Source organism: Brassica napus, chromosome C7, assembly GCF_020379485.1.
Source record: "Brassica napus cultivar Da-Ae chromosome C7, Da-Ae, whole genome shotgun sequence".
Taxonomy (NCBI): Eukaryota; Viridiplantae; Streptophyta; class Magnoliopsida; order Brassicales; family Brassicaceae; genus Brassica; species Brassica napus.
The window spans coordinates 19,710,756-19,779,479 of NC_063450.1; the positions used below are offsets into that span (position 1 = coordinate 19,710,756).

A 68,724-nucleotide genomic window follows, 5' to 3' on the forward strand; every position below is an offset into this window, starting at 1 on the left:
GTTCGCACGCCTTCGTCGTAACACCATCGGGAGTTTCCGACAGCTCGCATCGGAATTTCTCAAGCAATACTCTGTATTCATAGACAGAGAAACTTCCGATGTTGACCTCTGGAGTCTCTCCCAGAGGGAAGACGAACCCCTCCGCGAGTTTATCAGTCGGTTCAAGCTGATAATGTCAAGGGTCAGTGGGATAAGCGACAAAGTGGCCATCGACGCGCTGAGAAAGACGCTCTGGTACAAGTCGAAATTCAGAAAGTGGATAACTCTCGACAAACCACGAACGATCCAGGACGCCCTCCACAAAGCAACGGACTACATCATAGTAGAGGAGGAAACTAAAGTCTTATCGCAAAAACATAAGGCGGTAAGACCATCCTCGAAAGACGTGGACCCGAAAGGGAAAAAGAAGAACTCTCGTAACGGCAAGTACGTCCATCACGAGGGGGAAGATCTCCAGGGGGCGCATAACTATGCGATCAACTCGGATCAGGGTCGGACCACGGGCAACACATGGACTCGCAATCAAGGGTATGACGAAAACACCTTCTGCGAGTTCCACCAATCCCGAGGACATTCCACAACCAACTGCAAAGTCTTGGGAGCAAGACTGGCCGCGAAGCTACTCGCTGGAGAGCTCTCGGAAGTAACTAGCGTCAAGGATCTGATCCTCGATTCTGATCGCCCTCCAAAGACGGACAGAAATCCGTCCGCTGAAAAATCCCCTCAACAAAACCAGCCTGGGGATAAACGCGGCAGGAGGCCAGACGACAAAGGGAACGATAACAATCGCCGCAGAGTCAATATGATCATCGGAGGATCACAATACTGCGGCGACACTGTGTCGGCCATCAAGGCTTACCAACGGAAGGCGGAGTCGAGCGCAAATTGGTCTACATGGTCTCCTCCCCGAGATGGCCAAAATTGCTCGATCACCTTCACAAAGGAAGAGGCCGGCGGCATCGATCAACCTCACTGCGACCCGCTCGTCAAAGATCTCGTTATACGAGACTTAGAAGTCGAAAGGGTACTCGTCGACACGGGAAGCACGGTCAACGTAATCTTCCGCGACACTCTCAAACGGATGAGCATCGAACTCGGAGAAGTAATTCCGACGCCAAAACCACTCACGGGTTTTTCAGGCGAAGTATCGATGACTCTTGGATCGATCCAATTGCCAGTCATGGCCAAGGAGATCACGAAAATCGTCGAGTTCGCGGTGGTCGATCATCCCGCTATCTACAACGTGATCATGGGAACCCCATGGCTCAACGCCATGCAGGCAGTTCCGTCAACCTTCCACCTGGGTCTCAAATTCCCAACCCCAAGCGGAGTCGCGGCCATCTGGGGTGCCAAAAACAGTCGCGGCTATGCTTCCTCGCAGAGCACAAGTTAAGGCAAATCACGACTTCTGCAGCTGTAAACGGCAAGCGCACGAAGATAGACCAATCTTCGGCCAAAAGCACCCCGGGAAAAAACGAATTAAAAACGTCTACCAACGCAAACGCATCGGACGTCGAAGCTCGACACAAGTCTGAAGCCCACGCTACAACTCAACCGGAACATCCGGAAAATAGCGTTGACCCAGCCACGATCGACAAGGTCAAGGCGGACATCGCGACATCTACCGCCGAGTAAGAACACTCGCGGCATGAAACAGAACTACGAGATGGCTTGATCCTCGAAAGGGGTACGTAGGCAGCTCGTCAAAAGTCGAGTTCAGCTATCTCCCTTTCTAAAAAGGGGGGGGGGGGGTGGGTGTGTATACTCGTATACTCCCACTTAAAAAATCGCCATTATTGTAATCGAGTTTTTAAGAAATTTCAAAAATATTTACTACAATATACGTTGTCCTTTTTATCGGAAAACGTTTACGCTTCAGTTAAACACAAAAAAATTTCAGGACACGCCTGGAAACATTAAGACTCTTGTCTGCAGCCTCATCCGACCCAAAAATTGTAAAAAAACATCATCCTTCAAACGCACAAAGATACACGTATAATTCTCGAAACAACTGCGAGACGTCGCAAAGTTAAAATTCGAAGATAATACGAACAAATTGTCCGAACGCGACCACCAAAACCTTACACCCCGTTCGTCGATTGGCCCCGACGAACACGCCAGCCGTCTTAAACAAACGCAATTCGATCACTCTTTTGATCTTTAAAAACGTCCAGCACAAGGACAAAAGCGCGCTACAACAAAAATCCGAAATTTTGGTTTAGCACTTCCAGTTAATTCTGAGAAGATGCTCGATTCGTACCATACAAGTCATATAAGCCGAGAACATATCGCGGACTTTAAATCGGTGCGAATCAGGAAGAAATCGCAACAGGAAAAACGATAGCCGGCTAGTCACCGCATAAACCTTAACCGAAAGTAAACTAGGTCTTGCCCTAAACCCAACGCTCTGGTCTCAAACATCTCAAGGCATGATATCTAAAAGATACGAGATCCTAAACCATGTCTCTCCGTTCGTATCTCAATGTTCTCGAAAATCGTAAAGATAAATAATTTTTACGAAAATCACGAACGAACCAACAGATTGAACGTCTCATCGGAATTAAATATGAGACGACAACTCATATTTACTTCAAACCTACTCAGGAAAACTCGAAAACGAAAACATTCATCATATAAATAACCGCGTAAAGCGGTAAGGGGATTCAAAGCCACCAACGGCCAATCCCGATAAACGATAAAAACGGCCAAAACAGGCCCGTACAAATCTCTCGGCCACAATCGGCCATAAACATGAAACAGAAAGACGAGCATCTCTCTTTCGATAACTATTCCACCTCTCATAATCCAAAGTCAAAGTCCCCGGACAACGAAGCACCGAACGCATCCGCGGGACGATCCACTTCCTCGCCATCATCGGGAAACCCAGTCGAAACCTCCTCGGTATCAGGGGAAACCGGGATGGAATCCCAGAACCCTTGAATCCGCTCGTCGAGCGGAGGGATAAGCGCCTCAGCGTGGGAACGTTCATTCATCCCACTCTTCATCAAGCTCATTTCCTCCTCAAACGCATAGACATCGGCTCGCGTCCTCCAAAGACTTCCGACCGAACCGCGGCACTCACGAAAGTCACCCACCAAGGTAAAGGCATTCTTGAGGTTCCCATACTCAACCTGGAATTGAGAGGCACGAGTCTTCATCACCTCGACGATTTCCCTCTTGCCTTTCCTTTCCGCTTTGCGGATGGCCCGCGCATGATCACGAGTAAGTTGCGCCTCTCGCTCCAACATCTCGCCTTGCACGCAAGCGAGATCCCGCTCCGCTTTCTCCGCTTTGAAGCGGTAGACCATGGCTTCTCTATGGCCAGCCTCAATGGCCGAGCCCAGCAAGCTCAGGCCCTGCAAAATCGATTGACATGTTATAAATATATATATACATAGGACAATCACCAATTCTCAAAAAATTAACCCCATTGATGATGCGAGATCCTTCCGAAACGACTCTCGGCCTCGCCGATTCTTTCATAGGAGGAGGAGCATCGAAACCCGGTGGCATATCAACAAAGAAATCATCGAAATCCGGAATAGGGACCTCGCTCGAACCACTCCCATCGCCGTAAGCAAGGTTCGGATCCCATCCTGGAAGCATAGAGTCATCCATCGAAAATTCTATGTCGCCAAGATCGACATCTTTTCCCTTCCGAGAGCTCGACTCCGGCACAGCTGTTGGAGCTTCGACGGGATTCTGGTCGTCAGATTCGGAGTCGCTTCCCGTGTCCGCAGCCAAAGCAGGACCGGGTTGCACGGATCTCAGTGCCTTCCGAACCCTCTTCGGCGTAAAAGAAGTCCAGAAGAAGGGACCGTTCCTGAGAAGATCCCTCACCGCAATGATGTCCTCAGGGAACGGAGCAAGAGGGTTGATGAAGGGACGATCATTCGGCAACCTCCGGAACAGTGGAATGCAACTCTCTTCGACGGACGCAGCGTCTATACGAACAAAGAAAAAGAACTTCTTCCACGAGTTGAAGTTCGAAATGAACTTCTTAACCACTGACATAAATTTCCGAGGGACCAACCTATGCTTATCCGTATCTGTGACAAGTTGAAGCCTCAAAAGCGCTTCATAATGATCGACGGAAAGGGAAAGGCCATGCTCGTAGCTTAGGATCAGGATCCCAATAAGATGCTGAATGGCAAGGGGAGTCAACTGGCTTATCGCAACTTCGAAACGGTCCAACACTCGGACGAGAATTTGGGTATTGGGAACCATAGGCGACAACGCACTACGAACGCCTCGTAGCAAGTGAAGTAACCCTCTGGGGGCTGTTAGCACATTCCCCACGGCGAGGAACCCGGAACTCCACAGCATCCGGGATATGGTAGAACGATCGCATGATCGCGAGAAACTCGTCGGTACTCCTGCTTGCATCCCCTTTCTCGACTCCACGATGGGTCAGGACCGGGAACGACTTCTCCTTGGGAGGGTTCAACGAGCCATAATGAGCAACCCACCATGCCTCGTTCTCGGCAGGATGTACCGAGTGAGGCACGAACTCCATCTTCGGAACAATGAGCTCTTCGTAAGCACTCGCGGATGAAGACCCTTTTTTCGCAATCTTTTTCTTGCTCGACATCTTTAAACTTCTCCTAAGAAAATAGAGGAAAATGGTGGAGAGAAAGAAAGAAAATTTTTTCTTAAGAAAGATCTTAGAGAAAGACAAGAAAGTGAAAAAATTATGAAACAAGTTACCTCCCTTCTTATAAGCATGAGGATTTACTGTTCAAGCTCGGACTTTCAGATATTAATTCCATCCATCACGCCTAACTTGCCGAACATGCCTAACCGCACGCTAGGATCCTACGATGCATGATCCTAACGGGCTGGGGGGCTAACTGTTGGGGTCAAAAACGGCTACGACGGAATTACCACCCAAAAATCCTCGGAGATCGTATTTCCGAAAGAGATAGTAAAAAGGAAGATGTAACTTTCGTAAAATATAACCAAACACGAAGTTTTTACGAAGAAGTATCCTTGAAGATTCAAACCAAACTAACCAAGCTCGACCGTTGCGTAATTACCACGCATACACGTTGTCCGGTCGCTGCGTAGCAACCAAGTCCGAGCCAAAGCTCGGTCGCTACGAAGCGACCGAGCTGGAGTCAAAGCTCAGTCGCTACATAGCGACAGAGCGCTCGTCCAGGTCGGTCGCTACGTAGCGACCGAGCGATCGTCCCGCTCGGTCGCTACGTAGGGACCGAGCAATCGTCCCGCTCAGTCGCTACGTAGCGATCGAGCTCGAGCCGAAGCTCTGTTGCTACGTAGCGACCGAGCTCGAGCCAAAGCTCGGTCGCTACGTAGCGACCGAGCACTCGTCCCGCTTGGTCGCTACGTAGCGACCGAGCGATCGTCCCGCTCGGTCGCTACCTAGCGACCAAGCGCTCATCCCGCTCGGTCGCCACGTAGCGACCGAGCGTTCGTCCCGCTCGGTCGCTACGTAGCAACCGGGCTTGAGCCGAAGTTCAGTCGCTGTGTAGCGATTGAACCCTTCCGAACATCGATACGACATCAATCCATGCATTCTCGTCAAACCTTCGAATGCTATCTCCCGAAGTCCGTAGCAAGCTCAGTCCATGTTTTCCGCTATTCAAATTCATCGATCAAACTTCGCGGATTAGAAACCGCGGAAAGTTCGTTCTTTATCAAAAGAATTCGTAGTAAACGTGTCGAGTCGGAAGACGGCCCAAAGGGATCTAAAACACGACTCGAGGCCCATCCTACGATTTCTTAACCAAAAGCTCGTAAACCGCAGCACGGTTTACGCTTGGTCCACAAGGAAGGATAAATGTCAAGTTTCCGCGGATAAATACGGAAGTTTTGAAGATAATTGGAAGATCGGGAAAAATGGAATATCTTCATTTTTATGCTATGACGGCTTAAGGGCAGAAGAGTAAAAGCGTAAACCGACCTTGGAGCTAGTATATAAGGAGTCCTAGGCGAGGAGCATGGCAGAAGATTTTTCAGAGCAAACTTAGCGCTTAGAGCAATTTAGGCAATTTTCCGTTTTTGTTATTTCGAGCTGCGACTCAATTAGGTTTAGCCGTCTTAGGGTTGCTAAAACTAGGAATCTCGCCGACAGCTCTCGAGCCCAGGCTTATACCTTGTTGTAAACTCTCATACGCAGATTCGGAATAAGATCTACTTTGCTCTCTTTTTCGATCTCCTATTCTTATCGTTGTTATTCTCGTGTTCTGATTGCTTGACGTGTGGTAATTAGCAGATATCCGGGTCCTCTGGGAAATTAGGGTTTTCCTAGTTTTCTTATTTAAACAGAAATCGACAGTGCGAATTTCGGTTCCCACAGATATTTCAAGTTATTTTACCATTGATTTTGATCTCATTTACTTCATACTTCCTAAATGGTTTTTAGGTTAGTGACCAATGTGTTGATAATGATGGAAGCAACATTCGCATTTTTCCGTTTATTTTGGAAGTGACATTCAGCCAACCAACGTTCATATTGAGGATATTTGTGAAGTATATAATAGTGAAGCGGATTTTTTACAAAATTTGTGTGGAATTTCAATTGGAGTTGATCATAATGTGCCTAGAAAACAATATGTAAATTGTTTATATGCATTTCTTTTTTCTGAACTATCATGATAGCTCTCATAAATATGTACTAACCCTTCCAAATCAATCCTGAAATTAGCTAAGCATACAAAGAAAGATGAAAACCATTATGTTGATGTTTTCAATTGACAGAAAAATGGACTAAAGTTTATGCTGGAATCATACACCTTAGTGGAGATTTAACCAATTGCACATTCTCTGGAAATGTTGTTGAGTTTAATTGTACACGTTCAATTACTACAAAGGCGTTGGAAGGCCTCTTACAAAGAGGATTAGATCAGTTGGTGAGTTCGGTGTTCTTCGTTCTAAATCAAAATCACAAAAGTGTGTAGATATGGCATAGGAGGACACAAGGAAAGTACATGCATGACTGCTATATGATGAACTTGTATGTCTATGCATTTGTGAGAAGGAAACAAAACATAAAGTTTTATTTAAAAGTTTTTCCTTATTTCAACTGTTTTAGGAAGTTTTTTTAAGTGTCGTTTAAATACTCTAAACATGTTTTATCCTCTTATTTTGATAGTTCATTGAGATTATGTGTTTATATGAACTATCTTTGTGTTTGAATATTATAGCACAAATCTTATATTTAGTTGAGACTCGTTCAATTTTTTCAAATGTTTATGCAAAGGCTTCCTAAATATTTTACATGCTATCATGAATAGGTGATATGCTCAAACACACTTAGAATACATGTTTGGAAACTCATTCTAAATATGTTACATGCTATCCTATATAAGAGATATATATATATATATATATATTTTGTTAATATATACACCGAATGTTTGGTTATAGCGATTTTTCACTGTAGCTTAACGGCTAAACCATTGTTCTTACTATACTCTGGCCATACATGCCCCATGTTCGATTTAAGTCATAATCTGAACTTTTTCAATTTCTCGTTAAATATAAAACAATTGGATATATAATTTTAATCAGTAAGCCCAACATGTATAACAAATGAGCCCATTGGCAACACACTATTATGATTCATTTTCCAAGAGTTTTCTGGTTCAATTCCTATATCTCGCAAAAGATTTTTTTTTTTTTTTTCAAAATTATAAAACATTATTTGAAACTTACCAATATGGAGATATAATCCTTAATTTTGCTGATCACATTTCATATATAATTGAGACATTGATCAAGTATACTAAGAATACATTTTTGGAAACCCATCATATATATGATACATGCCATCCTAAATAAGATATATGTTTAAGTTTGTTAAAATATACACTTAATTTTTGGTTATTAGCAATGCACCATAGCCTAGTTGCTAAACCACTACTCTTACTACATTCTAACTATACATGTTCCCATTCAATTCCTTTCGGAATCCAAACGTTTTTCATTTTTGTTAAATATAAAGGATTGGATATATGCTTTTCATGATATCTTTCTTGAGAATTTTTCATGACATCCTGAAAATGTTCAATAACCTATTGAAAATGTTTTTGCCAACAAATTTTCAAACAATTATAAATTCTACTAAAAACATCCAACTTAAGCACAAAAAATCTTAACACTCCAGTACTTGTTGCAATGATCCCAACGAGGAAGGAGTGTATCATCTTCTCTGATAATGCTAAATGCATCTCGCTCAGCTTGATTAGAGGGCCCATAAATTTTTTTCTAATTTGCTTGAACTCTTCTAGTGTGAGAATCATCTTAAGTGTATCGGTATAAGACTCAAAACCAATAAGATAGCGTAAGAAAGGCAGTCTCAGCTTGGAAATGAATCTTCTATTTTATTCATATAATGTGTAGCAAATCAATAGAAAATTTTGTTAATAAAATTTCTTTCCAAATTCTTTGGAATTTCTTCCTAAATATTTAAGAATGCTTCTTGAAACGAAAGGAAAGAGTTCAAGTAAAGAAACCAGAAACGTGTCATATCAAATTTTATGGAATACCTTCATAAATGTTTAGGAATGCTTTCTTGAACAAAACAAACAAAAAGAAAGATACAACATCAATCAAATGAAGCAATAAAGAAGGAAACAAGTTAAATGACAGAGGAATCATAAGCAAACAATGTACAAGGTCATGAGCAAAGTTTTTGGAATACCTTCCTAAATATTTACAAATGCTTTATGAAATTGTAAATGATATAAAGGTCAACACAGAGATATCTTGCACAATGAATTTAACGAGACTAAACGAATTTTCAGTTTGTTGTTAAAATGTGGATTTTGAACCCACCCACAAGTCCATAATCACAAACCATCAATATGTTCTTGATTCCAGAATTCATAAATGGCTATTAAAGTTATCAAATTTTCAAACAAGGATTGATACATGAGTGTCACTTACACCTACACATGCCAACCACATGTATAAGCAGACCATGAAATGCAATTTCCAAATTAAAGACCTATCCAAAAAATTAGTAAGCTGGGAAGAAGAACAATACTCGACAATAGATCAAACACAAAATAACATAGAGGAGAAAAACGGAACATCAAGTAATAAAAAATTTCAAGTTAATTACAAAGATATTTAAAAAACACATGGAACTACAAGAGTGCATAGTAACTAATCAATTAAATCATATGTTCATCTATATAAAAATTTATAAACGCCACTTTATTAACATAAACTGAAAGTTTTTCATGTAAACAAATGATGTTCTTAACCACAACTCTCACTCAAACCAAACATCAATAGTTATGTACAAACTTCTCATAATCTGTAAAGTTAATCTCGTTTCAAACGTATTTATACCAAAGACTAATTCACTACAAAACTCAACTTAAGATACTATGATCTAACAAATGCTAACCTTAGTTGTAAATGTATTGTTAACGAGAAAATGATAGAGCTTTTAGAAGAATGAAAGATTGAACACAACAACACACATAGGTTGGAAACAACATCATATTACACAATCTAACTATATGAAACAATCAAACTAAAAAAAATCTTAATCTGAGACAAATAAATCATTTATAAGAAAAGAAATAGGATCAATGAGATCAAAATCGCTTTTTAAAGAGCAATGTCATGAGCTCGTATTCTCCGAAAAGCCAATCCAAATGTCTCTGTAAATGAAGCTTCATGAAACTCATGTTTTGTACTCTGATTCTTCTTTCTGTTTGATTCAAACAACAAAACAAGCTCACATTTCTCATCGATGGTTTTAACTTTTCAAACCCCTAAATTTTTTATTGAACACCCTTAGGGCATAAGTAGTGGGAGTACCTCAAAAGTTAATATAAAAAAACTGAAAATGTAGGAGAGAGACACATATTTAATGAAGATCGATTGGTCATTAAGGTACCCAAGAAGCAATGATGATAAAGTTTCGAACACATGGCAATGTTTTAATGGTGTAAAAATTAAAAAGAAATAAATTATAATTATATCATTAATTACTAATATTTTATTATTTTCTAAGAAATCCACTCACTTTCATTCGGGTTGCTCTTAGTAAAATTGAGCTTTGTTGTCATAAAGTCATTGATAATAAGTTTGGAAACTTACCGGTAATTACGTAGACTGGGTCACGTGTTCTCTGGCGAAACTGGCTTTGATGAGTGAAACAACACCTATATTGTGTGTTTCATTGTAGGCATGGACATAAAATCCGGAACCCGAAATCCGAACCGAACCCGAACTGAAAAACCGACCCGTTATCCGACCAGAAACGTAAAAATATCCGAACGGATCTTATAGGGTGGTATAAAAAATATCCGAACCCGAAGTGTTATTAACCGAACTCGAATGGGTAACCCGAAAAATCCGAAATTAATAGTCAATATAAATATTTTGAAATATATATAAGTATTCCAATTATTAAATTCAATATTTGTGGTAATATTATATACAATAATAAATATTAAAATTCTAATAAATGCTTTAAGTACACAATTAGTTATAAATAAGCATTTTATAATTTGCTCATTGAAAGAAAAAGTCTACTCTCTATAATGCAATACATATTTTTTACAAATGATGTTTGTTTTTATGTTTGATTTAACATTTTATTGTTATTTTATCAATTTTATATGTGATAGATTAATTTTTATTTAATTTAGATGTTTTTCTTTATGTTTTACTTCAAAAATTATTTTTTACTTTGGTTATATCCGAACCGAACCGATATAACCCGAATCCGTACGATATATGATTACTTTATGGGTTTTATGATGCAATATAATTTTGAACCGAACCCGAAGTGTTATTATCCGAACCCGATTCGTACTAATAAAATTTTAGTATGGGACCTAGAAGCGTAAACCCGAAAATCCGAAAACCCGAAAAACCCAACCCGAATGCCAACGGGTACCCGAACGCTCAGGCCTATTTCATTGTAACTTATAATTCTTATAATATTAAACCAGTTTGGATGTTGTCTAAAAAGAAAAATTCAACAAGGAATTAGATTTGATAACGAGTTTTGAATTACAAATGACATGACCATATTTTTGGTGTTAGAGCATTGACCATTTTTCAGAAAGAAAAGATACAAACACAAGTAACAAAAGCCTTTACTAAGACAAATTCCAAACCACACATTCTTATTATTGTTTAACTCAAAATTTCACTTAAATTTTGTAGGAATACTTTGTTCGTGTCTAAAGAAATTCTCAGGATCAAACTTAGCTTTAATCTTCACCAACCTCTCAAAATTTCCCTTGAAGTATTTATTCCCCCATTCTCTTGCATCGGTCCCTCTACCATTCATCCCTAAATCAAGATCTCTATAGTTCACATAGGCGGATCTTGGGTTTTTCGACACATACTTCTCCATGTAACTATACATATTCCTCATCCACTCCATATGCTTCGCCTCGCTAGCTTTCCCGTCTTGCCACAAAGTCAGCCACTGGATCTTGAACAATGTCCCACTCCTATGTGGGAAAGGTGTCTCTGTCTCAGGGATTTTCGCCATCATTCCTCCATAAGGATTCCATATAGTCAATGGTGAATCCTCTTCTAGAAGCTTTTTCCATAGCCCTTCTAGTCCTTCTATTGGAATTGGCTTTTCCACATAGTCTGACTTGGCTTTGAAGTAATTCTTGAACAACGATTTTCCAGCAAGTAGAGCTTCCGGTGGCGCGGTGCTCGGAAAACCAGCAATGTACATTACTGATTTGATCCAGCTTGTCTCTAAACAATCTTTCTTTTTTAGTCCCAGCTGTGGGAAACTCCTCTGCATCACCTATAAAAACCAAGGTAAAAAATGTTACAATCATAACTTCCTTTCTTAATTTGTAATAAAATTACTTTCATAAAACTACAATATAAACCCGCAGTTTTATTCAAAACTTGACTTGGTCTCATTACTTGCAACAGCCTCTTAGCGTCACCAAGAAACTGTCCTTGGTACGAAACCGAGATAGTTCTCTCTTTGCTCTTAGGAGTTTTGCTCGCCGGCTGAATAATCGCCCGGATAAAGAGATTTTCATCGAGCTTGTCTGCGACTTGTTGCCACTTGTACAAGACCCTAGTTCCGTCTTGCTCAAGCGTCTTCGTAACGGTGAACACGGTCACTACGTCCGGCACGGGAACAAGCTTTATTTTCCAGGCAAGGATAACGCCGAAGCTTCCTCCACCACCGCCGCGAATGGCCCAGAAAACGTCTTCTCCCATCGCAGCGCGGTTCAGGATTTTGCCCTTCGCGTCAACGATTCTGGCGTCGAGGACGTTGTCGGCTCCGAGTCCGAACTTACGCATCATTGAACCGTAGGCTCCGCCGATTATGTGGCCGCCGATGCCTAGGCTGGTGCATAAACCCGCCGGAAAACCATGGACTTTGCTTTTCTCTTGGATCCTTTAAACCCATCAAAGTAAACCGGTTTAAACCACAGCTCAACGGGCGTATTATGTTTTTGTATTTTGGTTCGGTTCAAAATGTTGGTTATATTTTAGTCAAAAATAATGTTGGTTACAAAACTAGTTATTTATCAACATCTTTTCCACATCTATAGTCCAAAGCATAAAGTCTACATATTATTATTTCAAATATTAAATATCCAATATAACATTAAGAGCACCCTCAACACTGAGAATTCTCCTAAAGTTCTTAATACTAAAAATTAAAAATTAAATATTTTTGTTAAAAAAAATCAATTGACAATTGAAATTAAAGATGACAGATAGATTGAGAATGCTTCTTTTTTTTTCTCTAAAAACTGAAAGAAAGTATATCTGCACATAACCGGTTCTGCTTCTCTCTATTAATTTTTTATTTTTTAATCTTAAGATATTCTGTCTAATATTAGTGTTGGAGCTGCTCTAAGAACCAGAACCAAAACCAAATAACCAGCTGGTTGATCCAAAAACTGCAATAGAGCAATGGATTAACCGAAATTTTCTTTGGTCATTAGCTTTAAAATTGATAACCAATGAAACTAGGTGTCCCAAGAGACGCAAGATTTATACTTTTGTGTAGATTCGAATATTTTTAGTGGGAACTTCTTCTTTTTCTCATAAACAAGTGTAACTTGAGGAATATTTAAATAAAATATTGTAAAATTAGTGTGGCTTTATAATATTTTAATCATTTTTGGAGGGGGAAAAATTATATAATAAACATGTGATTCTTTATGGGCGTATGATATACCTGTAATAAACCTCTCCAATGGAAGCACCCGCGTGTATCCACGCGGTGTTACTTTCTAAATCGACATTGATTTGTCTAAGCTTCGATAAATCAACGATCACAAACGCCGTTTCCATCTCCGAGACGTAAGAAAGGCCTTCGTAGTCATGACCGCCGCTTCTTAACCGCAAGTGAAGTCGCAGCTTCTTGGCGCAAACAACTGCGGCTTGAACGTGCGTTTCGTAAAGCGGCTCAAAAATAAACTCCGGCTTCGGTTTTGACGGCATCAAGTAACGGAGGTTCTGAGCCGACGTCTCTAACGCTTGTTTGAAGGAAGAGGCATTTAGGTCACGAGTGAAGAACGAAGAGTCCATCGGAAAAGAAGCGTCGGAGTTGTCGACCAGACACATCACGAAGTCTTGTTGGATGGTGGAAGAAGACAATGGGATGGAAGAAAGAGATAGGAGAAGTAGCGTTATGAGAAACATGTTTGCGTTTGTTACTCCCGCAAAGGCCATTTTTTTTTGTTTATTTGCTGATAAGGTTTTAGCTCTGTGTTTGACGAGTTTCATGTACATGTGTTGGGTTTTATATAGGCAGATGAGGGTGGTTTTACACGTAAAGTTGATGTTATAATTACGTCACACTCTTTTGACTCTTGTATAGTGTTTAATCAGTCCTTTACAGTTTCGAAATTATTAGGGTTAATATTTTGATGTTTACTTTATTCCGTTTTGGAATTGGATTTATCCCTTTCAGATGTCCATCATGACTTTTTTAGCTAGGTCATTTATGCTGGAACATATGCTGATTTTATGATCGTAATTTCTACCGTGATTATTTAATGCATCTAATAAAACCTCTAGAAAATAGGAAATAACAATCATTTCAATTCTAATGCACATAATACCTATCTAATTATTAAATTAAATTTATGTGTGTGAAATTATCTATACTATTAAAACATGATATAATTTTGGTTTTCTTCTAAATGTCCATACCTTTCAAGGCGTACATTGATTCATTAGGATATTTTTGGACGCTGTCATATTCTTTTTTTTTTAATTCTAGCCTTTCATTGTAATTAATTTCAAATCAAACATTTAATTTATAAAATATTCCAACAGAATATACACATTTAATAAATCACATTAAAATGAATAGTTAATATTAAATGGTCATTCAGTATTCCTAAAAAAATGAAGAATATCAAAACAATTAATGTGTTTTATCTATTTTGACTAATCTTACATGGCAAGCCGAATATGGTTGCATAATATTCATTTTAATATTTACCAAACCTGACATATATTAATAACTATTTATTTTAATATTTACCAAAACTGACAACTATCAATATAACTATTTATTAGTTATGATTTAGTATTTAAATATTAATATTGAAATATGTCAATCGAAAATCTTTTGCAATCAAATCATGAGTATCTTTTCTTTATTATCTATATTTAATATTTAAATAATTTATTATATTCAAAATTATAAGTTTACTATTATATATATTCAAAAAATTTGTAGTCTACTCCCTAGAATTTTGTCATATATATTTCATATTTAAATATATGTAACTGAATATGTCAATCAAAAAATTATTGAAATCAATTGACGAGATATCCTTTCTCCTAATTTAATGAATTCAATATTTAAATATTTATAATGAAACATTTCAACTAAAATTTGGGTGCAATCTAGTCACAAGATTAAAGAATAATATAAGCATAAGATTTTTAGAGAATTTATCAAAGAACATTCTATTTCAAAGCTTATGGTGAAAGCTAGGTCATTTAGAAACATGTACCGATCTACTGTATAAAAGATATTCACAGTAGAAAAATGAAGTCACTAAATTTTTATGATGTTAACTTTTTGATGCTTACAATTTAGATTTTTTTTTTTAGAATGTTAAGATTTTATATAGACATATATTTTTGATTCGATGATTCTGGTTTTGGTTTATGTGAAGATAAATTATCATAAATTCATAATGATTCATCCTTTGAAGCCAGCTATGATTTGAACATTCTTCATTTTCTTTATTTTTTCTGGGAACTAATTAAACAATTGTTTCATCTATAAATCTCATTTAAATTCATTATCTTCGCATTTCATATTATTTTCTCGGTTAGATCTAATCGTGATCAATGTCACAAATTTATTTCATTGGAATAGGTACAAAGATTAGTCGATCAGAGAATCCAAAACTATTTGACATCAACTTTTTAAACATTGGATTGTATCGGTAAGTTTTCTTGACTTCTATTTTCAATTTTAATAATAGTAATGACGTAAACACCAAATAAACTAGAATCGGTGTTACTATTTGTCGTATTTTCTTTTTTTATTTCTCATTTATTTTAATCATATTATTTAATTGTCAATCTTTTGTAATGTAAACTACCATAAATATTTGTCAGTTTAAACAGAATGACATAATGGCTTGCTGATTTAACTTATTGTACTTACAAAAACAAGAATTTTCAATAATATATATATATATATATATATATAATATAAACTTATAAATATTTGACACATTTATATAGAATTTGCAAAAGAAATAATACCAGTTTGAAAATGCGAATCAAAAACTAGTTAAGATGTACGTAAAGTTTCGGCTTGCTTCAATGTATCTAGTCTAACGCTTCCTACTGCCTTGGAATTTGTGAATTTGCAGTAAATCCTACTCCATCCATTTTTAAGGTTTTTACATAAAGATTAAAAAAGTATAAAATTTTATGTAGTTTATCTTGGTTACATAAAAGTAACATTAAATAAAATTAGTTTAACCAATAAGAAAAAAATACAATATTTTATAATTGGTCACAACTTTTTAATGACATTAAATTTTATCTAGAATAATGAGAACATCACATAATATGAAACAAAATTAAAATCCCTAAACACCACTTAAAGTGATACGGAAAGAGTAACTACTTTTTTAATTCAAATTATTTGTTTTGTCTTTCTTTGTTTTCTTCTCCCAATCATAAGAGCATGTTGCTATACGAATGACCCGAAACATTCATAATTAACATAAGCAGGATTAACTTTTTATTTTTTTGACGTCAAAAAGCCTTAATGTACTCAAAACTTGAGGTGATGTGGATAACTACACCGGAATAGAACAACCAATAAAATGTAACTTCCTATGGAAAGATCTAGTAATCTTAACTAAAAAGTCTGAAATCTGATTACGCACTCGTGGAACATGAATGATGTTAAAATCCGGGAAGCATATCTGTAGCGTCTCTATCCTTTCCAATTTCGTCGCAAAGCTTGGCCAGACATGAGGTTTCTTTAACATTGCTACAGTTTGTCCCAAAGCTCTGACATGTTGAATGTTGAAGCATGTTTTCCATTGCCCACTGCAGTGCTTCTACTTCCGAATGCAAGGCTGATTCACGTCGAGTGAAATTTCTTGTCCCCATAAGCAAGATTAACTTCTTTTTAATCATTTCTATGAAGACAAAAGAAACTAAAATGAAATCTGTTAAATCTATAATTTCTGTTATTGCTAATTGATTATGGTGTTTGAAAGTAGGCAATAATGTATGGTTTAAACTTTCTAGTGACAAATTGCATCATAATTTCAAAGATACTGACACCACCATCTCCGATAATTGTGATTTAAAAGTTAAAGCAACCTTCTTAAACCATCACAAATAGTTTACTCTTTTTTAATTTTTTTTTTAAAAAAAATTCTATAATAAAGTTCAGTTCTTCTCAAATAATACACTATTTTATAAAAATAAAGTGATTAACAAAATATAAATGAATTAATCTATCTATATAATAAATTCATGTTTATTCTATTTTAGAGTGTAAAATAGAAGTAAACATTACAGAAAAAAATAGACTATCACAAATGGTTTACACTTCAGTATTACATATTTTACAGAAATAATGCTTGGATAATTTGGTATTCTATACGTAACATGCTAATATTTTTGTGTATGTGTGTTGTTTTATTATATTTGTAATTTATATTATTTTTACTATATAATATTATAATATTGTTTTGTATAAAATATTAAATGTATGTTTTATATGTATTTGTGAAATTTTATCGTTATTTTTATTAATGTCTAGGACTATGATGCAAATGAATAATTTTTTTAATTTTTTTTTTTGAGAATCCATGATTGAACCAATCAATCCTCAAATCTTTATTTCGAGGTTTTTTCCCTTTAAAATAAAGTGTTGGATTGGAGATGCTAATGTCTAGTTACTCCTATTAATTTAGACGTAAAATCTGAATATTAATTTAATTTAAATATTAAATCCATGAGAATTGTGTAATTTTAGAAATAGACAAGTGGTTAATGATTCTTTATATAATGTTTCCTCCTATTACAGTATTTGATAAAAAGATGTGTATTAACACGATCAATATAATCCACTGTTAAAACCACCAAACCCGCCGACAGAGAAAAAAAAACCCCACCAAACCCGCAGCTTGACCATGCTTGTGAATGCGTAGCCGTTTCAAAGTCAACAAAAACGAGCATATGTTTTTAAAGAGTACGCCTCAGTTTTTTCAACTCGCTTTCACTTTAAGGAGATCCCTGAAAAACCTTATGTTTACATCCTATATATATCGGTTTTACTTGTAGTTTCAAAAAGGACTAGTGCGTCAAATAGTTTTGCTGATATTCTATACAACTTGAAATAAGTTTTTTTTTTGATAAAGGGTTTTATAACTTGAAATAAGTTATATAATTTATCTACTATGTTATTTTTTATAGACCAGATTTAAATATTAGACTTAACGATCAAATATCTACATAACCAAAAACTAATGTACGGTATTTTCGTTTTGTTGTCCAAAAGATATGTGTATAAGTAAAGATACATTATTATGTTTGTTGGATCCCAACGTGGGAATTGATTTGATTTTGGTGTAAGGATTAACTAAAACAAACATTAAGTTTTTTCTTTTTTGTCACAAATCCAAATACTGTAGTGAGATAAGTGGTGAGTTTTAGCACCAAAAAAGGTAATGGTGATTGATGGTATTTGTCGCCAATTTGGATTTATATGCAATAAAATAGCATTAACGGTCTTTGTCTACATGTTAATAATGCAATAACATAGAGTTTTTTTAATTAATCTTAGGGATTACATGTAGGGGTGGGCACGTAGTGGATAATACAGTAATTTTCAGTATTTGTGATTTGCTTCGTAGTTTGAGGATATCTGATTTTCTGGTTTGATTTGCTTCAGAAAAATATAAATATTCAGTTTTTCGGATACCCAAAACATTTATAGATATTTACGAATATTTACAGATGCTTATGAATATCTCATCCACTCTGTCCAATACAAGTAAATCTAAAAAAATTTATATAATTTTTTTCAAAAAAAAAATCTTTTACATAATAAAAAAAATTAATCATATTAATGAAATTATATATTCCATAAATTTTCAAAATTAATTAAATTTATTATAAACATTAAATTTTAGAAAATTTTAGTTTTATAAAAAAAATATGCTTCTTTCATAATTTAATATTTTCATAAGTAATTTTATTATTGAAATTATTAAAATTATATGTTAAAATAATAATTATATAAAATATATATTTACACCTCTCTATTTAATTTTGATATACTTTTATTTATATAAAAACGGAGCATAGCGGATAAACTACCCTGAAAGTTTTAGTATTTTTGATTTGCTTAGTTTATAACAATTATCTATTTTTAATATTTTGTTTGCTACGAAGACTTACGAATATCCAGATTTTTTTTGATCGAATTGAAAAAAATAGCAAATCGCATCAAATTTAACAGATAAAATGTCCGGCCCTAATTACATGCCTATAAAAGAGCTCAAATTAATCCTAAAGATTAGTTGTCCATAATTGTTTCCAAATCCCATTTATGTAATTTTTTCACATAATAACACATATGTGTCTCAAAACATTCATGCTTAAAAAAGCTTTAGGATCTCCATAGTTATTAACAAAAGTTTTTGAGATCCACACGGTTATCAAAATAAAAAACGTTTGCATTCTTTTACATATCCTTTTACATATGAAGTAATAAAATAATGATATATCTTGAATAATTATAATCTTATAACTATTAAATATATAATTAAATTGGCAAGAATATATAAAAATAAATTATTTTTATTTATTCACAATCATTTTATTTTAAGTAAATATAAACAATCATTTTTATCTATTTATATGGTATATAATTAAATTTAAATAATATTATTGGAGATATATAATATTTATTTTGTCAGCTGATATATAGTATATTTTCATATTACTATTAATAAATGACTCTTTCTACACATATAGTATTAAGATTATTTATATTTTAATAACAAAAATTAAATCATTATAACAAAAATTTCAATATTAGAATTTTAATAGTTTTAGTAATTTATAATCATTTAAGAAATTCAGTGCAAATTTTGAAATTAAAATATTAAATTTTTAATACTTCTTTGATGCACATTTCAAAGCTTTTAAATATTTATTTGGTATCTCGTTTAATTAAACGATATAAAATAAATATATCTTAATGTGTATTAAGTTAGACTTCCTATGATAATTTGTATCTTATTATAAAAATAATTTTACCCTTTGATCACAATACTTTCAATGTGAAAATTTTAATTGTTCTATTAATTTATATTCATATTTAAAAATTCAAAATGTAGCATATACAAAACTTTAAAATATTATTCTATGATTAATGTAATAGTTTATTCATTTGAATAATTTAAAATTAAACAAAAATGATATAGGATATACAAATTATTATCAAATTATTATTATTTAAAATCATTAATTGTCATATAATAATCGCATTGAGTAATTATGTAGCTTGTTATCTAGAAAAAAAGAGAATATTTTTATATATTAAAAATTACTTCTAGAGTTTTTTTTGCAAAATTGACCTAGAACTCAAAGTCAAACACAAAACTAACCTCTTTTTTTTTTTGGAAATTCGTTTTGCCCTATTCACCCCACAAGTTCATATAATTCACAAAATGTCATCAATTTTTTTTTTCTTTCAAAAATGACATTTTTACTCTCTCACCCTCATCATCTTCAAGTAATTACAAGATTGTCATTGTCATCAATACCCTAACCACCATGAACAACCAATTTGAAGCTATTAATGCTCCCAAAATCGATTTACCCTTCTTCTTTTTCCATTCTTATGAACTAAACACAACATATCTCTCACTTTCTCTCCACATTCAGCTAAAAAAACCCAAGATTTTTATTCTACATTTTTTATGGTTCATAGAGTCATAGAAGCTAATGATTCTGGGTGGGTCACTTTCGTTTGAGATTCTGTGTGGTTGGAGAAGCCTTATGTGTGCTAAGGAAGTTATCTCACCAATTTAAGGTATGAAATTGAGTTTTTTTTTCAGATCTGATCGTCCAGACGACTTACCTGGGAAGACGTCTGGTTGTAGACGACTTACCTGGAAGTCGTCTGGTCAACGCAGAAGTTATTTTTGCAATTGACTTTGAAATCTGTTTTCTGAGACGACGGAAAGTTAAGTCGTCTGATTTTGTTTGGTTACAAAAAAATCTCCAAGAACCTAGACGATTTACATTTCAGTCGTCATAGGTTAGTTTTGCATTTGACTGAATTATTTCAGAAGTTTGACTTTCCTGGACGACTTACATTTCAGTCGTCTGGTGAAAATTGAAATATCAATATTTTATTAAAACTAGACGACTTACAATTAAGTCGTCATATGTTAGTTTTGCAATTGAAAAAAAAACTTCAATATTTAATTATGCCCAGACAACTTACAGTTTAGTCGTCCGCCCGACGACTTACATGTAAGTCGTCCATAATTTTATTCTGAGATTCTGGTCAAAATTGTACGTTGTCTGGGCATAATTAAATATTGAAGTTTTTTTTTTCAATTGCAAAACTAACTTATGACGACTTAATTGTAAGTCGTTTAGTTTTAATAAAATATTGATATTTCAATTTTCACCAGACGACTGAAATGTAAGTCATCCATGAAAGTCAAACTTCTGAAATAATTCAGTCAAATGCAAAACTAACCTATGACGATTGAAATGTAATTCAGTCTTGCTCTAACTCCCGTAACACGGTCGATGAGCACGGAAACGGGCCAATGCTTCACACTACGGGCCAAAACTCCCACGCCGGTGTCCGTTTGGAAATGGTAATTAAATATTTTTTTAAATAAAATTTTTAATATATATATTTTTATTCTAACTTTCTTAAATGTTTTTAGGCAAAAGAGACGGGACATCTTCCGTCTCTTATGAAACTTTACGAGAAGACCCACAAGAACAAGGCGGGCGTATATCTTGCCATCTACAATGACGTGGTTGCTCGGGTTGAAGACCGCCAGACCCAGCTGACCCAGCAGTCTACCGACGGATTACCCGTCACCTTATCCACACTTGAAATGGATAAGATTTACGAAGAGGTAAATTTTCTAAAATTTTAATTTTTTATTATTTATTTAATTTAACTTTAAATTTTTACTAACAATATTTATTTTTTGTTTATAAGGTTGTCCTAAAAAAAAGGGACGGACGTTGGGGATTGGTTCCGTCAACGATGTTCCGAGAGCGACATCGTCTTATAGTCAGCGACGGGATGATGAAGTCACTGAGCTGCGTAACGAGTTGACCACGACAAAATCTGCGTTCACAGCTCGTGTGGGTGGACTCGATCGCTTCTTGGACTTTATAGCGGCCACAAATTCGGAATGGGAAACCATGTTGAGGAACATGCGACGACAAAATCTCATTCCAAGCGAGGGACCATCCGACGACACACATGCCGAGGAAGATGTAGACAAGAGGAGTGATGAATTCCTCCGGGCGATGCACGACTCTTAGTTCTTTTTTTTTCCGTGGTTGTATTATAAATTCAAAACTTATTTATATATAAAATATTTGCGTATTTATTTATTTTTAAAATTTTAAATAATAAAACGAAGTAGATTCGTAGCTAATCTACGACTTATTTACGTTGAACATTTACGAGGAAATCACGAGAAATGTTAAACGAGTATTTTACAAGAAAATACTTTCAAGGTATTTACGTGAAAATTACGAGGGAAACATTTCAAGGTAATTACGTGAACTTTACGAGGAAATATGTACGTGTCGTTTACGAGGAAATGCTTTCGTGGTATTTACGAGGAACGGTAGCGACATTCTTACGTCGACTGTCTACGTGGTCTTTACGACGATTTGTTTTCTTCGTTTTTACGACGAAATATTTTCCTCGCTAATTACGACGAATTAGCGAGGAAATATGTATAACGACGAACGAGTAACGACAAAACGTGTTTCCCCGCTAATTCCTCGTAAAGTCTCGTTTACGACGAACTCACGAGGAAAACCGCCCTCGTAAAATTTATGTTTTCTTGTAGTGCTTCCTGATTTTCAAAGTCTCTGATCGTTTGCTCGATTTCTTACTGCTTCCGAAACAACCCATCGGGGAATATCTACAGAGAAGAGAGCAATTTCGCTTTGTTGCTATCATCTTCGTCTTACTCCTCTACTTCCTCGTCGGAAAGAAACTTTAGACGGCAAATCCAACACGGAAGATCGAGAGAAGCGGATTGATGAAGGTTTCGTCAAGAGAGAGAGAGAAAGATGTATCCAAAATGGAACGCGTGTCCCATAACTCCTGATTAAGCATCGCTTTTTTACAGTAAACCTATTTTTCTTGTTTTTAAATCCTAATTAAAATAAGCACCCCCCTTAAGCAACCCGGTTGATGATGGTCTAACATGTTCATTTAAAACTCACATCGAGATGCTTAACCTTTCCAATAATATTATTTTATCTAGGAGAACTTGAAGATTTAAATCTGAGATATAATCTGTTTAGAGAAAGACTATAACCTGTCAACGCTTCCAGTTTTTAGTACAATGATGTTATCGTCCGAAACTCAACACAATGTTACTCAAGTTGCAGTTTTTCCATTTGTGTTGATTCATACTGCCAAACTAGTTTTACCAAAAACAAAAAGAAACCGGTTGGAAAGGTGGGGCCGTGGCGCTCTGGGTTCTTACTTCATAGACAATGCAAAATAGTTGAGACTTCAATTTATCTTGGAGCAGCTGCAATACAATTTACATGCGACAATGTCCCTTTCACGTGCATTCTCACGTGCCCAACATTTCGTTCGTTGAAAGAGAGAAAACCTAAACCCCTGACCGACATGGTCAGAGACTAACCTGAAATGAGCTGGTTTAGATATGGCAGCGGCCAATTTATATGGTTAAACCGATAAAGCTTCCATCTTTCTTTTTCTTTTTTTTTTTTTTTTTTATTGGGGGGGGGGGGGGGGGGGGGGGGTGTCAACGCCTCTGTTTTTAAGTATAAAGATGTTTTTGTCATAACACTAAACACTCAAACAAAAATGGATTTTTGGATACTAAAGTTGCTGCTGCCACAACTTCTGCTTGTGCTCATTCAACATGCTGATGCAAGCTCTATCATCAAATATCTTCCTGGCTTTGAAGGCCCTCTTCCTTTCCAGCTTGAAACTGGGTTTTGTTCCTCTTCATTCATCCTATTCTCCATATTAATGAATCTGTGTTCTGAGTTTTGGAGTTAAAAATAATTTCAGGTACATTGGTGTTGGTGAGGCAGAGGAAGATCAAATGTTCTACTACTTCATCAAATCTGAGAGGAACCCTGAAGAAGACCCCCTTCTTGTCTGGTTAACTGGAGGACCTGGCTGCTCTTCTTTCTCTGGCCTTGTTTATGAGAATGGTAAGTAAATCTTCTGAAACTCATTCTTATTTGTTTCTGAAAAGATTTTCATTGACTTGTTTGAACTGGAAACATCAGGGCCTCTTGCTTTCAAGGTTGAGGCCTACAATGGAAGTATCCCCACTTTGGTGTCTACTACATATTCATGGACTAAGGTAACTATCAGAATATACATATCTGGGTTATATATATTGTGTAAGCGTTCTGTTGTATTCAGAATAAATCGTCAAATTTACAATGATTGCTTCATTTCAGGTGGCGAATATAATTTATCTGGACCAGCCTGTTGGGACTGGCTTCTCCTACTCAAGAAATCCCCTTGCTGATATACCAAGTGACACAGGATCAGCTAAGCGGGTCGATGAGTTTCTTCGTAAGGTAAAGGGGAAACTCAAGCTGTCCTTTTACTGCAACTATCTTATGCTTTAGAATTTTGGAGATTTGAGTTATTGTTGTGTAGTGGCTAGACAAGCATCCTGAATATTTCTCAAATCCTTTCTATGTCACCGGGAACTCTTATTCCGGTAAGGTGATTCCGGCCATTGTTCAAGAAATCTCAAATGGTAAGACTTTTTTCTTTCAGGCCCTTTTCTTTGACTATCCTTTCTTGATTCAGCTATTTTACCAATATATCACAGGAAATTATATATGCTGCAAACCTCAAATAAATCTTCAGGTTTCATCAGTGTTTGCTTGTTTCTTACATTATTTCAATATACCTTATCAAACATTAAGATTTTTTCCTTTCTAACAATAGGGGTATGTGCTCGGAAACCCGGTAACAAATGTTGATATTGATAATAACACTCGCATTCCATTTGCTCACGGAATGGCACTCATCTCAGATGAACTCTATGAGGTACCCGTTACAAAATCTAGGATGAATCTGTTTGTCTCTTTTCACCCTGATGAAGTGGTCGATGACGATTTCAAAACTCTTACGTTCTAGTCAATGAAGAAAAGATGTGGAGGAAATTATTTTAACGTCGATCCTCAAAACACAGAATGCTTGGAACTCGTTAAAGACTACAAAATGGTATGCACACATTCAGGAATTTAACTGAGATATAATGGTAAATCACTGACTCAGAATTTTTGTGGATTATTTATAGTCTGTTTCTAGAATATATGAAGAACTTATCCTACAATCAAACTGTGACAAAACGTCTCCTGATTGCTATGTAAGCTTCTTGGCATTGTTGTATCAAATGGCTAGCCACTTAACAAACTACTAAAGAAGAGTACTGAACAAGGTATTTTTTATTCTTTTGCAGACTTATTGGTATTCACTATCTGAATACTGGGCTAATAACGAGAGCGTACGTAGAGCACTTAGAGTGGTGAAGGTAATAATATACATATGACAACGTCTTTAGTATCATTGATCATTGAGTAAGTATGATCACGAGACTCTATGATTGCAGGGGACTACAGGGGAATGGGATCGATGTAACTGGAACGTGCAGTGTAATCAAGACATTCAAAGCAGCATACCATACCATATGAATAACAGTATCAAAGGCTATCGATCTCTCATCCTCAGGTACACAATACATTTTACAAATTATTCACAAGCTTGCTTCATTAGTTAATTGTTTGTAATATTTTACCTGACATTGGTGCTTCTGTTGAACAGTGGTGATCACGATATGACAATCCCTTTTGTTGGAACTCAAGACTGGATAAGGTCTCTAAACTTTTCCATTGTTGAGAAATGGAGGCCATGGATGGTAAATGATCAAGTCGCAGGGTATACACCATTTACATTTTCTTTGTTTTCTTGGTTTCTTTTAATTAATTTTGAATAAAGCTGACCAACCTTTTGATTTGCAGATATACCAAGACTTATGCTAATAAGATGACATTTGCCACTGTAAAAGTAAGTTTTCGATCCCAAATTTTCATTGGACATAAATGCAAAGCTTTTATTTTTTACATCAAAATTATTGATTGGTTAATGTGTTTTGGCTTATATAGGGAGGTGGGCACACACTAGAGTATAAACCAGTGGAGAGCTCAATCTTGTTCGAGAGGTGGATAAGTGGCCAACCTCTTTAAATATAGAAACTTTAATCTTGTTATCTGATTAATGTTGAAACCGAAAGTGTTTGGTTTCTGGATTCATAGAGAGACATGTTTTGTTATTATTTTGTTTTAACTAATTATTTTTCTTATTTTGGACCGTTTAATAAATTTGCTTTCAACAAGATTGTCTAGTATCCAAGGTTAGATACATAACGTTAACGTTTGCAAAACCTGATGATGACAATATGTGCCGCACATACATCTATAAAAAAAAAATTACATCATCCATGAATGTTTCATGAAGCGTATGACCGGCTCACGTTCATTCTCCTGAGGCTTGTCTTTCAGGTTTCCGTTTACTTCATCTGGATAGAGCCAAATGATAGGAAGCACAGTAACCGAGCAAAGTCTGTGGAGCAACTAGCAAAGTTGATTGATGATGTTAGGAGTTTTCAAGGCTCGTAAGACAAATGATGTAGTATAAAAGATTGTCAAACCAATTCTAAGGGATTCAAAGCACCGAGAATGCAAGTACGTACTTAATCTAAGTGCAACCGATAATTTGGATGGTTTTAAACTACCACTAATAATAGAATGCAATAACAGAACAATAAAACAATAAAAGAAGTGACTTTCTTTGGTTATGATAAAAGAGAACTCATGGGTATAGGAATTAGACCTTGGGTGATCAAGTTTCGAACTAAGGATGACAAATGATCAATCAAAATATCAACCTTAAGCTTAGACACAATCTTAAACAAACTCCATGTCTAGATGAATGTTCATTTACTAACATATTTCAAACATCAAATGTTTTTGGTTGAGTAATATGAAATCAATCATTACTAACAAGTCTATTGGCTATTTTAACACATTTAACAACAAATGTCTTTGATAAAGTATGTTAAAAGCTTAGGGGAGTTGTCTCAGACATTTCATCAAACACCTTGTGGGTGGGAAATACCTAAAGATCAACTTTTGAGAGGCCAACTCAGAAGATGCATTATGAATACCCACTAGCAAGGAATAAGAAGGATCTACACTATAACATCCTAGATCTAGCCTAATCACCCTTAATCTTCCTAACCCATGAATTCAACAGTGGATTACTCACTACTCTTCATGATTTCTCTTAAACCCATATTGGATTTTAGATTAATCATGTAGAGAAATACAGATAATAGATTAGAAATCAACAGGATAACATATGATCAAATGAATCAAAGAGATGAGCTTTTCAAGAGGTTTTTGGTTGTTTTCTCAAAGATAAAAGATTCTCTGCCTCCTTGGCATACAAAATGTACTTAAACTTAGGTTTAGAAAGTGTAAAAAGTCAAGACAAATGAATAAAAGGTCCCTGAAAAATCATAAGTTTCGACATAGTAAATGACGCACAGAGTGACTTCGTGATGTAGCTCTGGGAGGTAGCTCTGGGTTGGGAGCTACCTCAGGTGGTCGCTCTGAGAGGTCACTCCAGGCCTATTTTTTTACCTCCAAAGTGATGAAAAGACGAGTGACTTCGTGGTGTAGCTCCGGGAGGTCGCTCTGGGTTGGGAGCTACCTTATGGTGTCGCTCTGGAAGGTCACTCTGCGATGCTCGACTAGGATGGATATGCCTCTCGTAAATTGATCATAACTCCTTCATTACATCTCCAAATGACTTGAAACCACTTCCACTAGAAAGCTAACTAAATTTTCTGTGTTTCCACAAAATCTTAGCAACAGAAGATTTCTTTAAGGCCTCCATCCGTGCTCATCTTTCATCCCTTTTTGGATCACAATGCTCCAAAACATCTCAAATCACTCCATGGCACACTCCAACACCTAATAAGGACAATGAATGCAATATGGACTCTAAAGATGCCTAATTCTTAATCTACATGATCAAAATATACACGAATTAATGGCTAAAATCATGTTATTATACAAGATATCAAATCCCCCAAACTTGTTCTTTACTTATCCTCAAGTGAACTTTCAAGAACTTATAGGGATGAGAGGTTTGAAGGTGGGAGCTCATAGCCAAACACTTCTTGTTATACTCTAGATTCTCTAGGCCTATCAATACTGTTATGCCTTTACACAGGTCGCAATGCTCATCAAGCAACAAATACCTTCACCCAACTCTCACATTTATTCACACGCACACACACACAAGGTGAATTCTTACAAATGGGCACATGATCTCAATCATTTGGCTTGGTAAGTGAAATTGGTCTAATGTGAAGCAAAGGGTTTTCAAATGCATATTTTGTGGTGACTCATACTCAAAAACAGGAGCAAGAACATTATACAAATTTATCTAAGAAAAGGAGCAATTCATGCATACAATGATTTGTTCTCATCATTCTACCCCTTTTCTAAAGATCTTTAAACTCTATCCCTTTTCTTGGTAGTAATCTCAACCCTTTTTCATCCCAAACACCCCAAAGACCACACTCTCATCTCTCACCCAATGAACACTTTTCTTTCACTTATCTTAACCAACTAGGAATTCTTTCTTTTCTTATTCACTAAGCTCTTATTTTTCTTTTCTTTTCCCCACTCTTTTCATGTTTCTTTTCTTTTGATTCTAAAGGGGATTCTACTTATAAACTCTAGAGCTTTTTTTTTTTTTATATATATCCCTAGTGGTTTTCTTTCTTTTTCTCACTCTTTTGGTTCATTTCTTTCACTTTCCTCTCATATCCCAATCACAAGATCAAAATCAAGCTCACAAACCCAACAACCATCCTAAGTGCCAGCTCAAATGAGGTCCTAGTGCTAGCTAAAGATAAGAACAAACCATTGTCGCTCCTGATACTCTCAAGATTTTGCACATGACTAGCTTTCATAAAAGGCCTCACTCAAGCAAATCAAAGTTGGTTTCAAGGAATGGTAAGGGTTCAAGGGCATGGGAGTGTCATTTGGGTTAACAGAGAGTGGTGCAATGAAATAAGATAACCCAAATGTGTATGAAATCCATGACTAAGTATGCAAGTGCCCATGTGCAAGAGAGATTAAGTTCATTTAGCTCAAGTTCAGCTTGAAGTTGGTTTCAAGAACAATGTCAATATCAAGCAAGCAAACAGGTTTCAAGAAGAGTTTTCAAGGCTCGAAACATGCAAGCTTTTACAAGAGATGGATTCCAGACAAGTACCTTAAGGTATTTTTAATCATTGCTCCCTATGCAAGTGAATGAAACTTTATATGCATGTTTCTAGACTCAATCTTAAGGATGCAAGATGCAACTACATGTTTTTTTTTGTGTTTTTCAAAAACTTTTTTTTTTAGTTAATTTTTTTTTTTTTTGGTTTTTCTATGCAAATATGTATGTACAATGCAATGCATGAGACTCAAAATAATCAAAGAAAACATGATCAAATACTTGGTACCTCCCCCAAACTTAGTTCACACAGTCTCTGTGTTAGTAAGTTGAAAGAGATACCTAAAAGAGAGATAAATGCAAAGAAAAACTGGTATATACAATGGAAAGGTGGTGGAGTGGTACCTCAAGTGGAAAGTGGAGAAGGAGGATCCTTCCCACCTTCAAGAGTGATGGTGAGGACCTGAGAGAGAGAGGCTCTTGAAGCTTGGTTGGATCATCTTGGAGTTGATGAGTCCTTGTGGCCTTCTTGTCATTTGCAGCCTTTGTGGCTCGACTCACCTCCTCCTTTTTAGCACTTTTCAAGTGCTCATCACATATCTCTTTAGAGGACTCTCCATCAAGACTTTCTTTCTTATTAACAACCACTGCATCCTTGATCTTCTCAATGGAGGGGTCTCCACAAGTGATGGTTCCACAATACTCAACATCCAGTGGAGACTGAATTGGGTAAGAAACAGCTTTGTTCACATTGAGGAGTGTGACCTTCTTGTTAGCAAAATCGATGCAAGCACCCACAGTAGTAAGGAATGGTGTGCCCAGGATCAATGGAACTTTCTTTTCAGTTTCCATCTTCAAGACAGTGAGGTCTATAGGGATGGTGCAAGATCCAATCTTCAAAGGGAAGTCCTTGATGAGACCAATAGGGGTAGTAGAAGAAGAATCCCCAGACGTGAGAGAGGAAGTATCTGGCTCCATGTGTTCAATCTCAAGGCTCTTCACCATCTCCACTGAGATCACATTCACACTTGCACCAGAATCAACAAGAGCATCATCAAAGGTGAGCTTACCAAGGGAGCAAGACAAGGTGAACTTCCCTTGGGATTCTAGTTTAGGGAGAGACTTTGGTGTGACTGGTGGATCAAGTTTCAAAGTTGAGATGTTGAGAAGCTCTGCTACTTCTGCTTGGTGGTCTACAATGTCCTTGATGAGCATCATTTGGACATGAGCCTCACGCATACCCGAAATCGCTGGAAGCTTAAATCCAATATCACTTAGGTCTTTTCTGAACTTGGAAATCACCTTCTTCTGAGCTTTGGTGAGGACCCTTTGTGGAAATGGGAGCTTGTCATAGGGTGACTGCTCAACCTCAGTGGTGTCCTCCAGCTTGACCTCTTTCAGCTTCTGGTCAACTCTCTTCGCAACTGGTTTCTCATCTCCCCTCAAAATCTTTGCTTCAACCATTTTGTCAGCTTCCTCCACAATCTTTGCCTCAGCTGTTGCTACAATCAGATGCTCAACCTGTTCAATCTCAGTTCCAAACACAAATCTTTCAATTTCATCTACCTCTTTCTTGTGGTTACTCAATTCAATCCCTGAAGAAGTAGTAGAGAAGAAACATTGCAATAATTCTTGGGATTTTGCTTAGATTTTCCAGGTAGAGACCCTTGCTGGTGATTCTGGTGAGTGGTCATGGAAGCAAATTTATTTTCCAAAGCCCTAAACTTGTTGTTGAGCTCATTGTAACTTCCATCAATCTTGGAGTGAAGGTTCTTCAACTCATATCCAACCTGCTTCTCACTTCTAGTCTGAGACTCCAAGATCTGTTTCAGTAGAACATCAGTGTTGCTTTCCTGAGGAGTAGAGGTAGAAGGATTAGCTTGTTGTTGAGAAGACTGTTTCCCTTTGTTGGAGAAACCAGGAGGAGGGTTTTGCTGAGGTTGATAGTTGCCTTACTGGTTGTTCCTAGGCTGATAACCACTCTGTTGGTTGTTAGGATAGGATTTCTGTTGGTAGTTATTGTACTGAAAGTTGGGCTCTTTCTTGTACCAACTGCCATTGTTGTTGATGAAACACAACTCTTCTTGACCTTCCAAACCCTCAACCTCATTGACAACAAGTGGTGTCTCTTGGTTTGGGTTAACAACAAAGTTCAGCTGCTCTTGGGTGGATTTATCAGCAATGAGTATGTCTATCGTATCCTGTAGAGCCTTTAACTCCTTCCTCGTTTGCTTGTCATCTGTTCTACTGCCTCTGTCGTGGTCTCCACTGTAGACTGCGTCACTCTTTACCATGTTGTCAACCAGCTCCTCTGCATCTTCCTCAGTTCTTCCCAAGAAGAAACCATTGCTAGCTGTATCTAATCTGGCTCTGTATTTAGGAAGAACACCCCTGTAGAATGTGCTCAACAAGCTTTCCTTAGAGAAACCATGGTGTGGGCATTGAGATTGGTAGCCCTTGAATCTCTCCCAGGCTTCACTGAATCCTTCCAAGTTCTTCTGTTGAAAGCTGGAAATCTCATTTCTCAGCTTAGCAGTTCTTGAAGTAGAGAAGAACTTCTCTAAAAATGCTTTCTTGCAGTAATCCCAGGTGGTGATAGAGTCGCTGGGTAGAGACTTTTCCCACTGACGTGCCTTATTCCCCAAAAAGAAAGGGAATAACTTGAGCTTTAAGGCGTCCTCTGACACACCATTGGTTTTTGACAACCCACAGTAGCTGTCGAACCTGTCCAAGTGATCAAATGGGTCCTCTAAAGCCAAGCCATGATACTTGTTGTTCTCGATCACGTTGAGGAGTCCTGATTTGATCTCAAAGTTGTTAGCTGCCACAACCGGTGCTCGGATTCCCAGTCTATGACCATGAATGTTGGGGTGGTCATAAGTGCCAATGGGTCGAGCTGCTCGATGTGGGCGTTCTGGCCCTTGCGGTTGATCTGCCATATCAATATCTAATCTCTGCAAGTGAGCCTATTGCTCTTCTTCTCTTCTCGCTCTAGCACACTCTCTCTCTAAAGCTTTGATGTCTGCAACTCTTGGAACTAGGTTTGATGTACCCCTGCTCCTCAAGTTCATACACATGAAAGTTAAAGGGAGGTAAAGAGGGAGAATCAGTAACAAAAGAAAATAAAAATGACTTAGTCTCAAGCAAGTGAGTAAATCTCAATGTTGAAATCAACTAAGAATTTGGCAATGGCGCCAATTTGATGTTAGGAGTTTTCAAGGCTCCTAACACAAATGATGTAGTATAAAAGATTGTCGAACCAATTCTAAGGGATACAAAGCACCGAGAATGCAAGTACGTACTTAATCTAAGTGCAACCGATAATTTGGATGGTTTTAAACTACTACTAATAATAGAATGCAACAACAGAACAATAAAACAATAAAAGAAGTTACTTTCTTTGGTTATGATAAAAGAGAACTCATAGGTATAGGAATTAGACCTTGGGTGGTCAAGTTTCGAACTAAGGATGGCAAATGATCAATCAAAATATCAACTTTAAGCTTAGGCACAATCTTAAACAAACTCTATGTCTAGATGAATGTTCATTTACTAACATATTTCAAACATAAAATGTCTTTGGTTGAATAATATGAAAGCAATCATTACTAGCAAGCCTATTGGCTATCTTAACACCTTTAACAACAAATGTCTTTGGTAAAGTATGTTAAAAGCTTAGGAGAGTTGTCTCAGGCATTTCATCAAACACCTTGTAGGTGGGAAATACCTAAAGATCAACTTTTGAGAGGCCAACTCAGAAGATGCATTATGAATATTTTACTAGCAAGGAATAAGAAGGATCTACACTATAACATCCTAGATCTAGCCTAATCATCCTTAATCTCCCTAACCCATGAATTCAACAGTGGATTACTCACTACTCTTCATGATTCCTCTTAAACCCATATTGGATTTCAGATTAATCATGTAGATAAATATAGATAATAGATTAGAAATCAACAGGATAACATATGATCAAATGAATCAAAGAGATGAACTTTTCAAGAGGTTTTTGGTTGTTTTCTCAAAGATAAAAGATTCTCTGCCTCTTTGGCTTACAAAAGGTACTTAAACTTAGGTTTAGAAAGTGTTAAAAGTCAAGACAAATGAACAAAAGGTCCCTGAAAAATCATAAGTTTCGACATAGTAAATAACGCACAGAGTGACTTCGTGGTGTAGCTCTGGGAGGTAGCTCTGGGTTGGGAGCTACCTCAGGTGGTCGCTCTGAGAGGTCGCTTCAGGCCTATTTTTTTACCTCCAAAGTGATGAAAAAGTGAGTGAATTCGTGGTGTAGCTCCGGGAGGTCGCTCTGGGTTGGGAGCTACCTTATGGTGTCGCTCTGGAAGGTCACTCTGCGATGCTCGACCAGGATGGATATGGCTCTAGTAAATTGATCATAACTCCTTAATTACATCTCCAAATGACTTGAAACCACTTCCACTAGAATGCTAACTCAATTTTCTGTGTTTCCACAAAATCTTAGTAACAGAAGATTTCTTTAAGGCCTCCATCCATGCTCATCTTTCATCCCTTTTTGGATCACAATGCTCCAAAACATCTCAAATCACTCCATGGCACACTCCAACACCTAATAAGGACAATGAATGCAATATGGACTCTAAATATGCCTAATTCTTAATCTATATTATCAAAATATACACGAATTAATGGCTAAAATCATGTAATTATACAAGATATCAATTGATAAGGCTGTCCGGAACAGGTTATCATCTACCCATTATTTCCTCAAGCCGAAGCTGAAAGGAATTATGTGCTGATGGTTTGAAGCTCATTTCCACCACGAGTGATCTACGGTTTTGGAGCTCTTGAAAAGGGGTGATCTATAATTTTTTCATAGGCTTCCAAATTTGTTGATTCTTTAATAAGGTTCAGTTAGTAAACGCCTTATAGATGTACATAAACATTTTTCCAAAGATGTTCAATAAATTTAACATTTCATCAAAAAAAAAAAATGTTTCATGAAGAAACATTAAAATGAACGGTAGTTAAGAGTCGTACGTAGAAATACATTGGTTTATTTTCTGTCTTATTTTCATATATGTTTGCTTAATATGTGTCATCTCCGTTGAAAAATTTCATTTAAACTTTGTTAATACCAGGGGCATTGCCTTGTAGACAGAGTTCTTGTTTCATCTCAATATTTGCTAGGGTTATGTAGGTGTAAATTTTACGTTTTGAGTTGTTTTTCAAGTTTTTTTTATTGTTATAGGGTTAGAGTTGTAATGTTGAACTGTGTATGCATTGTTCTCCACTTATTAAGGACTAAACTGTGTTAGTAATGTGATTGATATAGTTCGTGATGTTGTTTGTTGTGTCACTGAGACTTATTGTTTGTTTGTCTTTTTAATTTATTTTTTGTATTGTTGAGGGTACGTAAATTATATTAAAGTTGTTGAGAGTACCTTTTGTTTCTGGATATTTTTTCTCCGGTTTAGTTGTGTAAGTTGTGTGTATTAAATAATAATTTTTATTATCCTTATTATGTTTGTTATATTTTTTTATTTTATTTTTAAACTTGTTGCTCTTACCGGACCTTTAAAACAAATACATGAAGACTTGTAGAAATAACTATAAAATGAGTGACAATTCTGAGTACTTGAGCTTTAATGAGTTTCAAACGAATTTATGTATTTCTCATAAGAAGACAATAGCATTGGTCTGTTGACAATGGGCATGTAAGCTCTTTTTATAAGACAAGAGGAGTGAGCAGGTGGAGATGTTGTTGCCGCCTTTGTATCTGTCGGGATTGTCTCTTGTATCTCCTGGTGTGGCTGTGTTTGTTTATCTTTCATTTGATGGGTAATATGTAAACAAAAATCATTGTTAGTTGTATTTATCAGAGTTCATAACTTAATCTGATTTTTTTGTTTAGGTAATTTCACTGATCTTTGTTGTCGTCTTCTTCTTCTTCGTTGCAAAAGTAAGTTTGTAAATTGTTAAATAGCTGGTCGTGTAGTTTACATTTGTTTAGCTGGCTCGATGTATGTGTCGTTGAGTTGATTGGCTTTGTATATTTGTTTTGAAGTTTATTTCTAAGATTAGACAAAAAAGAGAGGTGATCATTTATGTTTCTTCTTTTTTGGAATTCTAGTTTTTGGTGTTTTGATTGTTTGGGTTGTTGTGGTTTCATTTAAGCTGTAATGTAAAATAAAGGTTTGTGCAAAATTAGTTTGATAAGTAAGGGAGATAAATAGACGACCAAAAATTTTGGGTAGAAAATATTTTGATTATTGATGTTAGCACAATATCGATAATAATATAAAGAGAATTGTGTGTTGATTGTTTTTTACGGATCAATGAGGAGATGGATAACGGCTCGAGTTGTTTCTTTGGTAAGGTCAAAGCCCTGGACAGAACATATTTGCTCAACCACATCTGCGAGTTTAAATATCAGTTATGATATCGAAACATAATATAAACCTAGATGCAATATGATAATATACCTGAGAGTTCTAGGTTTGTGTTCGCAATCACTTGGAAATTTTCGAATAGTCTAATTATGACTGGAGATTGATCTCAGGAGCACCCGTGATGACTTCATCAATAGTTGGTGAGATGAAACGAATGAGGAATGGATGATCAGTTATCTTGTACATGCTTGAGCACCTAACAACCTCAAAAGGATCGACTTTCACAATGGAACCGACTTTCAAAGATGACATGTAATGATTAGCACGTCCGGCGGGAATAAACCCATGAATCACAGAATCTGCAAATAATATTATTCAACAAAGAATCAGAAAATTAATTAAAAACAATTATATTAAATAAGTGTGATAAATCGAAGATTAACTTACCTTTTCATCAAGGAAGAGAACTGTGATTCTCATAAACTCACTGTCTTTCTTGAAGTTCAGGGAATCTCAGAAGCGAGGAGGTTGGAGGCTGACTACTATGACCAAGACGGAGAGACTCGAAGGTTGAGTGATGGACGTCGGGGACGCCGGTTTGAGGAACTGGAGAGGAATCAATGAGTTTTGTAGAGATGCAGATTGGGTTCATCAAAGATGAGAATCATATATATAGGGTTTACAGAAGGGCTACAAATCAAGAACATTTATGATCAAGCGATTTAAGATGGGGAGATGAAGAGTTCACCGGTGAAAAAATAGATTACGAACAGACACACGGCGCAACTTTGTAGCTCAGACTTGTCTGAGATAATGATGAAAAGAACCCTAACTCATGTTAAACGAAGATAGTTTACAATATGGAAAAACTAAACTATAATTGTTATTTTTTCATATAACGTGATGAATCTCATTTAAAAATGAAACTCATAATACACTTGTAAGCCCGGCCCACAGAGAAAACCGAAGAAATAAGGGTTTCTGACCTTCACAAATATATATTAGTTTCGGCCATCAATGTACAAAGTATCCTTTAGTTTAGTGGTATAAATGTTGGTGTTTATATCTTAATAACCCGGGTTCGAGCCATGAGCTTGACATTTTTTTCACATTTTTTAAAAATGCGGTACACAAAACGCTGACGTGGCGAGCTGAGGAAAGAGCAAAAACTCAATCATTATAATATAGATTTGTTACGTATAGATATACTGGACCAAATTTAATTAATATTTTGACCAGAATTTTTTTTAATTAATATAACAAAAAGTATGTCTTATGAAAGAGTTTGGAGGTTAATAGTTGTGGTAAACAATGCGTGATACCTGTTGAATCCTAACACCAGTAATCAAGCTTAAGGGTCTAATTAACCAATAAGTAAATATTTAGGAGTCAAAAGTTTTGTTTATTAAAATGTTTAAGCTATCTGTCGAAGAGAAAATACAAAAGATTATGAACTCGTCGTTAGTGACTTTTTTTTTCTCACTCGTTCTAAATTGTGTGTTGCCCTTTTCTTTTTTCATTAAATTCTTCCATATATATATATATATATATATAGATATGTCTCTCTCTTTCTTTCTGTCTCGTAGTAGTGATTGTGTTAGGGGATCGGTCCAACGGTTCATTATTACGCTATTGCTTGCGTAGGTTGAAGTGGTTGGCGTTCAGCTACGACCGGTGGTAAGCGAAGCTTACAAATTAGCCCACTGTTCAAGTCGTCCTTGAAGATGTATATTCTGTATCAGTTCGTGAAGTATTACAGGAGATAGTACATGCGTGTGTCATGAAGATGTGTTTGGTTGAAGTTCGTGTTATGTGATGTCCGTGGGCTTGTTAAGCTTGGAGAAGAAGCAATATGTTTATTGGAAGATTTACATTAAGTGTAATGGATATTACTTGAAGAGAAAAATGCAAGAGAGTTATTCCTTGGGAGAAAAAAGAAAGTTGCTTAAGTTGCTTTTGGAAGAACTTGGAGAACAAGTTCTGGTTATGTATACATGGAGGACGTGCCTCTATGATGAGAGTTGTCTCTGGAAAAAGAAAAAGTCGAGAGATCACTGTTTTGTGCTTGTGTGATCAAGCCTTTGATGTCACTACACTGCGCTAGGTGCTGACGTAGTTGGTGAAGTACTTCCGAGGAGTTGGAAGATTGAAGTCTAGATTCAGGGGGAGTTTAGCTCGGGGTCGGAAAGATTCTGATAAACAAAAGTCTAGGCTCTAGGATGAGTTTTAGCTTAGGATTGGGGTAATCCTAAAGGATTCTTGTAATAGAAAAGATTGGTGTAAGACTTTATTGTTCTAGTGAATTCGAAAAGAGAAAAACTTGTGTCTTGTTTATTTCTGCATTTTACTCTGGCCTCACTGCATTAACAATTGGTATCAGAGCGGGTCACCTAAGTTACTGGTGAGATCTTGAAGGGTGAGGACAGAAACTGGTTCAGGAAGAAGGACAGAGTTTGTGATGGCGGCATATCAAGAGGGAACGTCTATGACAAAACCCCCACGTCTTGATTCATCCAATTATGGATATTGGAAGGTGCGCATGCAAGCTTTTATCAGTGGTCTTGATGAGGATTGTTGGAGTTCTATTGAAGTTGGTTGGAGTCCTCCGGTGATGCTTGATGATGAGAAGGTTGAAGTTCTTAAGCCAAGAGATAAGTGGACTGCTGCAGAGAAGAAGGCTTCAAGTTGCAACTCTAAGGCCAAGACTGCGATTTACAATGCTATTGACGCAAGCTACTTTAAGTTGATTTCTCAATGTGCTTCAGCTCAGAAGGCATGGAAGACATTGGAGAATATGTTTGAAGGTACTACAAGTGTCAAACGTACTAAGCTGGATATGTTAGCATCAAGGTTTGAGAATCTGAGGATGGATGAAGAGGAAACCGTGGCTCAGTTTAGTGCTAAGTTTTGTGAAATTTCGAATGAATGTTTTGCACTTGGAAAGCAGTACAAGGACAAGAAGTTGGTGAAGAAGCTGAAGAGATCGTTGCCTTCTAAGTTTGAGTCAAAGATCTCTGCTGTAGAAGAAGCTCACAATCTGGATGAGATGGCTTTTGATGAGTTTGTTGGGATTCTTCAAGCTTTTGAGCTGAGCAAATCATATGCAAAAGGGGAGAAGAAGAAAGAAGATCCATATGGAATTGCTTTAAAGGGTTCATCTTCTGAAGATCCTATGGGGTTGTTGTCAAGAAACTTTGCTAGTTATCTGAAGCAAAGAGAAGAGAGGATAAATAATGGAAGAAGAAATGATTCAGGCAGATCATCATCTAAGGTACAATGCTATGAGTCCAATGGATTTGGGCATGTTCGGAAGGAATGTGCGAATTTACTGAAGCAAAAGAAGAAGGACGACAAGAATGAGTCTGATGATGATTCAGATGATGATGAGAAGCTAAAGAACTTTGTGGCGTTCACAACTTTTGTGTCTGGTTCTAAGAAAAAATTTGTGACGGGATCTGCGGCGGGATCTGTCTCAGCGTTTGTGTCAGGATCTTCATGTGGAGGTGATGATCATGCTGGAAGTGATGATGATGATGGTGGAAGCTTTGATCTTGCTGGGAATTATGAGAAGTTGTATGAGCATTGGCTCAAGTTGGTTGAGGCGAACTCAGATTTGGTTAAAGAGAAAGCCAAGCTAGAAGCTCAAGTTGCTGAAGCAATTAAGTATGCTTCAGAGAAAGAAGAAGAAGCACGACAGTCTGGTTCTCAACTTGCAGAGACTCAGAAGAATTTGAACTTGCTGAATAATGGGACGAATCAGCTAGATCATCTTCTCAGTATTGGGCAAAGTGATAGATGTGGCCTTGGATATCAAGGAGAATGTTTGAAAGCTGAAGGTGTTTTTGTACCAGCAGGTAAAACTAAGGATGTAGCTACGTCTGATACAAAGCCTGAGGTTAAGAGGTTTGCTGGGAATGCAACATATAGGAAGATTGCAGTGAATCATGCAACTAGTGTGAAGAATGTGACTGCTACGCGTGCTGCTACGAGTACTGCTACGGCAACTGATACGGCGATTGCTCCAGAGAGAGTTTCTGGATTGAAGAGTGGATCACAACAAAGGTTTCGGCCTGTTTGTCATCACTGTGGTGTTGTTGGACACATTAGGCCAAGATGTTTCAAGTTATTGAGGGAGAAGAATCAGATGGAGCAAGCTTATGGTATGAGGTATCATGGACCTATATGTTATTCTTGTGGAGTTCATGGGCATATGCGGCGTGATTGTGTCAAGTCTGTTCAAGGAGCTAATCATGGAGGATTTGGCCTCAGGAATATGTGGTCTAGGAGATTTGATCACTATGGAGATGGTGGAATGGGATTTCCTCCTTACTTTGGACGATATGGATCTTCATGTTAGTTTTTGACCATGATGTGACTCATAGGGGGAGATTGAAGACGTGGTTTTCTATCCAGAAGTGATGAGTTCACATGCATAGTCAAAAAGGGGGAGATTGAAGATGTATATTTTGTATCAGTCCGTGAAGTACTACAAGAGGTAGTACATGCGCGTGTCATGAAGATGGGCTTGGTTGAAGTTCGTGTTATGTGATGTCCATCGGCTTGTTAAGCTTGGAGAAGAAGCAATATGTTTATTGGAAGATTTACATTAAGTGTAATGGATATTACTTGAAGAGAAAAAGATAAGAAAGTTATTCTTTGGTAGAAAAAGGAAAGTTGCTTAAGTTGCTTTTGGAAGAACTTGGAGAACATGTTCTGGTTATGTATACATGGAGGACGTGCCTCTATGATGAGAGTTGTCTCTGGAAAAAGAAAAAGTCGAGAGATCACTGTTTTGTGCTTGTGTGATCAAGCCTTTGGTGTCACTGCACTGCGCTAGGTGCTGACGTAGTTGGTGAAGTACTTCCGAGGAGTTGGAAGATTAAAGTCTAGATTCAGGGGGAGTTTAGCTCGGGGTCGGGAAGATTCTGATAAACAAAAGTCTAGGCTCTAGGGTGAGTTTTAGCTTAGGATTGGAGTAATCCTAAAGGATTCTTGTAATATAAAAGATTGGTGTAAGACTTTCTTGTTCTAGTGAATTCGAAAACAGAAAAACTTGTGTCTTGTTTATTTCTGCATTTTACTCTGGCCTCACTGCATTAACAGTCCTTTCTTGCTTGCCGCGAGAGTCATCGCTCCAAGTGGGCCGGCTTCTCTGTATTGGACTTCGTCGATATATGTCCAACTGCGAATGGGCCTATCCTCCAACAATGCAGTAGGAATCGAGTAAGTTTTCCCTAGATAAAACTACATAAGATTCGTCGAAGAATATGTAATCGATCATATATGTTATCGTGCAAAGGGCCGGCTTACTAGAGAGGACAAGCGGTGCGACCGTTCCGGGCCCAAACCTGTGTACCCCCGTATGATAATAATTAAGGAGCCCAATTTTTTATAAATATATATTTTTATATATAAAAAATTATAAATATAATAAATAAAATTGAAAATGATCCAAAATTATTTGATATGTATATAGTTTTATTTTCATTACAAAATATACAAAATATTATTGATTAAATTTTAAAATATTTTAAACAATATCTACATATAAATTTTAGATAGCAAAAAAAAAAAAAATTGCCCTAAGGCTCCTAATGGTGTTGAGCCAGCCTGCGTGCAAGTCTTGCTTATGCCGCGTTGCCCGTTAATACAGAGACAAGCGTTGAATGTCATAGTCAATAAATGTATACATATTTCATGCATGTCAGGGAATTACACTTTATGTAAAGACAATATACAGAAATTCTGCTTAATTGACAAAAAAAAAAAAAAAAAAACTTGACAACTTGACATTTTTAGACGCTTGAGTATTAGAAACAGTTTAAACTTAATATACTAATTACAATTGGTTAAAAACTAGCCTTAATCCATTAATCGCATAAACTATTTGGATGTGCATGCTGAAGTTGTCAAGTGTTGAACAAAATTACTAACTCACGTAAAACAAACAAATACCCTTGAAGGGAGCATTATTTTTAATAGGTATATGCTGATTTTGTTCATAACAATATATATTGGTCGTCATGTTTCTTGCTTTATTTGCTTGAAAAAAAAACTTAAATACATGTCACAAATCCCACAACACTCATGTCGCACTTATTACCTTCGAACCGGTATACCTTGTTCGTTCTTCCAGAAGTTTTCAGCATCGATCAAGGTTTTAATATCAACCAACCTCTCGAAATTGTCTTTGAAATATTTAACCCCGTAGACTTTACCTTCCTCGTACGTGGAATTCACACTCGACCCTATGTCAAGATCTCGGTAGTTAAAAAACGCTTCCCTCGGATTTTTTGACACGTACGGGCTCATGAATTCATACATCTCTCTGGCACGTGCCAACTGATTCTTCTCCACGTCCTCTCCAGCTTCCGACCAGCTTACGAGATACTCGATCTTGTACAAATTGCCTGCTCTATGTGGGAACGGTGTCCTCGAACTCGGTATCTCACCCATTCTTCCTCCATACGGATTGAAAAACATTCTAACATTCTCAACCTCCACCAACTTCTTGAGTATTAAACCGAGACCGGTTCTCGAAATTGGACGTTTCACATAATCCGATTTTCGTTTATGGAAGGCTTTAGTAGTCACTGTCCGGTTTAGTAGTACAGAAATCGGTGTACCGATCGGATAACCGGCCCAAAACACGACCGATTCGATCCATCTCATTTCGGTACAATCGGTTCTCTTGAGCTTTAATTCAGGAAAATCCCGGTTCATCACGTTGAACGTCTTATCCGATCCGCCTAGATACATCCCAATGAAGGAGGCCAAAGCCATCTTTTCACCAGGCTTTGTACCGTTGACCAAAGTCAACGTAAGCCTCACGAACAAGTTTCGGTCTGTACTATGAGCAAAACTCTGCCACTTCATAATAAGATCAACCCCTCCTTCTGCGACGGTTCTTCTGACGTTAAAGACCGTAACTTTCTCCGGCACAGTAACAAGCCGGATCTTGTATCCAAGCACGACGCCAAAACTCGCGGCTCCACCTCCTCGTATCGCCCAGAAACGGTCTTCACCCATTGATACCCGGTCGGTGAATATGTTCCCGTTGGAGTCAACGATCCCGGAGCCGACAACGTTGTCTACGGACAATCCGTACTTTCTCATCATCGTCCCGTATCCTCCTCCGCTAAAATGTCCACCAACGCCTAACGTTGTACATAAACCCGCAGGGAATCCAAGAACGTTGCTCTTCTCAGCGATACGGTAGTAAAGCTCTCCCGTCGTAACGCCGGCATCGACCCAAGCCGTCCCGTCGGTGAGATTCACGTCGACTGTTCTGAAACTAAACATGTCGAGGACGAAGAATGGGACGGTTGACGTGTAGGAGAGTCCTTCGAAGTCGTGACCACCGCTTCGGATCCTAACCTGAAGAGAGAGTTCGCGGGCGCATCCTAGCGCCGCCTGAATGTGTGTCCACGTGGCGGCTGCGACTATGGCGAGTGGTTTTGGGGTTGTGGGTTTGTCGAAACGGAGGTTAGGTATGCGGTTGCGGAGTACGGTGGTGAAGGAGGAGTTTGTTGGGATGTAGGCTACGGCAGAGTTCGGACTCGCTGGATCCGTCGGCTGTCGTTCCAGACATCGGAGGAAAGCCACCGGATCGGTCACGGGTTGTGAAGTGGCAACTGAGTTTAAGATCAGTAACAGAGATATAACTAGTAACTTTTCCATGTTTTGTGTCGTTTGGGAGTTTCTATTATAAGCTTTAGAGCTTGTGTGTGTTATTATATAGAGAAGATTCAAAGTTCGAATTTTCTCTAATAAATATAGTACTTTATACATTCACCACGTATACATTTTTTATTTCACGTTTTCTTTTCTTGACAGCTAAAGTTTGTTCCCCCGAATAAATCTCATAGTGGACCAATCATATTTGACTTAGACTTTTACATATTGTATTGTATTTTATGAGCACTCCTGTACACGATAGCGGATAAGTAACATGTCATTATCTAAATATATGATTTTTGAATATCTTGTTTCATACGAAAGGTTATGATGATTTAATATATATATGTAACTTATGCGAGATGCAGACATGCAGTACAGATCAACAATTTCTGTAAGTTAGGACTTAGGACCAGTAAAAAAAAACATTTTTGATCAGATCCGTGTATCGTGCAAGTCTTGTTTTATCATATTCCGCGTTATCCGTTAAGACAGAGAGAAGCTTTGAATATCCTTTTCAATAAATGTATGCATCTTGCATACATGTGAATCTGTGATTATCTGAATGTGGAGGATCGTCAAACAAAAATAGTGGTCCGAATAAAAGAAAATTAGACGATCCGTACTACCAAATGATATGTGAAGAATTTCTGACATGTTAATTTTCTTTTATATAGTTTGATTTATAGGTTGGCAGATTAGTGGAAGAAATGATAGTCAACGTGTTCGAGCACTTCAACTCCTTTTTGTGAACTTCAAAACTTGTATTTTAAAAGTTACTTAACAAAAACGGGGTAAAAGTTGTATGTTGTTGATTCCGAGCATTGTACCTCGTTGGTAAGATAAAAACGTAACCATATTTAGTGATACTTTTTTTTTTTGACAAAATATTTAGTGATACTTCACATCTACTATCATTTTCTTCTATTGAAAATATAATAGCTTGTCATGAGGCAAACTGTCATGAAATCAAGAGTATAGACAAGTTCAAGTCTGAACCTGTTACCATATATTACTTGATCTTTTCTATTATCACTCATTTGTGATTCTTATTTTAAGAAACGTCGTTCAAAACAAAACAAAAAATATTAAGAAACAGAATGCATGATCCTATTAAGTGACATGTAGTTTTGACAATTTTAACGCATTTCTAAAGAAATTAAATACATTTCTAATTCGAAATTAAATGTACAGAAAAATATTACATTCCTTACCTTCTAAAACATACATGTCTTTTAATCTTTTTAAAACAAGAACTTCTCAATATTTTAGGTCTGATTAATAAAACTAGAGAGCTCAAACCATTAGGTTGTTGACTTTGTTTTTACTATTAAAATATAAATTTTGGTAGAACTTCTCAATAGCGGAAGCAAGAATGTGTCTCTAGGTAATTTCTAGTGACTAGAGAGCACAGGAATGCTCTGCTCGTACCGGAAAAAGTTATCGGGATCAACTCTGCTCTTGACCTTAACCAATCTCTCGAAGTTGTTCTTAAAATACTTCACCCCATACACTTTACCTTCCTCGTACGTCGAGTTCAAGCTCGTTCCAATGTCAACGTCCCTATAGTTCAAAAACGCCTCTCGTGGATTCTTTGACACGTAAGGGCTCATTGCCTCGAACACTCTTTCCGTCTGGCTCAAGCATTCGTTAGCCACTGCTTCCCCTTGCACCAACCAGTTCGCTGCGTACTGAATCTTGAACATGTTCCCTGCTCGGTGCGGGAACGCTGTTTCCGTCGATGGAATCTCACTCATCCTCCCTCCGTACGGGTTCCAAGCCATTGTCACGTTCTCGTTCTCTAACAGAACCTTGAATATCGCATCCAAACCGGTTCTTGATATCGGTTTTTGGACGTAATCGGATTTTCTCTTGAGGTAGATTTGCTTTTGCGGGATACGGTTTAGCATAACCGATGTCGGTGCTGTACCGGGTGGGATACTTAGCCAGAACAGAACCGATTCGATCCATTTCATTTCTAGACACTCTGTTTTGTTCAGACCAAGCGCCGGGAAATCCGTGTTCATGGTTTCTAGAAGCTTTGTCGAATCTCCGAGGAACATTCCCATGAATGAAGCCTTCACAGTTTTGTTGCTTGTGCTTAAAGTTAACCTTATGAACAGATTGTTGTCGATCTTGTCTGCGATCTCTTGCCATTTCAATACAAGTTCCGTGGTGTTCACGCCTCCTCTGTTTCCGACAGTTTCCACGTTAAAGACTGTGACCTTTCCTGGAACCGGAACAAGCTTGATCTTCCAGGCTAAGACAACACAGAAACTAGCGGCCCCACCGCCACGTAAGGCCCAAAAAAGATCTTCTCCCATCGAGCTACGGTCCAACACTCTACCCTTAGCATCAACGATCTTTGCGTCTATAATGTTATCGATCGATAAACCGTACTTTCTCATCATGTTTCCGTAACCGCCACCGCTAAAATGTCCACCAGCGCCTAAACCGGGGCATATTCCGGCAGGAAATCCACGGAGATCGTTGCTTTTGTTGGCAACTCCGTAGTAGATCTCTCCAAGTGTAGCACCGGATTGGACCCACGCGGTGTCGAGTTTAGGATCAAACTCGATAGAACGGAGGTTGAACATGTCTAGGACGACGAACTCGACTGTTGATAAATACGACATCCCATCATAGTCGTGGCCTCCACTTCGGATACGGAGCTGGAGGCTGAGTCTTTTGGCGCAGGTGATCGTGGCCTGTATGTGAGTTACGTCGGCGGCTGCTATGATCGCGACGGGTTTACGTGTCGTGTTGTTGAAGTAACGGAGGTTACGGACGTAGTTGTTGAGGATTGTGAGGAAACTAGGGTCTTGTTGAGTGTATGTGAAGTTTTGTATTGGGAAATTTGGATTTGAGGGTTTAAAATCTGTGGTGCACTGTGAGTAAACGTCTTCGAGTCTTGGTGGTGATGCAAATGATGTTGGGATTGTAAAGAAGAAAACAGTGATGATTAGGGTGTGGATTGTTAGAGATTTCATTCTCTTTACTTCTTGTTATCACTTATCAGTTATCACCCTCCTTTGTTGAATATGGATTCCAATAGGGGTTTGCATTTCTTATAGATTTATTAATTTGGCATGAATAGACAATCGGCGATTCTTGTAAATGCGTATCTTACAGATAAGATTGATATCCTTGTAAATTAATATTCAATTACACAACGTGGAGATTCAGTGTTTTAATATGGTGATTTATTTCCTAAACGTCTTACATTATAAGTTCAACGTAATCCGGTCTTTTTTATTGAATGTTAGTTCAAAAAAAAAATGTTAGTTTTATATTATAGAAACAACTAGATTTTGATATGCGTTTTTAAAGTGCGGGATTGTCTTTTTAAAAATATTATATTTTATAAATGATTGTTTGTGTTTCCAAAATACTAATCAATTTTGTTAAAAGATTTAAAAACTGTATACTTTTAATCAATAAATATAATTATATTTTAATTTTAATTTATTAATAAACTATTATATTACAGATTTAATAAAAATATACATTTTTCATTATACATATTTTAATTAATACATAAAATTTTAATTATAATAAAGATCAATAATTATGGGTTTAACGGGTTTATAGTGTTCATAAAACAAAACACTTTTACACTTCTTTTTGGTTTGGTTTTGGTCATACTAAAATACTAACAATTAGCTGTTTAGGTTAAGGGTATATTTAGAGAAACAGGTGTAGCATATTCTAAAATATATACTTGATAGATTTTCTGAATCAAAATATAGTTAGTATTATTATTCAGGTCAATATTTTGCAGATCTTATATATTGATAATGAACAAATTGGGTGAGATTGTTTTGGTAACATTATTAGATATTTTTATACATTCAGATTTTGTTTAAAACACAATTGAGATAGTTGGCCAAGTTAATTAAGTTAAACTCACAGAATATTTGTAGTGTCCACATATTAAGGAATGAAGTTGAAACTGATATTTAAGATTTTATTGGCCATCTTTATTGATTTTGTTTGTTACCCAAGGTTTAAACTCATGAATTAACAAACAAAAAAGATTATGAAAATATCTTAAAATGATGAATGATATTCTTTATTTCATAATTCACATTATAAATTTATGCTATTCCTTATTTCATAATTCAAAGTATAAATTTCTTTGGACTACTTTAATATTTCATGATCTTTGTGAAACAAAATTCATAGTGTGTTGCCGTCAAACATGTCAAACATATTATAAGCATTAAGTCAAATAATAAGTCTTATAAAAAATAATAAGGTTAAATAATAATTGTATGGTTTGTATAGTTAAGAATTTTTTATTTAAACACAAACGTTAATAATTGTATTATAGTAACATTGATAAATGTGGCTTCGATGTTACCGGCCAATATATTCTGCATTATTATTAAATAATAATATTAATTGTAATATAAAAAAAGATATTGGCATTACTTTGTAAATAACTTGAAAAACTAAGAGCATAATATTATAAATGATTATGATTTAATAGTATAGATATTCTGAAAATATGTCATTATCTTCGTCTGTATCATTCTTCCCGGAAAAGAAAAAAAAAGGTAAGAAAATTTTTAATACATTTTATAAGTTCTAAATATTGAAGAATTTGTTCTTTATTACTTATTAAAAATAGTCTTCCGTTTTTATGTTTTTACTTCCTTAAATATTTGATCATTTTTGTCAGGGTGCGCTGCATATTCCATTTTAACAATGTTATTAAATTATAGCCATAATCAATTACTATTCCAACTATATAAGACAACGTCTGTTAGACTATTCATTTTCACAACAATTGATTTTTTATCGATTAATCAAAATGGGTGCAACTGGATTGCAAATTTCTGGAATGAAATTGCATGGAGTGATTTATTCCGATAGTTTTCAAATTATTTTTAGCATTTGAATGGAACAAAAAACAAATCTCATTCCAATGATTCTTTGGAAAATGTATAGAGAAAAATGAAAAGTAATTATAAAAAATTCATAATTAAAAAAGCTCATGAATAACTGTAGGTGGAATGAAACTCTATTTTTTTATTTTATAACTTTTCTTATTCCATTCATCTACGTTTTATTTCTTTTAATTTCATTCATTTGTGATATTTCTAAAATTAATAACCAGTTAACATTTTGTAATCAGTATGACCCTAGGAGTCTCATATATGTCATATAGACAGCCAACAAATAAGTTCGTTAAACCGGACCTCGTGGTCTGGTGGTAAAGGAACTTCGGCTGAGGTGTCCGCCATCACGACTTCGAGCCCTGGCCACAGCGGATTTAACATCCCTTCCGTTTGGGCGCTGGACCCCCTACGGAGAGATAGTTGGGAATGTGGCTGCCCAGATACCAGAGTTATCAAATGCCCAGATACCAGAGTTATCAAAAAAAAAAAAAAAACAAATAAGTTCGTTTGATATTAGTATAACTCTCATAGATAAACATAACTAATCCCGGGAAATCAAACAATTGCGCCCCAAAGTCCTTCCTACAGGACATCCTGGTCATTTTTTTAATAAAAAAAGTTCATTCCACTTTGCTGCTTGCGTTACCAGAAGCCCACGATCCATCAACTTGGCATATAAATATAGTGAAAGGGCCTATGCGAGTGAAAGGGCCTATGCGAGTGAGCACAAGAATAAAGTGTGAGAACTTAAGATAAACAATTTTGATTCACGTTTCATTATTGTATGTGACCTGTATATGATTATTAGTACGCTCTACTAAGTACCGTCTCAAATTATTTCTTGACACTGTTTACAAAAATATTAATACATTCATCTTTCCACTGAATTGGATCCTTCTAAAAGAGAAAAGCAGCAAAGGGTTAGAAAAAAAACCAGCAAACACAAAGCAGAACTAGACGTGTTGGGCCCATTTGGGCCTGTCCACATGGACGTGTTTTTTTGTTGGACAATTTTGGTCGACACCCAAATAGAACCATGTCTAAATAAGACTATACTTAAAAAAGACCATGATTTGTTGGTTGCCCATGGGGTCCAGACGCCAATTTAATATAAATAACCTAATTTTTATTGTAAAAGATGAAAATATACTAAATTTTGTATATATTATAGACTTAAACTTTATTATTGTGAAATTTGAATTTTTGACAAGAAAATTTGATTTTGAGATTTTTGTGATTTTGATGAAAAATATGACTTTTGTTTCACGAAAACGTGATTTTGCGGTTTTGACCAAAAAATATAATTTTAACGGGAAATTGCGATTTTGCAGTTTTGGCCGAAAAACACGATTTTATGGTTTTGACCAGTGTTTTTAAAACCGGACCGACCCGATGGTTGGACCGGGTTCGACCGTGAACCGGTTATATAGCCGGGTTGGTCTAGTAATTGGTTCGACCATGAACCGACCACATAGCCGGATTATATTTAAAAGTTATTAAACCAATAAAAACCACTAAAAATATCGAAAATCTATAAATCATCCATATAAACAAGAAACTAATTTATATTTATAATATTTTATGTTCAAAATTGATTTATATTTTAACTATGCATCATGTTTACTAATATTATTTTTATATTTACATACTAAAAAAAATATTAAACCATATTATTGAACCAGGTTTGACCCGGTCGAACCATATTGAACCGTGACCCAAAATATTTCCGGTTCAGCTTCCGGTCCGGTTTTAAAAACACTGGTTTTGACGGAGAAAATGCAAATTTTAAGGGAAAATGCAATTTTTAAGGGAAAATACAATTTTCGGTTTTGACAAAAACTCGATTTTATGATTTTGGTAAAACAAATTAAAACTGTAATTTTTTTCCTAATTTCCTAAACCTAGATATTTTAACTATTTGGGCTGCCCAATGTCCATATGTTCTTGCCCGGTTTTGTCCATGAGTCCAATTGGGTTTGTCATTTTTTTTAACGCTGATTTATTATGATATTACAATTATGATATGAGAAATATTACATAGACGATTCGATTACCGATAACACTATCTGCCTTATGAGGATCTACGCCTAACTGCATCACCTGAGCCGTCCTATTAAGATCTACGTCTGACCAGATTTACTTGCACCATGTTGAAGATCCCTTGTAAGACTACGGAATCGCTCTCTCCGGGACTTGAAACTTGGATTTCCTGTAATCTGCAAAAAATTGCATAGTTTGGGATTTGAACCACATACCTGGGTGTAGAAACCTTTAAACCTTAACCATTAGGCTACGGTGTTTCCACTAGATTTGTCTTTTTAAACCTATTTAAATTTGGTCTAATATAGGTGTGTCCATATTAACCCAAAATAATTTGGACACAAGTCGCCCATGGACAACCCGCCCATTCGACGTCCCTAACCAGAACCATAAACGGAGCAGAGCACATAGCTCATTTACACCTTCCGGCATATCCAACGAAACCAAGACAAAACCATTCACCTAACTCATTAGCGATTCATCCTCTCTTCTTCTACCAAGGAACTCATCCACCTAGGAGCACCTCGACCCACAACAGGTGAAATCTCATCTCCTTGGCAACGCTATTGGCAATCAGAGAAGCACACTTATTTGACGATCTTTGCACTGCAACCAAATCTCATTCATGTATACCCTCAAAAATTTCTTCACCAAGCTTAAACACTACGTTTCTACCACAGAGTTCACTGAACTGAAAATTCTCCGGCTACGTTAGCTTATATATTTGTTCTTGAAAAAACTTGGTAATGCGAAAAGACGACCCTGGTTTTACTATACGCCTGTGCTTTAAAATCTAATAGCCATATAAACCGAAGTTGCTTTACCAAAAATAGACAAAATTTACAGAACAATCATTTACACAAGAGCAGTTTCACTAATCAACTATTGAAGTATCACAGGAATACTATTTCTGTAACGGCCTTGGCCCGATGAACCTTATCAAATGCTTTACCCCAAACCTTTTCGTTCAAAAACTCTTATTAAAACTCGAATTGTCTTACATAAAACCAAACTCAACAAAACTGAAATGTCAAATAAAAACTTAAGAAGAAATGGTTGAAAGAAAGGAGTCATAAATGAAAGACTCGAAAAAACACTTGCACCATACGGACATCTACTCCCGCTCCCTCTCGGCCCTACCTATAAAAAGAGGGGTGAATACATAATACTCAGTGAGGGTAGGTTCTAGGAACCCACGAGCTCAACTCAGGAAGAGCAAACAATCACAAGTCATGAGCTAATAAGATCTATTACACAGAAACCCATACTACCCGACATGAACTAAAGACCCTACAATGCACATCCTTTTCATCTTTTCGTCCTTTTCATCAGTGGGTAGCCCCAACTAGGCTTCTACCCCATATTCTTGTGGATTGGCCACATCTCCTATGGGTGCTTCCATATTCTTGTGGATTGGCCACATCTCCTATGGATACCTAGCGTGGACTACTACCCCACATACTTTCCTTAGACTCTCTATATGATCCCTTATTCGTACTTATTCTTACATCTTTCACTTATCATTCACAACACGTCTCAACACCTTATCATCATATTCTTGACCACCCTAACATGCCTACGTTCTTGTCACTTCAACACGTACTATCGTCTAGACAAGATCAATCACATATCACATCACACATACACACAATATCTAGAACTGATTAACAAAGGACTAAGTCCCATTGGTTACTCAACATGAGGCAAGTTCACAGCCAAGTCCTCACCTTAGCTTTTTGCAGAAGTAGATCTGGATCTAGGTTTGGGGAACAGTCACTTCTCGAGATCTGATTTGAGAATCGGATTCACACAAGAGAGAGATGGGTTTAGAATCTGTCATTTTCCAATGACTTAGAGCTAGAGATCTTAGTTTTACCTTTAGGGTTCAGATCTCAGTTGCTTGCACGAAACTGAATCAAGGAGGCGGCGGCTAGGAGCTCGGTTGCGGCGGCTAGGGCTTCGCGGGCGGCTGGCGGCTGGCTTCGCCGGAGATGGAGCGGCGGCGGCTTGAGGCGGAGGCGGCGGCGGGGTACTGCTCAGGCAGGGCTTCGCTTGCTGTCTCTCTTGTGGTTGAACCCTAGGGAAACTTCTCCTTTTATAAGCAATGGGAGGGGTTATGTCTAGGGTTTCTTTTCCTTGGGCCTCCTGCACTTGAGTTTCCTTTTGGGCCGGGCCTAGGATGTTACAATTCTCCCCCACTAGAAAAAGGATTCGTCCCCGAATTCTGGACCTCCTCCTGGTCCCGTTCCGCGTTTCCAAAAATCCCGGGGTAGTTAACCTTCAAATGCGATTCATGTTCCCACACATCCTCGTGGATTCCATCCCTCTCCCAACGTACGAGAACCATCTTTTCCTTTCGTCCCCGGTTATTTACTTCCTTTTCCTCCACAATCTTTATGGGTTTGCTAACCAAGGTCAAGTTACATTGCGTATCCGTAGGCGGGTGCGGCAAGATCAGCTCAGGCTCCCTTACAACCTTCCGTAGCACGGAGATGTGAAACACGTCATGGAAATCTGATAGTTCCGGCGGTAGGACCAGCCGATACGCGACTGCACGAATCCTCTCCTTTATCACGTATGGGCCCATGTATCTGGGTCTCAACTTTTTCAACTTTCGGTTTGGGTCATTCCCTCGAGAGGTTATCATTTTCAAGTACACCTCATCCCCTTCTGCAAACTCTAGTTTCTTCCGGTGTTTGTCGGCGTAACTCTTCTGGCGATCGTGTGCTGTTTTCAATCTGTCTCTGAGGAGTTCTACTTGCTTGATCGTTTCTCCAACTAGTTCGGGGGTCATATCTCGTTCCTCCCCCACTTCGGTCCAACATAAGGGGGTCCTACAGGGTCGCCCATACAATGCTTCATACGGGGACATTTCAATGCTCGCATGGTAGCTGTTGTTATATGAGAACTCCACCAATGGTAGATATTCGCTCCATTTACCTCCCCATTCCAAAGCACTCGCCCTCAACATATCTTCAAGTGTTTGGATGGTCCTCTCGGATTGTCCATCCGTCTGTGGGTGATACGCGGTGCTAAGGCGAACCTTGGTTCCCAACGCTCTTTGAAACGCCTGCCAGAAAGTTGAGGTAAACTTCGGGTCCCGGTCGGATACTATGCTTACCGGTACCCCATGCAACTTCACTATGGTGTTCAGGTACTCTCGAGCTAAGTCCTCAGTCTTATCGGTGGTTCGTATAGGTAGGAAATGAGCCGTCTTTGTCAGGCGGTCTACTATCACCCATATAGCGTCCTTGTTTCTCGTGGTCCGTGGTAGCCCCGTGACGAAATCCATTGTCACCATATCCCATTTCCATTGTGGTAAGGGTAACTCCTGCAGCAGTCCTCCTGGAACTCCGCGCTCCGCCTTAACCAGCTGACAGGTCTGACACCGGGCTATCCACAAGGCGACATCTCTCTTCATTCCTTCCCAGTGATAGTACCGCTTCAGATCTTGGTACATTTTTGTCCGTCCCGGGTGAATTGCGAACCGTGATTGATGAGCCTGTGCCAGTAATTCGTCCCTCAAGTTCCCTCCCTGTGGTACGCACACTCGGCCTTTAAACAGGATAGTACCATTCCCAGCCGTACGGTACCCGCTCACCTCCTTGTCGACCATCCCTTGGAGTGTGGAGTCCGTTTCCTGGGCCTTACTGATTCGACTCAGTAGGTCAGCTTGTTCCACAACCTCTAACCCGGCGCCCTCCTCGTTCACGGTCGTCGCACAGAGGTGTAGTTTCGTTAAGGCCGTGGCGAGTTCCTGAGTTTCCTTTGCTCCGGAGATGTCTGATTTCCTTCGGCTTAAGGCATCTGCCACCAGGTTTGCCTTCCCGGGGTGGTAATCGATGACCAGGTCGTAATCTGCTAGCAGTTCCATCCACCTGCGCTGCCGTAGGTTCAAGTCTCCTTGAGTGAACACATATTTCAAACTCTGGTGGTCCGTGAAAATTTGCACCTTTTCTCCGTATAGATACGATCTCCAGATTTTTAATGCGAATACCACTGCTGCTAACTCTAAATCATGTGTCGGGTAATTAGACTCGTGTTTCCGCAGTTGTCTGGACGCGTAGGCGATCACTCTTCCTTCCTGCATGAGTACGCACCCCACTCCGACCCCGGAGGCGTCGGTGTAGACCACAAATGGCACCCCCGGTCTAGGTAGGACTAGTACTGGGGCTCTAGTCAGCATGTCCTTTAGTTGTTTGAATCCCTCCTCGCACGCCTCTGTCCATTCGAACCTAACCTCCTTGCCCGTAAGGCGGGTGAGTGGCCTGGCTATTGTGGCGAACCCTAAAACGTACTTACGGTAGTATCCTGCCAACCCGAGGAAACTTCGTACTTCTGTTGCGTTACTTGGTGTTGGCCATTTTGTGATCGCGGTGATCTTCTCGGGGTCCACCGCTATCCCTGCTTCGGAGATCACATGTCCTAGGAACCCAATCTTACGTTGCCAGAAACTACACTTGCTAAGCTTAGCATATAACCCCTGCTCCCTTAACTTGTCCAGCACGATACTCAAATGGCGTCTGTGGTCCTCCCGGCTCTTGGAGTAAATTAAGATATCGTCGATGAAAACAATCACACACTGGTCCAGATAATCTCTGAAAATGTCATTCATTAGCCCCATGAAAGCTGCCGGCGCGTTCGTCAGCCCAAAGGGCATTACTACGAATTCGTAGTGTCCGTACCGGGTACGAAAAGCTGTCTTCCTAATATCTCCTTCGTGAATAGGGATTTGGTGATAACCTGAAGCAAGGTCGATCTTTGAGAACCAGGTGGCTCCCTCCAGCTGATCCATAAGTTCGTCTATACGGGGTAGGGGTACTTATTTTTAACGGTCACCTTGTTCAATCCCCGGTAGTCGATGCACAGTCGAAGGCTCCCATCCTTCTTCCTTACAAAGAGTACCGGCGCCCCCCAAGGCGAGCTACTCGGACGTATGAATCCCTTTTCCACTAGTTCTTCCAGTTGTTTCTTCAGTTCGGCCATCTCTGCAGGCGCCAAACGGTAGGGGGCCCTGGAAACCGGTGCGGTTCCGGGTTCTAGCTCAATCGTAAAAGCATTATTTCGTTGAGGTGGGGGTCCGCGTAATGGTTCAAACACATCTGCATACTCTGCTGCTACAGGGATATTTCCCAGATCTGGCGTTTCGGTCTCACCCACCATTTCAATAGTGGCAAAAAAGGCTTCTCCTCCTTTCCGGATTGCTTCTTCAGCATGGGCCATCGACACCACAGTTATTCCGGTCCTAGTTCTCATTCCTCTGGACACGATTTGCCTCCCATCAAGCGGAATCCTAACGCATGCTTTGGCACACTCGACCACGGCTCTGTGTTGTGCTAGCCAATCCATTCCCAAGATCACCTCGTAACGCCCCAGTTCTAACTCCAGCAGGTCTCCGGGTAAATTCACTCCTGCGAGGATCACCGGTACTTCTTCATATCTTCCCCTCGTGGCCATTTTCTCTGTTACTGCCATCTCGACTCCCGTCACCATGGGGTTGAAGTTCCCCTTAAAGTCCCACTCACGCGTAAGTCTAGGGCTTACAAAACTGTGAGTTGCCCCGGTGTCGAAGAGAGTGAACGGTGTCACTCCTCCGACCGTGACAGACCCTACACAACACTAACGCTAAGCTACACGACTACTAACAGTTCTTTTCATATAAAATCAAAACATACCCGCGATTGGTTCGGCTCCTTCGCGACCCTCGACGGCGTACGCTTTTGGCCCTGCGGCTTGCCCTCTCTGCTGTTGGGGTTGCGCCCCTTCCGCGTTTCCTCTTTGGAGTGTTGGGCACTCCCACGCCTGATGTCCCTCCTGGCCGCAGCGGTGACAGCGCCTGCGTTGGGCCTGTCTCTCCTTTGGGCAATCCCTCGCCATATGGCCGCGCTCGCCGCAGGCGAAGCATGCTCCTGCTCTGCACTCCCCCGCATGGAATCGTCCACACCTTTCACATGCGGGCCTTAACGGGGCAGGCTCAGCCGCGGGCAGTGCATCCCGGGGCCGTTTGGCACCCCGGTTCTGGGAGTTCTGGTTCTGTTTTCGTTCTTCCTCGAGCCCTGATTCCTGTTATGCGGCTTTCTCAATCAGCTCATGGACATCACGATATTCCCTCACGTTGCAGCTATTCCTCAGTTCCACTCTCATGCCTTTGAGGAAACGGCGGATTAAGTCGTGATCACTCAGGTAGTGACCCGCAAATCTCCGAAGTCGGTTGAACTCGTCTCCGTAGTCTCGTACATTCCTTGACCCCTGACGGATGTCCTGAAACTTGCTTTCCATCGCGTCCATGGCTTCTAAGGGGAAGTACTTCCCATTGAATGCTTCCAGGAAATCATCCCAGGTCAGTCGTATCCCGTGTGACCTTCGACCACTTTGTCCCACCACACTAGTGCGTCGTCCTTAAGATAGTGAGCAGCCAGGTCCCTACGGAACTCCGGTGGGCACCTTGCAGAAGCGAAGTTCCTCTCGAGTTGACGTCTCCAGTTATCCGCGACAATTGCGTCGGCCTTTCCATTGAAAAACTCCGTCTGCATACTCTTCATGTGTCTCAGCATGTCCCAGTAGTTGGGGCCTGGGGCGTGCACCACCGCAGGCACTGCCGGGGGTGGTGGCGGTGGTGGCGGATTCTGGGCCGCCCCAGGTGGTATGGGGTTGTCCCCCGCCTCTGCGGCGGCTTCACCATTGGGCAATTGACCCCCATAGGCGTCACGGTATCTTTGCAGTTCTGCCAGGAGCGCTGCATTCACCACGTTCGGCATTTCCACTGGGTTCCCATTCTTGGGTGCGCCCTCTCTTCGGCTTTCTGCCTCGCTGGAGGCTTGAGACGCAGACCTGGTGACCCGTCGTGTCGCTCTCGGGATGGCCGCAGCTGGCCTTGCAACTCTGGCATTCTTGGGAGGCATTCTGTTGACAAGTGAAGGAGTATTAGCTACGGTTCTACTCGTATTCTATTGTCCACCGAGTGAGCTAGGAGTTCCGTCCGAGTGGTGCATTTTTTTTTTTTTTTTTTTTAAACTCCTTTTTGAAACACTTAGAAAAACGTTCGGAAGAAGTCCTTTTGAAACCCTTTTTTTTTTTTTTTTTTTTTTCCTACTTCTACCCGACCCTGCCCTTCCCACCCGGGACAGCACCGGGTGGGTTTAACCTGGCTCTGATTCCAATTGTAATGGCCTTGGCCCGATGAACCTTATCAAATGCTTTACCCCAAACCTTTTCGTTCAAAAACTCTTATTAAAACTCGAATTGTCTTACATAAAACCAAACTCAACAAAACTGAAATGTCGAATAAAAACTTAAGAAGAAATGGTTGAAAGAAAGGAGTCATAAATGAAAGACTCGAGAAAACACTTGCACCATACGGACATCTACTCCCGCTCCCTCTCGGCCCTACCTGTAAAAAGAGGGGTGAGTACATAATACTCAGTGAGGGTAGGTTCTAGGAACCCACGAGCTCAACTCAGGAAGAGCAAACAATCACAAGTCATGAGCTAATAAGATCTATTACACAGAAACCCATACTACCCGACATGAACTAAAGACCTTACAATGCACATCCTTTTCATCTTTTCGTCCTTTTCATCAGTGGGTAGCCCCAACTAGGCTTCTACCCCATATTCTTGTGGATTGCCACATCTCCTATGGGTGCTTCCATATTCTTGTGGATTGGCCACATCTCCTATGGATACCTAGCGTGGACTACTACCCCACATACTTTCCTTAGACTCTCTATATGATCCCTTATTCGTACTTATTCTTACATCTTTCACTTATCATTCACAACACGTCTCAACACCTTATCATCATATTCTTGACCACCCTAACATGCCTACGTTCTTATCACTTCAACATGTACTATCGTCTAGACAAGATCAATCACATATCACATCACACATACACACAATATCTAGAACTGATTAACAAAGGACTAAGTCCCATTGGTTACTCAACATGAGGCAAGTTCACAGCCAAGTCCTCACCTTAGCTTTTTGCAGAAGTAGATCTGGATCTAGGTTTGGGGAACAGTCACTTCTCGAGATCTGATTTGAGAATCGGATTCACACAAGAGAGAGATGGGTTTATTATCTGTCATTTTCCAATGACTTAGAGCTAGAGATCTTAGTTTTACCTTTAGGGTTCAGATCTCAGTTGCTTGCACGAAACTGAATCAAGGAGGCGGCGGCTAGGAACTCGGTTGCGGCGGCTAGGAACTCGGTTGCGGCGGCTAGGGCTTCGCGGGCGGCTGGCTTCGCCGGAGATGGAGCGGCGGCGGCTTGAGGCGGAGGCGGCGGCGGGGTTCTGCTCAGGCAGGGCTTCGCTTGCTGTCTCTCTTGTGGCTGAACCCTAGGGAAACTTCTCCTTTTATAAGCAATGGGAGGGGTTATGTCTAGGGTTTCTTCTCCTTGGGCCTCCTGCACTTGAGTTTCCTTTTGGGCCGGGCCCGGGATGTTACAATTTCGTTCCTGAAGAAGTTACCACTATCAACTCTAGTCTTGATCTCCACCAGCCTCTCGAAATTTCCAGCAAAATATTTCTCCCCGTAACGTTTACCTTCAACATAGCTCCTGATTTTGTGAGAAATTGGTTCGCAATTCAATATCCCGATAATTAAAAAACGACTGTCTTGGATTCTTGGACACAAAAGGAGTCATGAACCGGTACAACTTCCTCGTCAGTTTCGTTAATCTATCTTCTCCCCAATCAGTAACGTACTGAATCTTACAGAGGTTGCCTGCTCTGTACGGGAACGGAGTCGCCGTCGGCGAAATCTTCGCCATCATGCCGCCGTATGGATTGAAAGCTATAGCTGCCGGAGTCTCAAGCTCGATCATCTTCCTCCAAATCGATTCTTGAAATCGGTTCAAGAACGTAATCTGATTTCCTCTTGATATACATCAAGGTTTCATTCCTCTCGACTCGAGTAGAACTTTCTCCGACGTACCCACTTGTATATCCGTCCAGAAAAGCACCGACTGGATCCAGCTCGTCACCGGACCAGACTCAGTTCTGGTAATCTCCGGTTTAGTATCGACAGAAGTGTTGATGCGTCTCCGAGGAACAGAGCTAAGAATGTTGCCCTGACAGTCTTTTGAGAAGAAACGGTGCCGTTTACAACCTCCATGGTCGTTCTTATGAAGATCTCTTCGGGAAGCTCCGGCGCGACATGTTGCCACCGGTGAACGACCTCCGTCGCGTTCTGCTCCAACGTCCGGGTGACTCTGAAAACGGTTTCAGGGACTTCGACGAGTTTTATTTTGTAGGCTAGGACAAGAAGAACGTGAGCAGTATTGTTGACATGAAGAGACATGCTTTTATCCAAGACTAGATATCGTTTTCTAAACTTAAGGGTAGTCATGTACCATAGATAATCACTTTAGTCATTGTTTACTACTTTCTGATCAACGAATTGGTTCATCCTCATATTCATTTGGTTGCTTAACCATCAATGAAGTCTGAGTGGTAATTTAAAAATTTTAACCCACAAAACTATGCATTTTGGTTACAACTTTGGATGTAATAATGATTGTTAGTATGAAAATTAATATACATATTAGAAGAAATAACTAATAACTTTGGCGGGATTTTAAGCCACAGTTTTACAATCTTGTAAAATGGTAACAGATCAAGCTCGGATAACATAAAATTCTCCTTGGAAATTAATTGTTGCATCTGAAGTTTCATTTCCGTTTCAAAAAAATCAGCTTGATCCTTCTTCGGCTTTATACTTCTTCGTCTTTCGCTTCTCCTAAAATATGTATCTAAAAAATGAAGAAAATATCTGCAGCACACCTTTAGAAAACTATGATCCAAATTCAAAGAGAAAAAGAGAGGTTCGCGAATTTATTCTCATCCGAGAGATTTCTTTTGTAATTTGATTTAGGATCTTTTTAGTGGTGAGCCTTGTCTTCTCATTCAGCTCTTACCTCTAGTTTTAGATTTTCCAGTTTTGAAATCAGTAATTGAGGCAAAGGCGAAAGTCTTTATAGTGAAATTTGGTATTTTCTCATGATTTTGGGTATACAACTATACATTAATCAATCGATGGTTGCTGAAATTTTGATTTTTAAAAAGTTTTGGTTTTAATTTGAAAATGGCTTAAACTGAATTTAAGACGGAGATTATTACTGATTTAAATCTAAAAAAATTAAGGAGAATAACAAAATCACATATAAAATGTTTGACAAAATATGTGGGAGATCTTTGTGTCCACAATTCGTCTATCCACAATTTGCTCGGTCACAACTTTGATGTCCATAATCTTTCTATCCATAACTTACATGTCATAACCACATTTATCCATAAATACAATATGTTTGTCCATAACTCAAATTATTTATATTTTGATCAATAAAAATATTTAAATATAATTAGTCACACTTAAATTTAATTGATAAGTCTTTCTAACAATTTTAACAATGAACTAAATTGATTCTTTTCCATGAACTAAAGTAATATTTAAACAAGTTTCAATTTCTCTGTCCACAATTTTTATGTTCACAACCTAGTCGTCTATATTTTCTTTGTCTGCAACACATTAATTTGTATTCGTTCACAATTTCTCTGTCCACATGTCTTCTTGCTTATCCTATTTGTCTCAACCATAGTTGTCTATAATGTATTATACTGAACCCGAAGTCCACACCCTAAACCAAACCGAACTCGTGGGTCCGGATCGGTAACGGATCCGTTCAAAATACCGAATGGGTTTCAAGGCCAAACTATTTGGACTTTGGGTCGGTTTGGTTACAAACCAATATCCAAATAAGGTAACCGATTAAACCAAGGATTTATAACATGTCTCGTGTATATATAAATCTAATCTATTAAAACAGAGTCCTATTTGAATTTATCATGACATGGTTTTTTTTGGACCTATTGAACATGTTGTGACTTAACATTTCTATTATTTCTACATATATTAAACCAACCAATATTAAATATATACCTTATCCATACCTTAATATTCAATATATTTTTGAAAGTATCAACGTGTTACATATTATTAAGAGATGATTACCATCTATATTATTAATATTATAGACCTAAGCAATACTCTATAAACGTGTTACATTTTTCTGGAAGTAACTTCTTTCTGATACGGGAACAAGATATATAGAACTCAAGATCAAGATATAAACAACACTCTTCTTTATTAAGCTTTAGAAAACTCACTCAAAAACTAAAGCAATTCAATCACACAACGCATTGCAATATGTCATTACTCGACATTGCTTATATAGAGATATTATATTTCCTATTCCTAATAGTAATCACACAAGTAATGATCCTTATCTCTTAAGATCATAATCTAACTAGGAATAGGTTACTTGACTCTTAAGCAATCATCTTCAAGCTTATTCCAACATTCTCCTCCTTAAGCTTGAACTCACTCTCACACACTTCAACAACTCCAATAAGTCGCCTCATCTCTTTAAACTTCAAACGGCCAAGTGATTTTGTAAGTATATCGGCTCTTTGTTCATTTCCCGGGACATGTTCAACTTCAACTTGTTCATTCTCAACGCACTCCCGTATGAAGTGAAATCTCCTATGAATATGTTTACTGCGACCATGAAACACAGGATTCTTTGTGAGTGCTATTGCAGATTTGTTGTCAACTTTTATGACCACTTTCTTGCTTGTTTCTCCAATAGTTTCACTCAAAAGTTCCTGAAGCCAAATAGCTTGCTTTGCAGCCTCAGTAGCTGCCATAAACTCAGCTTCACAAGAGGATAATGCCACTATCTCTTGTTTCTGAGAGCACCATGTCACAGGGCTACTTCCGAGATAGAAAACATGCCCGGTCGTCGACCTTCCATCGTCCAAGTCCACACTGTGCGAGCTGTCACTGTACCCGGTTAGTTCCAATCTCGTTGCTCGAGTAAAACGTAGACCGAGTGACGTTGTCCCGCGTAGGTATCTTAGAACCTGTTTTAAGGCTGCACTATGAGACTCCTTAGGGTCTTGCATAAATCTACTAAGAACTCCAACAGAGAACGAGAGATCAGGTCGCGTATGTAGTAGATAACGAAGGCATCCAATACTTCTTCGATATTCTCTTTCATCGACGCTTCGTTCAAGCGGAGACCTTGACAGCTTCAAGTTTACGTCCATGGGAATATGAGTAAGATTGCAGGCGTGCATTCCAGTTTCCTCAAGAATCTTTCTCGCATACCTGTCTTGTGATAAAACAATGCCGCCATCATACTGCCTCACTTCGATTCCTAAGTAATAGGTTAGTTTTCCCAAATCACTCATCTCAAACTTGTTTCCCATCTTTCTTTTAAAGTCGATCAATAGATGTAGAGATGAACTTGTGACAAGGAGATCATCTACATAAACGCATACGATGAGAAGACCTTCTTTATCTTCCTTCTTGTATAGCGACGGCTCTTTAGTACATCGTGTGAAGCCAAGCTCTTGCAGGATATGATTAAGTTTTATATTCCAAGCTCTAGGAGCTTGTTTCAAGCCGTAGAGAGCTTTTCTCAGTCTATAGACCTTTTCTTCCTTTCCTTTAACTTCGAAACCCTCAGGCTGAGTGACGTACACCTCTTCTTTTAGGTCTCCGTGTAAGAACGCAGTTTTAACATCAAGGTGATGCAACTCCCAACCATATGATGCGGCAACTACAATGATTAACCTAACAGTTTCAATCCGAGCTACAGGTGCAAAGACCTCGTCGTAGTCGATGCCATGCTTCTGAACGTAACCTTTTGCTACTAAACGAGCTTTGTATTTGCTAATGCTTCCATCTGCATTCCTTTTTATTTTGAATACCCACTTGAGTCCAATAGGTTTGAATCCTCTTGGTAGATCGATAAGGACCCAAGTATTATTCTTTTCTATAGATGATATTTCATCCAGACACGCATCAATCCATACCTTTAACCTTTTAGCTTCATTGAAGTTATATGGTTCGTTGTTGATCACCATCAGCAATCGCTCACACTCCTCCTCAGCCAATAAAACGTAATCCTCTAGGTATGCTGGTTTAGAGCTTACTCGTGAAGATCGTCTTGGTTGGAGCTGATCGTCCTCTTCTTCGTTGTTACTTCTATGTTCCTCGCCATCATCATCTTCTCCACCACTACAATTCTCATTGTCACTCGTATGTCTTTTATTATCCTCCAATGGCCGCAATTCCACTTCAAAGTTGTCTTCCTCCTTATCTTCGGTTATGTTCCAGTTCCATCGTTTTTCCTCGTCGAACTTCACATCACGACTTACCACGATCGTTTTCTTCACTGGATCCATCATTCGATAAGCCTTTGATCCAGGCTCCGTTCCTAAGTGTACCAAGATGCGGGAACGATCGTCGAGTTTCTTCCTTCCAGCCACCTCTGTTCTTGCATAACACACACAACCAAAAACCCTGAGATGTTCAAGGTTAGGTTTCGCTCCCCGTAATGCTTCATACGGTGTTCTTCCAACCAGGGATCTTGTTTCGACACGGTTAATTAGATAAGTAGCATGTCTAACTGCTTCGCCCCATAAGACATTCGGCATACTCATGTGTTTCAAGAGACTTCTTGTCATCTCTAGTAAGGTACGGTTCCGACGTTCGACGACTCCATTCTGTTGAGGGGAGTATGGTGCGGTTAGGTGTCTGTTAATGCCGCTTTTGTCACAAAAGGATATGAATTCTTGTGACATAAACTCTCCTCCTCGATCAGTTCGGAATGTTTTCATCTCTGTTTTTGTCTCTTGCTCTGCAAGTTTCTTAAACGTTTTGAATTTTTCGTAAGCCTCACTCTTCCTCTCTAGCAGCACTGTCCACATGTAGCGGGTGCAGTCATCCACTAGTACGAATACGTAACGCTTGCATCCTGGTGTAGCAGGCGTTATTGGCCCACATATGTCGCCATGGACAAGCTCAAGTGGGTGACTTGCTCTGTATCCGGTTGATTGTGGGAATGGTTTCCTTGTTTGCTTGCCAAGATAGCATGAAACACAAGTTTCTTTCTCATCTTTCAGCTGCGGTATGCCGGAGACAAGCTCTTTTGTTATCATCATCTTTATTGTTTCCAAATTTACATGACCTAGCCGTGCGTGCCACTTAGATGACTCGCTTGTTCCCGAAGTTAGTAGGCACTTGATCACGTCAGCTTGTAATGTCACCTTGTACAAGCGATTTTGTGACCTTGTCGTATTGATCATCAAGTGACATGCACGATCAAGAAGCATCAGTTTATCCTTTTTCAATTTTACTTCACATCCGGCTTCTGTTGCCTGACCCAAGCTAATAATATTGCTTTTCAATCCGGGTATATAGTAGACGTTGCTCAAGATCTTCTTCTCTCCTCCTTCTAAGATAAACCTTATAGAACCTTTGCCTTTTATGTCGATTCGAGAGTCGTCTCCGAACCGTACTTTTCCGGTGATGTCTTCATCAAGTAGGAAGAAGAAAGACCTGTTTCCGCTCATATGATTGCTCGCCCCGTTGTCTAGATACCATAGGTTCTCCATGATCGTCTCTGTTTCAAATACGCTTGGGTTTACTTTTCTCTCGTTTAAGTAGACCACTTCATGCATCATCAATTCATCCGCTTCTTGAGTATTATCTTCTTTCTTCTCTACAGTTTCTTGTAGCTTTAGCAATCGGTCGGGGCAATCCAGTGCGTAATGACCAAGTTTGTCACAACGGAAGCATGTGATATGAGATGTATCTCGTTCTTGGCCCTGGCTTTGCTTATACGCATCTCTTTGCGCATAGAAGCCTCCGGTACGTCCTCGTCCTCTTCCTCTCCAGTTCGTTCGTCCACCGCGGCCACGACTTCCGTTACTCCCCGAGTTGTCACGCTGCGACTCCATATTTGTATACATAAGTTTTTCTTGCTCATCGCCATGTCCATCATCATCTTCGCAAATTCGTTCCTCGTATGCTTTTAACCTTCCCACAATATCTTCAAAACTCGTCGTATTGAGATCCAAAACTTGCTCAAGAGATGCAACGATGTGTATATATCTCTTCCTTGGTAAAGTTTTCAAGAATTTCTTTACCAATTTAGTTTCTTCGATAATTTCTCCGAGAGAAGCAGATTTCGATGATATTTCAGAAAGTTTCCCCACAAAGTCATCGATAGTATCTGTTTCTTTCATCTTAAGTCGATCAAATTCTGCCATTAATGTCTGTAATCGTGCTTCTCGTACCCTCTCTGCTCCGACGTGTCTTGCTTTAATTGCGTCCCATACGGATTTCGCTGTATCAAGGTCGCCTACCTGAAGGGTTAATGCTTCAGGTATAGATCGGAATAACAGAGCAATTGCCATGTTATTCTTCTCTTCATGTTTGTTTCCTGGGTCGATAGCTTCCCAGACTTTGTTGACCTTAAGTGCGATCTTCATTCGCATAGCCCAAACTGTATAATTCGTGGATGTTAGCATTGGAAACTTTATCGAGGAAGGCCTCGCTTCCTTAGTCATCGCATCTGGTTCGTCTTTGATGTCTGTCATCGCTTAACCTGTTTGTTTTGTGATACCGCCTGTCCACAATCTTCTTGGTTTGCTCTGATACCAAATATAGAACTCAAGATCAAGATATAAAGAACACTCTTCTTTATTAAGCTTTAGAAAACTAAAGCAATTCAATCACACAACGCATTGCAATATGTCATTACTCGACATTGCTTATATAGAGATATTATATTTTCTATTCCTAATAGTAATCACACAAGTAATGATCCTTATCTCTTAAGATCATAATCTAACTAGGAATAGGTTGCTTGACTCTTAAGCAATCATCTTCAAGCTTATTCCAACAAGATAGGCCTTTCTCAAACTGGTCGAGTGGATAGAGATGGCTGGATGGAATGAGATGGATGGTATGAGCGATCTGGTAGAGGAGATGGTGGGATGAATAGATCTGGTTGATGAGACTTGAATAGGAACCAATGGAGATGGAAAATAAAACTTGGTCGTATAACCAACTTGTTATCTCAAGGAATGGAGGATGACGCGAAGATGGAGTATGGATCCAAGCTGCTTGTTCGTATAAACAAATCAACAAGGATAAAGAGATGGAGATGAAATAGAGATTGATTGAATCACACAATCAGAGTGGATCGAGGTGTAGCCACAAACTCTATGGATAGGAGTTTGATAAAACACAAGTTGCTCTCAAGATTGCTTCTCACAAACTCTCAAAAGACTTTGGTACTTACTAGGGGGCAAACTGGCTCATATATTTCATAAAGGTTGAAAAAATACAAGGCTGCTTATAGGGGCTTATATAATCGCCAATGCAGCTGTGCAATAGGCTAAACAATGCCTTGTTTTATTCAAATAAAAATAAAGGAAAGACTCAAAACCTGCAAGACAAATCAAGATGTAATAATTATTGAAATGTGCTTACCTTACTTACCTCTTTGGAATTGAAGTAGCCGTTGAAGGAAGGTGCCAAACTTGAAATATGAAGTGATGTCGTTTAGAAGCTTGACTCTTTCTTTGGTGCACATCATTTCACTTAAGTGGGGAGATGGTAAATAAGGAAACCATCTCTTTGAAAGGCAGAATAGACCATAGGATAGCATCATCTTTTGGACCGCCATGTATTACATAAGGTGCATCTTCTTTAGCTTCTGATCCGGAGATGGAGAGCTTGTCTAGACGGCTTGTGATGTCTTCTAAGTTGGAACTGGTGTTGTTCTTGGCAAATAGACCTTCTATGGCTTCACTGAAGCTTGCAATCACACCTCTAGTTCCTGATCTTGTTCTTGGGGCTTGTCTAAGAGTTGGGATGTTGATATCTGGTTCTATGTCCTCATCACTTTCACTAGGCGTATCTTTGTCTCTGTTTATAGGATTTCTTCAATATTGACTACAAGTGGATATCAGGTTAATATACACCTCATATTTTCTCATCTTCACTTTACGAATTGCCTGCAACATACCATAATCAAATCAATTCATATGTGTCCATCTTTCATCATACTAAACATTCTAACAGTCTTTAGACGTATGTTTGGTTTGAATAATTAACCGAATTGTTTTATATCCACATGATATACCACCAATGAAGCTTGAATGTAAGGTCTTTATCGAAATCAAGATTGTTTTTTCCTCTGTTGCATCTGTTTACATTTCCATTATGTTGCCTACCATTATGAACAGGACATAGCCAACAATGAAGCTTGAATGCCTTATATCCACAACCATGTAAGCCAAATATGATTTGTTTCAAACGAACTTTTGTAAATAACACATAACACAAATCTTTATATTTTTACATATTCACACACATTTATAAGATTAGTTAAAGTCATATACAGTATTTAGTTCAAAAATACAGTGATTTTAATATAAAAAAAAACGGTAAACTGATATATATTGTATTTTCAAAATTTTAATATTTGTATATCTAATAAAGATCTACATACGATTAGCTTAGCCTCAGCAGAATATTCTAACCACACAAAATGGATTTGATCAAATCTACACAACCTAATCTTCTGGACCGTAAATATTTAGAATATTAAACTGTTAGATTTTAGTAGTATATATTAGTTATTTTCAAGATTTATTCCCTTAAATTTTGATTTTGTCATCTGCCAAATTCCATCTATATCCTTTCGTTTTGATATAAACTGTTAGATTTGAAAAATAAATTAGTTATTTTAAAGATTTTATTCTCTTATATGTCAACTTCGTTATGTAATAACTTCCCATCTATATTGCTACGATTCGATATCTTAACGTTCTGAGAAAAAGAATATGCCTACCAATCCTCTATGAAAATATTATACCTAATGGTTAGTATCTAAACACTATATATAATCTTCTGACTCCTAATACATTCTACACTACACGATTCAAAAATAAAGCGTAATGGCAATGGTTACTACTTTATTGAAAGATGTCAAACCATACAAAACGTGAAGGTTTTAGTCAAAGTTATGCATTCATAGTCTCAAAATTCATCTTTTGGTGGAGACTCGCATACTCACAGATAGCGGTAGGGGTACTAATGTTTTGAATCGTGTTTTTTTTTTTTCTAAAAGTTTAATGGTAAAACGTCAAAAGAAATAGCAGACATATAGAGCAATAAATCTTTAAACCAAAACCAGATATGCGAAGATGAAAATACTATTAATTCCAAGCCAGTCAAAATCAATATTAACTCTAAGTAGTCGTATAATCCTAAACCGTCAAGTCCTATAATGATACAGTTTTATAATGATTCTACATTTATATTATAACACAAATCAATTCTATATACATAAAGAAAATATTATATATATATATATATATCAAATATATATATATATATATAACACATAATATATAAGACAAAATATAAATAACAAACTTGATAAAACAATATCAGCGCACAGCGCAAGTCCGTATCTAGTAATACATTAATTTACACATATATTAAGAATCTCTTCGGTTCTTGGTTTCTTTACGGCAAAAGGAGACAAAGCGAAGCGACGAAACCTAGTTACGAAAAGCTTCCTCGATCGTTGATTTCATCATTAAGCAGCTCAAACTGGCTACTATAAATCATCTATCATCTCGATCTCGTACTTCATCAAACCATTCGAGAATCAAATCGTATGTATTGTCTCTCTCTTTCTTCGACTTTTGTTCTGCTTTGTTCCGAGTCGATTAGAGTCACATTCATGTTTGATTAGACATCTCTAACAGTTTGCATGTATACTAAGTGGAGCATGAGTTGAGCTAAATTAGTTTAAGAAACGGTTTTGTT

General features: G+C 38.2%; 4 protein-coding genes, 1 non-coding gene and 1 pseudogene across 5 annotated transcripts; 2 read left to right on the forward strand and 4 right to left on the reverse strand.

Annotated features, from left to right (window-relative positions):
- Window positions 1-11,067: 11,067 nt before the first annotated feature.
- LOC106422030 (berberine bridge enzyme-like 13) lies at window positions 11,068-13,737 on the reverse strand. The gene is made up of 3 exons (XM_013862857.3): window positions 13,166-13,737; window positions 11,887-12,373; window positions 11,068-11,761 (listed from the first exon to the last, which is right to left on the reverse strand). Exons 1-3 carry the CDS (start codon window positions 13,720-13,722, stop codon window positions 11,141-11,143), a joined length of 1,665 nt encoding a protein of 554 aa, XP_013718311.3. The 5' UTR covers window positions 13,723-13,737; the 3' UTR covers window positions 11,068-11,140.
- A 9,768-nt stretch (window positions 13,738-23,505) lies between these two features.
- Window positions 23,506-26,174, forward strand: LOC106422034 (serine carboxypeptidase-like 15). The gene is made up of 14 exons (XM_013862859.3): window positions 23,506-23,694; window positions 23,774-23,919; window positions 23,998-24,074; window positions 24,175-24,297; window positions 24,380-24,482; window positions 24,558-24,595; window positions 24,677-24,778; window positions 24,869-24,955; window positions 25,032-25,100; window positions 25,194-25,265; window positions 25,344-25,462; window positions 25,556-25,669; window positions 25,753-25,798; window positions 25,897-26,174. Exons 1-14 carry the CDS (start codon window positions 23,564-23,566, stop codon window positions 25,975-25,977), a joined length of 1,308 nt encoding a protein of 435 aa, XP_013718313.1. The 5' UTR covers window positions 23,506-23,563; the 3' UTR covers window positions 25,978-26,174.
- A 5,279-nt stretch (window positions 26,175-31,453) lies between these two features.
- On the forward strand, window positions 31,454-31,560 carry LOC125590788. Its single transcript, XR_007326790.1, has one exon. It is a non-coding gene; the product is annotated as a small nucleolar RNA R71 (small nucleolar RNA).
- A 9,779-nt stretch (window positions 31,561-41,339) lies between these two features.
- Window positions 41,340-43,080, reverse strand: LOC106421983 (berberine bridge enzyme-like 10). Its single transcript, XM_013862817.3, has one exon. The coding sequence runs from the start codon at window positions 43,078-43,080 to the stop codon at window positions 41,500-41,502; it is 1,581 nt and encodes a 526-aa protein (XP_013718271.1). The 3' UTR covers window positions 41,340-41,499.
- Window positions 41,340-51,797, reverse strand: LOC111210501 (berberine bridge enzyme-like 9). Its single transcript, XM_048763595.1, has 2 exons — window positions 51,749-51,797; window positions 41,340-51,161 (listed from the first exon to the last, which is right to left on the reverse strand). Exon 2 carries the CDS (start codon window positions 46,065-46,067, stop codon window positions 44,472-44,474), a length of 1,596 nt encoding a protein of 531 aa, XP_048619552.1. The 5' UTR covers window positions 46,068-51,161; window positions 51,749-51,797; the 3' UTR covers window positions 41,340-44,471.
- Window positions 51,798-57,231: 5,434 nt separating this feature from the next.
- Window positions 57,232-59,373, reverse strand: LOC106421973 (annotated as a pseudogene).
- Between the last annotated feature and the right edge of the window lie 9,351 nt (window positions 59,374-68,724).

What these genes read in the sequence shown, in the direction of transcription:
- LOC106422030 (XM_013862857.3), bottom strand. Translation starts at nt 13,722, where the DNA reads ATGTACATGAAACTCGTCAAACACAGAGCTAAAACCTTATCAGCAAAT. An exon ending in ATTGGAGAGGTTTATTACAG is followed by an intron (nt 12,374 to 13,165) that starts GTATATCATACG and finishes ATGGGTTTAAAG; the next exon opens with GATCCAAGAGAAAAGCAAAG. An exon ending in ACGCTAAGAGGCTGTTGCAA is followed by an intron (nt 11,762 to 11,886) that starts GTAATGAGACCA and finishes TGGTTTTTATAG; the next exon opens with GTGATGCAGAGGAGTTTCCC.
- LOC106422034 (XM_013862859.3), top strand. Translation starts at nt 23,564, where the DNA reads ATGGATTTTTGGATACTAAAGTTGCTGCTGCCACAACTTCTGCTTGTG. An exon ending in TGGCCTTGTTTATGAGAATG is followed by an intron (nt 23,920 to 23,997) that starts GTAAGTAAATCT and finishes TGGAAACATCAG; the next exon opens with GGCCTCTTGCTTTCAAGGTT. An exon ending in TCGTTAAAGACTACAAAATG is followed by an intron (nt 24,956 to 25,031) that starts GTATGCACACAT and finishes GATTATTTATAG; the next exon opens with TCTGTTTCTAGAATATATGA.
- LOC106421983 (XM_013862817.3), bottom strand. Translation starts at nt 43,080, where the DNA reads ATGGAAAAGTTACTAGTTATATCTCTGTTACTGATCTTAAACTCAGTT.
- LOC111210501 (XM_048763595.1), bottom strand. Translation starts at nt 46,067, where the DNA reads ATGAAATCTCTAACAATCCACACCCTAATCATCACTGTTTTCTTCTTT.